This window comes from Zosterops lateralis (genome assembly GCF_965231275.1).
Source record: "Zosterops lateralis genome assembly, chromosome: 27".
Taxonomy (NCBI): Eukaryota; Metazoa; Chordata; class Aves; order Passeriformes; family Zosteropidae; genus Zosterops; species Zosterops lateralis.
The window spans coordinates 5,330,896-5,397,046 of NC_139787.1; the positions used below are offsets into that span (position 1 = coordinate 5,330,896).

A 66,151-nucleotide genomic window follows, 5' to 3' on the forward strand; every position below is an offset into this window, starting at 1 on the left:
TGCTGCTTATTCCTTGTAAATATGACCTGGAGGTCCCTTCCAGAGGATGGGAAGTAACATCATCCCTCCTGTTCTGACTGAGGACCTGCCCATGGGAGACTGGAGCAGATTTATCCTTGTAGAATTTCCTGTGGTAGTGGTTGTTCCTTTCAACTCCCATCTCTGTGCTGCCAGGGCACAGGTGGGTTTTCCATCCCATTTCCTCTCCATGGTCCTGCAGGTAAAACCACAGGTTTGGGAGCACTTGGAGGAGGAGGAGAGCAGAGCAAGAGCCTCATGGAAGACACTGCTCAGAAAATGTCATTTGTTGGAAAACTCAGTCATTGGGTGTGCTGGTTTGAAAGTAAACCAGCAAGAGAAATGAACACCACACAAATACCTTGAGAGAGATTTCAGGTCAGAATTACAATTTAATAGAAAGATTACAGTGATTGCATTGATACAGAAAAAAATGGCTTAAACCCACAAAGGCAGAGTACAACCTGGCATCCTGTCAGTCAGGGTGGTGGATGAAGTCCTGTTGAATGATGGTTGCAGTCTTGTCAAAAGCAGTGGTCCTGGGGAAAGTCTGGTCCTCCTCTAGGTCCCTCAAGCTGTGGTGGTGTCCCAAGTCCCCAAAGAGCCCAGATTATTTATGGTCAGATTCAGGCAGGAATGTTCAGTGCCTCCCCCAAGGCAGGGAATTTTACAATGGAATTATATAGTCCTGTGATTCATGGGATGTTCTGGGGAATCCTTGATGGTTTTAGGTCTCCACAGGCTGCTCACCTGGACCTTGAGCCATGATGGCCCCTTGGGCTGGGTGTAGTTACCACGGCTGAGTCAGTTTGGGAAGACAAACAAACGCTGCCTTCAGGCTTTGCCTCCTTCCCTTATCTCACACCCAGCTGGCAGCCTGAGGGGTTAGCTGTGCACTGGACAGCTACAGTGAGTGACAGTTCAGCGGGATGATGGAGATGGGAGTAGAACACAGTTTGGTTACACCTGTAGCCTTGTCCTCGTAACCCAGGACAATGGAAATGGAGCCACAAATCTGTGGGGAATTGGAGCTGGTTCCTTGTGGGACTGGGCCTAGGAGGAGGCTGTGCTGGCTCGGATCTGAGCCCTGCGCTCCACATGGGCATAATATTTGTCAGGAATTCCAGTGGCTCTGCAGAGGAAAGAATCCATTAGACTCCCAATGGATCTGGGACCGTGGCTCTGCAGCAGGTCCCGTTTGCTGAGGATGCAGAGGGAGCTGGGAGGTGGCCCAGCCTGGGACAGCAGGAAGGACTCAGGGAGCCCAGGGGACCCAGGAAAGCAGCACTGGCAGCTCCTGACCTGAACTCTTGCAGCTTCTGCTGCCTGAGCTGGGTGAGGTGCTGGCGGCGCTGCTGGACCTCCTGCTCCTGCTGCCGGCCCTCCTCAAGGACGGCCGCCCGCTCCCGCTCCTTCTGCTGCTGGAGCTCCTGGATCTGCTGCCGGAGATACTCGGCGTGGGCGCGCTGCCGCAGTTCCCTCTGCTCCCGCTCCAGCTTCTCCCGCTCCAGCTGCTCCTGATGGGCCCTGCGGGAGAGTTGGGCTGGCTCAGGGACCCCACCACAACCCCCCACACCTGGCACGGCACCTGGGCTGGCACTGGAGCCCCCAGAGCCACCAGCAGGAACTGGGAGCCCCCAGCCATTGCCTCAGCAATCCCTCGGCCCCGTGTGCCTCACTTGAGCACCCTCTGGAATTCCTGGCGGTCCTGCTCCACCTGCATGGCCAGGTACTGTTCCTTCTGGGCCACCTGCTCCAGCCGGTCCTGCCTCAGCTGCTGTTCCAGCTGGGCCTTTTTCCGTGCCTTCTCCAGCACCTGCCGGCGCCATTCCCGGTCTGCGACCTCTTGGTTCCTCTTGGCCCTCAGAGCATCCTGCCCAGACAGGGGACAGTGCTGGGCCTCCCTCGGGGGCAGCTATGGAAGCCCTTGGCCATGGCTCTGGCTCTGCCGGCACCACTCCAGGACATGCCCTGGCTCCAGGGGCTGGTCCTGCAGACCCCCCACATCCAGGCACTGCCTCTTTGCCAGGCTGGGGACAGGGACAGCGGCAGGGGAGCATGTCACCTGTGCCTGTGCCACTCACCCGCTCTGCCTGCCAGTCCTGGACCTGCTCTTGCATGGCCCTGAGCCGGGCCAGCTCCTTCTCCTTCTCCAGGCGCAGTTGTTCCTGCTCTGCCTCCCAGGCGGCCTCACGCTCCTATGGGGGAGGGCCCCGAGGAGAGAGAGAGCCTCAGGTTTTGGGACAGAGCCTTGGGGTGTGGGACAGAGCCCCAGGGTGTGGGACAGAGCCCCAGGGCAGCTCCTGCTGCCCCTGCCCTGCCCTGCTCTTACAGCCTTCTGCCGCTGCTGCTCCAGAATCCGCTCATCCTCCAGCCTCTCCCGCTCCCGCTGTTGATCCTTCAGCCTCTGGCTCTCCACGTTGAAATGCTGAATTTCAGCAAAGATTTGCCTTTGTTGTTCCTTTTTCTGCTCCCAGGCCTGGAAATGTCATGCAGGGTTGAAGGCCACCAGGCTGAGTGCTCCTTCTTCCTCCTCCTCACTCAGGGCAGGCAGACTTTGGGTCATCTCCCAGGGATGACACAGAGTCCCCATGGGACCACAGCTCTGATCCTGCTGACTGCTGTCCCCACTCCTTGAGTGTGGCTGATCCAGCACAGCCAGACCCTTTCCAGCCAGGTGGAAACTTCCCTGCACCCCCCTGTTCCCTGCTCCCACCTTCCGATCCTCCCTCTTCATCTGCTCCAAGCACTCCAGCAGCTTCTGCCCCTCCTGGAATTTATTCTCAGCCCTCAGCACCCTCTCCTCTGCATTCTGCTCCATCTGTTTCACAATGTCCTGCCTGGCTCTGGGAATACAAGAGCAGAAGGTTTCCCTCTGGCTCTATCCTGCTCCCCATTGTGGGAACGCTGGCATGGACAGAGCTGGTGTGGTTGGAATGGGCAGGATGCCTCCATGGAGAAGAGGGAGCCTCCTGCCCACCTCATCAGCTCCTGCTTCCTGTGGCGTTCCAGCTCCTCCTGGGCCTCCATGCCCTTGTCCCGCTCCATTTCCATCATCTTCTCCAGGCGCTTCTCCTCCTCTGCCAATTCCTTGTGGATCAGCTGCTTCTCCAGGATTTGCTTGTCCCGGATCATGTTGCACTTGGCATTGAGGAACAGCTGTGGGGACAAGAGGTGTCTGTGGCCTGGAGCTGCACTGGGACACAGGGAGAGGGAGGGCAAGGGAAGGAGAGGAAGAGCCTGGGAGCCCGAGGAGCAGGGGAGGCTCAGGCAGTGCCAGGTGACAGCGGGGAGCGCCGGCCCTACCGCGTTCAGTTCCCGTATCTCTTCATCCTGCTCCAGCCTCATCCTCCTTGCCCGCTGCAGCACCTTCTGCTTCTCCTGCTGCTCCTGCTCCTCCTCCAGGTCACTCCGACGGTTCCTCTTGTCCTCCAGTTCTGCCTTTCTCTGCTCCTCCATCTGGGCCTTTTTCAGGGTTTCCTGCAGGGACAGAGAGCGCTGCCCAATCCGAGGGCTCGCAGGGGTCACACTTCAGGTGCTGCATTCCTGGCACAGAGAGGGGGCATGATGGGCTCCTGGGGCCCTGGCACAGCCATAGGCACCCCTTCCCACATCTTTGGGCAGACACTCGGTGCCCTTGGAAGGCTGGAAGTGCTGGGCACAATTCCAGGGATGCTGCCCAGCTCTCAGTGCAGCCCCAAGCCCTGCAGCCTTCCCTGTGCCCCAAAACATGAGAGACAAAAGGGACCCCCTTGGTGAAGCCACCCTCCCTAGAGCCTGGCTGCGGAGCAGGAGAAGAGGGAGCAGGAAAGGAAATGCCTACGAAAGCAGCGTCCTGTCTGGCTTTCAGGGTCTTCAGCCTGTCCCAGTGCTCCCGCTCAGTCGGGGCTTGAGCTGATTCCTTGATCCTCTCATATTCCTTTTCCCCAACGATGAGACTCGACTGAGGCTTCTGCTGGGGAATGCTGGGGAGCACAGGGAGAGAGCTCAGTGGCACGGAGACCCCAAGAGCTCCCTGTGTTCCCTGAGCTGCCTGAGCTGCCCACTCGGCCACCAAGCCAGCCCAGGGCAATGCAGGAAGCGCTGGGGAAGCCGTGGGGACCCGGCTCTCCTGCTTTGGGGAGAAGCAGGAAGGGGAAGTGTGGTGAAAGTGGCACCAGGGATGCAGGGGGGCAGGATCCCCGGGGGTGGGCAGGGCATACTGCCAGTCCCTGCTCCCCAGAGATTTTGGGATGGTGCAGTGACACCCACCAGACCCCAAAAACCCCTCAGAGCTTGACCAAACCCTTACATGAGGTCCCGGATCAGGTCCTTGGTGATGATTCGCATGGTCTTGAGCTTGGGCTTGAAGGGGAGCCGCTCTCGAGGATGTTTTGGCACATCCTGAGATATCATGGCAGGGTTGCTGGAGCCTGTGACCTGCAGAAAAGAAAAGTTTGAGGGACCCGAACCCCCCCACCTGGCGCTCCCCGGACACCCACTGATCCGGGCGGAACTCCGGGCTCCCTGCCGGGATCGGCCGCCGGGCTGTCGGGGGCACTCCCGGAGCGGACAGAGGGGCCGGGGGTCAGCGGGAGGAGCTGGACATTCTGAGGGGGGCTGGGGAGCCCTGGAGCCCGGGGGGAAGACATCGGGACGGACGGACTGAAATCCCGGCGGGGAAAGCTGGAGACGGCGGGCGAGGAGGGACCCTCGGGAGGAGCCCCCGGCACGGAGGGACCGGGATCCTGTCCCGGCGGTCGCGGCTGCCATCGCGCTGCCAGTCCCGGCGCTGTCGGTGCTGTCCTGTTTTCCTGCAGCCGACTGTCACAGTGGTGACACACCGACGGCTGAGATGTGTCTGCGCCGACTGTGAGAGCGGGGCCGAACTCGCTGTCGCGGTTTGTCGGGACTGACTGTTGCCGTGGCAACGCCCCAACATCTTGCAGGGAGTCCGGGAATGGGCCGGGGCGGGGAGTTGGGGGTGGTGCTTTGGCAGGAGGGGCGGGGCTTAGACTGAAAGAGGTGGGGCTTGGCGGAGCTGTATCACCCAGTGCGCTCAGACCCGTCCCATGTGGTGTCCTAATTGCACAGACCTCCTTAAAGTGCCCCTACATGAACCCGATACACGCGACCCCTCCTCCCTGGGGGTCGTCGGAGAGTCACCAGTGGCGCCCCCATCCCTCCCACCCTCGCCCCGCCCCCTGATCTTCGCCCCGCCCTTTCAAGCCCCACCCCTCAACTCTGCGCTGCCCGTATGCACTTGCCCCGCCCCTTTATCGTGGCCACGCCCCTCCACGTGGCTGCTGCTGCCGAGGTCGTGGGGTCCCTGCACCCCCAGACCGAGGTTCCCCCTTGTAACCCAGCAGGAGCCTCCTGCCCTTCCCCAACCCCAAATCATGACCATCCAGGCCTGGAAAGAAGAGGAACTGTTTATTGGGGCACAGGGGTTGCTCCCCAATATGCTGGGGGGGCCCTCCAGCAGCCCCCAAGGCACTGCGGCACAAGGCACCCAGCCAAATAATAATAATAAAAAAATGACTTTGGTCCTGACGAAACTGGCGGGGGGGCAGCTGCCCGGGCCGGGGAACACCCGGCTGGTCCACGGCAGGGGTTAAGGCGGTCTGGGGGGGCCCCTGGCAGGCAGAGGCCTGGGGGCTCCGGAGGGGCTCAGAGGATCTGGCGGGGCATCCCGTAGCCCGTCATGCCAGCCTGCGAGGCGCCCCGGTTGGTGCCCATCTGCAGCCCGATGACGCTCTGCCCCTCCTTCAGCTTGTCCTCTGAGAAGACGCGCCGGTTCTCCTGCGACTTCCTGCGGGTACAGGAGGCGTCAGCATCCCCATGGGACCCCACAGCCCGGCCTCCTCCCCCTTCAGCACCCCCACCTACTTGGGGAACCAGTTGGGGTCTCCCACGAAGAGCCCGTCACCCTTGGCCACAGCCAGGCTGCCCAGGTTCATCAGGGTCCTCTGCACGCACGCCATGTTCTTCCCTGGAAGACCCACGGCAGGCTCAGCTCCATCTCCATCTCTGTCCCACCCCACGGCCTCCGGGTCACTCACCTTCCCACAGATCCACAGTCTGGAAGATGTCGGTGGCTGCGATGCCGTAGCGCTCAGCTGCCTGCAGGAACTGTGAGATCTGCTCCATCTGCTTGAAGGCCATGGCCGATGCCTGGATTTTGGCCACGGGCGCTTGTCCCCGCGGGTGGAGGCTGTTGATGAGCCGGCACAACACCTGCAGGCAGGGACGGGCGTCAGGTGTGCAGTGCGGTCACCCCCTGCCCCGGCTGGCCCCAGGGGTACTCACTGTGCCATCCTTCAGCCACTGCTGGAAGCCATCCCTGCCGGGCGCTGGCTGTGCCACCGCGCTGCCGCCGTCACCGCCGCACTGCGCCAGGATCCAGCGCACCAGCACCTGCTCCAGCTCGGGGTCGTACTGCCGGTCGATCTTCTGCTGCACCTCCCGGCTCAGCCCGTATGATGGGCCCCGGTTCGCCATGCTGACAGCAGGGGGGTCTGCAGGGATGGGACCCCATCAGTGGCTCTGGTGGCACTGGAGTACCCAGTATGGGACAGAGGGGGCCCCGTGACCTCAGCATGGCAGAGCCTTATCCTGCATGGATGTCCGGCACGGAGCCTTATCACCCATGCCAGGCGCTGCCCAGGCTCTGCCCTCTTCCTGCCCAGCTGGCTGGGAGCAGGTGCTGGGTCTGCGCCCATCTACGGGGCAACAGTTCCCGAGGAGGGTGGGCAGCACTACGACCCCTCTGTGCCTGGCTGGACTCCGCTCCGAGCATCCCCATCCCGCAGCTCGGCCTCGCCGCCGCACACGGACTTGGCAGACAGCAGGGGCCGGTCAGAGCTTGTTTGCAGATCTCGCCCATTTGCTCGGGCCTAGAGCCAGATCCGGGACTGGCGCAGGAGCGTGGGGCCAGGGCTGATGGCGGCAGTGTCCCCACCCCGGCGGGGCAGCCAGACTCCACCCCTGGCCAGGTGCTGCCTGTGCCAAGGTGCCACTGGAGCGGTGCCACCCATGCTGGAGATAATGGAGGTTGTGCCCATGGGGCACATGAACAGAGTGGCCCTGCCTTTACAGCCAGGGTGTCCCGAGCCCGCGGGGTCTCTCTGTCCCCTCTGCCCACCAGTGTTGTGGTGGGCACATGGGGCTGTCCACCCATGCCTCGCCCCCACGCCCTGTCCTGCCCCACTGGCATTTGGGGCACTGAGAAGCCAGAACACGTGAAAGTGGCCCTGCCTGCCCCAGTGTCCCTGTCCCAGCTAGGAACATGTGGCAGTTGCTTCCCGGGGGTTGCCCAGCCTGCACCTGGGGGTGCCAGGCTCAGCTCGGGGCACAGCTCACCCCTGTCACACCAGGCTTCAGGCTCAGGGCCCCAGTCACCAGGAGCAGCACCAATACTGCTGCTCTTAGGGACAGGAGGAAGACCAACCCCAGCCAGGCGTGCCCCCAAAGCCAAAGTTCCAAAGCCTTGGGCCACCATGGGGATCCCCGGGGTGAGGCCTGGGGCACGGGGACCCCGCGGGAAGTGGTGTGGGGAGCGCCCGGCCGGGGGCCAAGGCGTTGGGAAACAAAGAGGAGCTGTAACTGGGATCATTTCCCGACCCAGCCGGGGCTTGCCCAGGCGGGGGGGGGACACACCCGGACCCCGCCCCGGCGACCTCTGGACCCCGCAGCACGGTGCTGCACCCAGCCCGACTGGGGCTGGGGACCCTCCGGCCATCGTGGGGGCAGCGAGGGTCACAGTGAGGTGGCAGCCACCCGGGGGTGACCAGAGGCAGCCTGGGCACCCCTGATTTCTGTCCTAGGACTGGCAGGAAAAGGGCTGTACCCAGCCCCGCAGGGACCGAGCCACCCTGGGGACCCCCAAGACCCTCCGGTGCCAACAGGGAGGGAACCTCAACCAGCAAAAAGCCACTTTGGGGACCCCTGACACACCCCAGGGACAGCAGGGAGGGGCTGTAACCAAGGCTCGACCACCTTGGGATCCCCAAAGCCCCCCGAGGCCAGCGGGGATGGGACCCCGGAGAGGACACGGCCACCCCGGCGGCGGCGGGGAGGCCACCGGAGCCAGCGCTGCGGGCGTGCCCCGGGGCTCCCTGCACGGCGGCGCCGGAAGCCGCACCCGGGTCCCGTTTCCCGGGCGCGGCCCCGTGTCCCGGCGGCTCCGCGGGCGCGGTCCGGCCGCAACCGCCACCGGGGCGGGCGGGGGGACAGCCCGGGGGACACCGGGCGCGCCCCGGGGGATGAGTGGCGGGTCCCGAGCCGGTCCCCATCTCCGCCCCTGTCGCTGTCCCGGTGCGCATCAGCGTCCCGGTGCCCGTGTCGCTCCCGGTGCCCGGTGCCATCCCGACCATCACGTGCCCACCTGCGCCCGGTGCCCGGTGCCAGCCCCTCCCTACCTGCGGCGCCGGTCCCGCGCTCCCGGGGCGGCAGTGCCGGATGCCGCCGCCCGCGCCCTTTTCACGGCTGATGTCACCGCGGCCGGGGGCGGCTCGGGACCGCCCGGGACCGCCCGGGACCGCCCGCCCCCGGGGCGGGATCCGCCAGGGCAGCGGCCGGGGCTGGGACTGAACCGCGCCCCGGGGCAGCCCCGCCCCGGGGGGAGGACACCGGGGGGCAGGGGGACAGGGTGCCTGTGGTGGCTAAGATGAGGACAGGGTGGCCATGGTGGCAAGTGGACAAAGGGATTGTGTGGGGACAGTTGTGGCTGTGTTGGCCGAGGTGAAGATGGGGTGGGAATGGCTGTGGTGAGGACAATGGTTATGGAGGGGACAGGATGTCCGTGGTGGGGACAGGGTGGCCCCGGTAGCAGGGGGATACAGTGGCTGTGTGGGGACAGGGTGGCTGTGATGGCAAAGGGACAGCAGCTGTGTGAGGACAAGGCAGCTGTGGTGGCAGGGGGACACAGGGGCTGCATAGGCACAGGGTGGCTCTGATGGCCAACATGAGGATGGAGTGGCTGTGAAGGGGACAGGGTGACCATGGTGGCAGGGATTGTGGCAAGGACAGAGTGGCTGTGGTGGCAGGGGGACACGGGGATGGGGTGGCTCTGTTGGCTGAGGTCAGGCTGGGGGATAACTGTGGTGTTCCCCACAGTGTCACACAGGGTGGCTGTGGTGAGGACAGGATGACTGTGGTGACAGTGCCACACAGGATGAGGATGGGGTGGCTGTTGTAGGGACACAGTGGCCATGGTGACAGGCAGACACAGGGCTGTGTGGGGACAGTGTGGCTGTGGTGGCTGAGATGAGGATGGGGTGGTTTGCGTGGGGCCTGAATGGCTGTGGTGGGGACAGGGTGACACAGGGGAACTGCATGAGGACAGTGTGGCTGTGGTGGCTGAGGTGAGGACACAGTGGCTTTGGTGGGGACAGTGTGGCTGCAGTAGCAGGGACAAAGTGACCATGATGGGGACAGGCTGGCCATAACCCCTCAGAAGATTTTGGTGGGGGCAGTGGCTGTGGTGACAAAACCTGTCACGGTGGCAGTAAGGAATGAGGCTGTGATGGGGACAATGCCCAGGGGACAGAATCCCCACAGTGGCACATGGTGGGTGCCAGAGCCCTGCTTTGATTATGATGGGGACAATCAGGGCCTGGCTCTGGTGGCAGGGGGACAGCTCAGGGCTGGAAGGAGGACGTGACCTCCCCAGCACCCACAGTGTCCCTGGTGGCGCCGGGAGAAACGATGGCGTTTGCACAAGTCCCGTCTCCATGGGAAGCGCGACCAAAACAACAAACAAAACCTCGGCTTGAGGCCACCGGCCGCCTCCAGAACCGGTGGCAGGGCCACTGCTGCAGTGTCCCTATCACCCCACCCACTCTCAGCACCCAGCTCAGCCCCCGCCATCCCCAGCCCACCTGGAGCTCAGCTGTGGTGCCACCAGAACTCGGCTGTGACGGCACCGTCATGTTGTGGGACCAGCCCAGAAGTGTCCCCTTGCTCTCCCTGGGCCCCTCCCGCACCCATGGGTGCCACAGGGTGGGGTGTGTGTGGTCACTTCAACCCTCTAAGGGTTGTGGGTGTCCCCTGGGGATTTCGGGTGGTGTTTCCTGTGGCTTTGGTGACATGGGTGGGGGACACACGGAGGAGGGGACCAGGGCAGGGAGTGGCACATGGGTGACCCATGGGACATGGGTGACATGGGGGAAACAAGGCCAGGGGGTGACAGAGAGGTGCAGGAACAGGAGTAGGATTAGGAGTGACAGGAGAGAGGTAACACAGGGGCAGGACCTAGGGGTGACAAAGCAGGAGATTGAGGGGTGACACAGGGGGCAGGACCCACAGAGGGGAGGAGGCCTACAGTGACACAGAGCAGGAGTGAGAAGGTCCCAAGAGATCTGGGTGACAGGAAAAGTGACACTGGGGCAGGATCCTGGAAGGTCTCAGCCAGGGGATAGTGATCTGGGGACAAGACCCCCAGGGGTGGCACAGGGCAGGAGCCAGGGGACAAGGCTGGGGACCATATGGAGGTGATGGGGTGTCACAGGGAACCATTCTGGGGGGACACAGGTGGGGATGATATGGGGGATCACACAGGCAGGACCCCCAAAGGGCACAGTGGGGGTTGACACAGCAGACACAGGGGGCAGGGGACCATGGGGACAAAGTCAGGCAGGGACATAGGGCAGGATGAGGGGCACACAAGGGCAGAGCAGGGGGCATGGTGTGATGTGGGGCAGGGCCAGGGGACAATGGGCAACGGGCAGGGGGACATGGGGTGGACATCACAGGGGGACATCATGGGGAGACATGGGGGGACAGGAGTGGGTGTGGCAGAGGAAGAAAGGAGGAGGTGATGGGGGACATGAGAGGACATAAGAGAAAGTGGCAGGGGGGCAGGGGAATGTGACAGGGGAAAGGGGAACACCCGGGGAAATGATGGAGGGACACCAAGAGACAGGGGTGGATGTGACCGGGTGACATGATGGGATTATGGGGGGACATGAAGTGGGCGTGGCAAGGGGACACAGGAGGAACTAATAGGGGGCATGGGGGGGACATGGGGTGGGCGTGGCAGGGGAACCAGGAGGAAGAGATGGGGGACACAGGGAGACAAGGTAGGACGTGGCAGGGGGACATGATGGGCGGACGTGGCAGAGAGACGCAAGGGGACATAATAGGGGGACATGGGGTGGGCGTGGCAGGGGAACAAAGGGGGACGCGGTGGGGGGACGGGGGGTGACCCACGGCGGGACCCCGCGGTCCGTGACCCGACGTGACCGCGCCGGAGCCCACGCGCGACCCCCGGTGACGTCATGGTCTGCCCCGCCCCCGTGACGCGCTCCCGAGCCATGGCCATATAAGGGCACGAGCGCGCGGGCCACGCCCATCCCGCGCGCGGGGCCGCCGCCAGGCCCCGCCCCCCCGGGGGGAGGACGAGGAGGGGGAGAACCGAGGGAGGGACACCGGAACGGGGAGCGGGGGGGCTGCGGAAAGCGGGAGGGGACAGGGACATTGGAGAGGGGACAAGAATGGCGGCCACCCAGATAAGATGGGGAGGACACCACTGGGGAGGATACTGATAAGATGGGCGGGGGTACCAGGAAGATGGGGGGACAACCCAGTGAGAAGATGGGGGGGGTACCCCAAGGGAGGGTCACTAGGAAGATGAGGGGAGACATAAGGAAAGTGGGACTATGAGGAAAATAGGGGTACAGAGCAATTCATGGGGGGACAGGAGAAGATCGGGGGTACCAGGAAGATGGGGGGGACTGCAGTGGTGGGGGGGCGGAATTGATAGGGGGAGGCTGGGAAGATGCGAGCCGGGAATGGGATGCCGTGGCCAGGGATGAGGAAGATGGGCACAGAGGAAAATGAGGGGAGAGCAGAAGGGGAGCCTGCACAAGCCACGGAGAGTGGGACGAGGTGGGAGGGGGGCACCGAGAAGATGGGGAGCAACTGAGAAGATGGAGGGGGGGATAGGATGGAGTGGAAGGCATGGGACATAGGGGCCTGGAGGGAGATGGGTGATGGGAGTGGGTGGTGATGGATGGGGGTGGACGAAAGGGGTCGCGGGCCCTGCAGGGAGCACGAGGAGCAGGGTTTAGAAGGAGGGGGGAAGTGGCAGAACCCTGGATGCCTTGGGGATGCTGGGCGCCCCCGCCAACAGGAGCCAGAGCTGCTCTCACGCCTCTTTATTCCCCTCCTGCCCATCCTTTCACCCCTGACCCGGGGGATCCCAGGGGGCCCCGGGGGTCCCTAGAGCAGCGTGGCCAGCTCGAAGCGCTCGGAGCAGCACCCGCGGGCTCCCACCCGCTGCCGCCGCTGCTGGGCCCCCTCCCTGCGGCGCCGCGCCCCCGGCCCCTCGGGGCGGGGGGTCTGGCCGCGCTCCGGGGGACCCCCCGTCCCCAACGCCTCCGCTGACACCGAGCTCACCGGGGCCGAGCAGGGCTCTGCAGGGAGATAGGCAGCGTCCGGCCCCGCCGCGGCACCCGCCGGGGCGGCCACGGGGCCCTGGGCACGGGGGTGGGGGGCGCGGGGGGGCCGCACTCACTGTGCCGCTGCAGGTCCCGCAGGGCGATGGAGGAGCCGGGCCGGGCCGGGGCCGCGCCCCGGTAAAGCTGCAGCGCCTCCAGGAGCTCCGACTCCAGCGCGAACTCTGCGTCCCACTCGTAGTTCTCGTCCACCGAGGTGTTTCTCCTGCGGGAAGGGGGCGAGGGGCACGGCCCGAGGGCGTGAGACCCCAGGGATGGGCTTAGGGGAGACCCCAAAAAGTGAAACCCCGGGGGATGGGTGTGGGATCCTGGGGATGGATATGAGATCCCAAGGATGAATGTCAGGAGAGACTCCAAGCTCCAAGTCCCCGGGGATGGGTGTCAGGGGCAGATCCCAAGGATGAGCATCAGATCCCAGGGATGAGGCACCACCCTGAGGGATGTGGGGACACAGCAGGGAGCTGCCAGGGGTGCTGGAGGAGAACTGGAGTGGTCTCTCGGGACAGGGACAATGCGGGGGTGTCCCCAGGGCACTGCAGGGCTGCGAGGCAGCAGAGTGGCTCCGTGCCAGGACGCCCCATCCCAGCTCCGTGGGACAGGCCCGGAGCTGCCCTAGCACGCTCCAGGAGCTCATCCCAGTGCCCTGCCCACGGCTCACCTCTTCCCGGCGCCAGGATCCATCCTGCCCCGTCCCTCCTCTGCTGCCGAGCCCCCACTGTGCCAGCTGCCCCCGTCCCCGAAGGGGGTGCCCAGGAAGGTGCCCCCGAGGGATGGTGCCAGCGAGGGGGGCCGCAGGAAGGAGCCGCTGCCCCGGCCGCTGCTCTGGCTGGTCAGGCTGCCCCGCGGGAGCTTCTCCGGGGGCGCGGCGTCCGGCGGCCGCCCCGGGGCCTCAATCCGGAGATGGGGGGCCGGCTGGGGGGCAGGCCCGGGGCTGGGGGAGCGGGGCCAGGAGGGGGAGCCGGGCAGCGAGGCCTTGGCGGGGCCCACGAGCAGCCGGGGGGGCTCAAGGAACGCGGCGGTGGCGGGCGGGGAGGTGGCGTTGGCACTTGTGTCAATGCAGTCCGGGCACAGCGTCCGCCCCGTGCGCGGGGGGCTGGCGGGGGGCTCCGCCCGGGCGCCGGCACTGGGGGGCTCTGCCTGCTCCTCTGGGGGGGGCCAGTCGCCGTCCACACACATCTCCTTGAAGAAGGGCAGGCTGAGGTACTGGAGGATCCCGCTGATGGCCGGGGGGCCGGGGGACACCGGGGGGGCGGCGGCCGGCTGGGGGGCGCTCTGGCGGGGCGGTGAGTCCCAGGGGGGGCCGTGGCGGGGCCCGGGGGGCTCCTGGCTGGCGCTGTAAGGCAGGGTGGCGGCGGCGGAGGCCACGGGGCTGACGTCGGTGATGCTCAACGCCACGGCCTCGTCCACGGGGCTGCTGCTGCCATAGCCAAAGTAGCGGCCGTGGCGGTGGCCAGAGGCCCGGGCACCCCGGCGGGGCTGCCCCGCGGGCCGGGGGCGCAGCGAGACCCCCCTGTGCCACACGGGCTCGTCCTCTTCTTCCTCTTCCTCGTCCTCCTCCTCCTCGGCCGGCAGCTGGTGGTAGGGCTCCAGGGGGTCCCGCGGAGGGTCCGGCTGTGGCCGCGGGTCAGTCTCCACCACGAAGCGGCCGTCGGGGCTGCGGCAGATGCGCTCCAGCGGGACGTGCTCCCGGCCGTGGCTCTCGTAGCTGGGGTAGCGGGAGCCGGCGATGCTCAGCCCCAGGCTGGTGCCGGCCTTCTCACCCCACAGCAGTGTCCGGTGCAGGCTCCGGCACGGCGACGGCTGCAGCTTCAGCTTCACCGTGCTGTCGGGGCTACCAGGGCCACGAGAATTGCTGCAAGGGAGAGGCAGCAGCTGCAGCACCCCCAGCCGTGCTCCCAAGCCCTCACAGCCCTGCTCCTGCACTTCCCGATCCTTTCTCCAGCCAAAACTGCCCTGAGGCAGCACACGGGGTGAGCCCCAGCCCCAGTACCCCACACCTAACACCCTTGGTCAGTGGCAGCAGGGGGTGGCTGGCTGTCCCCAGCCTGTCCCTGTGCCCCCAAGCAGTGGCAGAGGGATGATGAGGAGTGCAGTAGGATGGATGGAGGGAGTGTGGCAAAGGAGGAGAGGGACAGGGATGGGAACATGGCATGTGTGGGCAGGAGTGGGATTAAAGGGAGTAGGATGTGTGGGAGTGGGACCAGAGGAGTGACATGGCAGGAGCGGGACAAGGAGGGAACAGGACACGGAGGAGCATGGCATGGCAAGAGAGGGACAGGGAGGGAGCGTGGCATGGCATGGCAGGACAGGGAGGGAATGTGGCATGGTGGGAGTAGGACAGGAAGGTAGTGGGATGGAGGGAGCATGGCAATGACATGGCAGGACAGGGAGAGAGCGTGGCAATGGCGTGGCATGACTTACTGTGGAGGTGGGAGCTTCTTGCTGGGGGAGAAGACGAGTGGTGGATCTGGAAGGCCATGAGAACACAGGGGGATCACACGGCGAGCAACTCAAAACGTGATGAGGAGGAGACGGTGGCACCCACTCGGTCCCCACCCAGGCTGGCCTGTCCTTTGTCCCCTGTCCCCTCCCCAGCTTGTACCTTGGCGGCGCTTGCGGACACGCGCGGCGCGGCGCCGGTTCATGATGCAGGCGGCCATGGTGCTGAAGATGACGGCCACGCTGAGGAAGCAGATCCCCCCGATGACCCCCGCCAGCACCGGCTGTGGCAGCAGCTCTGGCAGCTGCGTGCGGGACGGGTACACCTCCATCCCTGCCACACACAGGGCACCCATTAGGGCAGGCACAGCCCCCCTCGTGTCACCACATGTCACCAGCATCATGAGGACACAGCAAAGCCTCAGCTCTTGCCCCACCAGGGCTGCTCTGCCCTTGGGGGGACCTATGCCCTCCTTTGTGGGCACCAGGAGAGGAGACGCTCTGGTCCATGAGGCTGAAACCAAGGCACATCTGTGGCTCTTGCTCCAGCTTTAGCCTTGGAGGTCCTGCTCTGCCCATGACCCCAGTTTAGCAGCAGAGACATGGGGATGGGAGCAAGATGAAGGGGGTTCTCTTTTTGGAATTTGGATGTTGCAGCCTACCCTTACCTGCTGTGGAGACGTTCACTGTGTTGCTGGGGTCGCTGATGTAGCTGCCAGCAAAGGCCACCAGTCGGAACTCATAGAAGGCGTCCTGGGGGACACAAGGCCATGAACCACATGGCCATAGTGGCCACCAAGCCCTAACCCACCCCAGAACCCGGCCAGACCTCACCTTGATGAGCCCTGGCACCAGCACCTGGGTGTCAGTGCCGGGGATGGAGCGCTCCAGCACCTCCCAGCCGCCCTTGTCCTGCCGCAGCTCCAGTGCGTACCCGCTCAGGGCCACCGAGGCACGGGCAGGGGGGTCCCAGCGCAGCAGAACCCCCCGCGCAGTCTCGTTGGCCGTCAGAGCCCGCGGTGGGGACAGGAAGACGTGCACGGTCATGGCCGGCGGCTCCGGAGGCACTGTGGTCACTGGGAAGCCTGAGGAGAGAGCAGAGGCTGGTACAAGGTGGGAACGGGAGCCTCCTGAGGACTTAGGGGCTGTTTTGGGGAGCTCCCCTTACCCCTGGGCACGGAGGTGACTATCTGGCTGAAGGGGCCACTGCCCAGCTTGTTCTGGGCCAGGACGCTGAACTGGTAACTGGTGTCTGGCTGCAGGTTCTCCACCAGCAGGTGTTGAGCCCCCGCTGGCACTGACAGTGACACCCAGTCGTGGTGTGCCCGTGGCGGGTGCCTCACCCTGGGGACAGGAGGGACCCATGAGCCCGGAGCTGAGGGCTCTTAGGGGGGCACAGCAGGGGTGGGCACTCACAGTGGGGTGTACCAGACGCTGAACCTCTGGAAGTAGCCTCCATCAAAGCCTGGCTCCCAGGAGATGTTGGCTGCCAGCAGCAGTGGGAGCACGGAGACATTAGTGACAGCGTGGGGACTGGTACCTGGTGGGCAGCAGTGTCACACTGGGGGGCTTGGACCACCCCTTCCAGCACGGGGTGGGGTTTGCATTGTCCACCCCAGGACCATCCCAGCCCACCAGTGACCAGCAGCTCACCCAGTACATGGACAGAGGTGGCAGCGGTGATACTGGCCACCTGGTTGGTGGCCGTGCATTCCCAGACTCCGTGCTGCTCTTTGATGAGGGGGTGGAGGATGAGGCTGCTGTTTCCATCCACCTGGGCACTGCTCTTCCCCACACTGCCCACCTGTGGGGCATGGACACGGTGATGGGGGGCCACCACCAACCCACCCCCGTGCAGGGCCGGAACTGGGACACCACCACACTGGGGACAAGGGGACTTGGAAAGGGGGATGTGACCCACCACCCTGAGGCTGGTTTGGAAGCCAAGAGCCATGTTTTTTTCAGTTCTATAGAGGACAGCCAAGCAAAGTGACCAGAGGCCCTTCAGCAACCATGTGATGGGACCCCAGTTTGGGATAGGACCCAGCATTTGTGGGTAGAGGAATATAGCCACAGGAGTGATGTAGGGACAAGGACACTGCTCCAGAAATGATGCCCTGGAGGCCAAAAGCAATCTCTGTCCCCATGGGGGCTTAACTGGCCCCTCAAAGCAGCAGCCCCTACCTTCACCCAGGTGATGGTGGGGGGGGGATCCCCGTGAGCCGTGCAGGGGATCACCAGCTCCCGGCCCACCTCCTGGAAATATTCCTCCTTGGGCCGCACCGTGAAGGCAGGAGGGTCCTGCAAGGCAGAGGGGCAGTTTGGGGGGCTTGGCAGGGGGTGCAGAGCCAGGAGGGGACCCCGAGGGGCTCCTCACCTTCAGCAGGACGCGCGTGGGCCGGGACTCGCCGGCGGTGCCGTAGCTGTTGTAGGGGGTGCAGCGGTACAGCCCCAGCGCGTCGTCGTTCCCCGTGGTGATGACGATGGAGCCGTCGGGCCGCAGGGACCAGCCGGGGAGCTGGGAGAGGGGAACGGGTGAGGAGGAGAGATTTGGGAAGGGTGGAGTGAGGTGGGAGTGGCCATACCTTGTCCAGCTCCAGCGGGCGCCCATCCCTCGTCCAGGTGACGGAGAGCAGGGGGGGGTTGGCTCTGGAGGGGCAGCGGATCACGCCCCGCATGCCCTTGGGCAGGTGGGTCTCCGGGAGCATGGTGGTCACCTGTGCTGGGTCTGCGGGGACACACGGGGCTGGGGTCCCCACGGGGCACCGCTGTTCCCACCACAGCCCCCGCAGCGGGGACCCCTATGGCCTGGGGGTGCAGGAGGGGGTCTTACAGAGCACTGTGACGAAGGCCGAGGCAGAAGGCGGCTTCCAGAGCCCGTTGCTGGGGGTGCAGGTGTATTTCCCAGCGTCGTCTGGGGTCGTTCGCTGCAGCAGGAGGCTCCCATCCACCAGGACACGGACCCGAGCCTGGAGGTGGCTGGGAAGGGATGGGACAGCTCTGAGTGGCACAGTTGGGACCATCCCCGCTGCACTGGGGTGATGGATTTGCCCCCACCACACACCCAGCCTGTCCCTGGCACTCGGGGCCAGGTTTGGGGGGCACAGCAGCCCCCGTGCCATCCCCATTTCTGCCGTACCTGAGGTGGAAGACATTGCTGCTGCCCTGGAACCAGGTGTAGGTGAGGTTCCCTGGGTACGCCTCAGCCTGGCACGCCAGAAAGGCATCTTGGGAGATGTTGACAGTGACGTTCTGGGGTGGCACCACGATGATGGGTGGCCCTGGTGTGTGGGGCAGAGGGGCAGTGAGGGCTTAGGACAGGGGATGGCTGCAGCTGCTCCCAAAACGGACCATGCCATGGCTCCCTCTGTGTTCCCATGGGCTGAGGGACTCCCTGTCCTTACCCTGCACGAGCACACGGGTGGTGTGGGTGACAGTGCCCTCCTTGCTGGACGCGTGGCACGTGTAGGTGCCCGCACTGGCGCGTTCCACGGCGGCGATGCTCAGTGTCCCGTTCCTCACCTGCAATGGCACCAGCTGTGGTACGGCCACCAAGGGACAGCAACGTGCCCCATGAACAGGGTGGTGGCAGCAGGCAGGTGCCACCACAGTGGGGATGGGCACTTGCTCTACAGCCAAGCATGAGACCCTGGCCACACCCCACAGAAGGGTGACCAGTGGTTTGTCACCCTCACCTGCACTGTGTCCCCGCTCTGGACAGGCAGGTCACTCCTCTTCCAGGTGACAACAGGCTGGGGGTTGCCAACAGCCCTGCAGGTGAGGCTCAATGCAGCCTGGTCCCGCACCTCTACGTATGCAGGGGGGGTCTCCAGGAAGGTGGGGGGTGCTGGAAGGCAAATCCAGATCCAAACCCTCAGCCCCACATCTGGCTCAACTCAGTGTGGAAGCCCAGTGTTTCCAGAGCCAGCCCTGGGAGATGTGGGCAGAGCAGGTGAGGGTGGGACAGGCCAGTACCATTGACGGTGAGGTGGATCCAGGTGCCGTTCTGGAAGTCGGCGTCGGTGCTGTGCCGGTCGAGGAAGAGCACCCGGCACTCGTACCAGCCCTGGTCCTCGGCACGCAGCAGGTCCAGGCGCAGCGAGGCACCTTCCTCCAGCCGCACCCGACCTGCGCGCCCGGCAGCGGCTCAGGGACAGCCACGTCCCCGGGTCACCCCCTCCCCGGGCCATCCCGTCCTCGGGCCACCCCCTCCCCGGGCCATCCCCTCCCCGGGTCACCCCCTCCCGGGGTCACCCTCTCTCGGGGCCATCCCCTCCCCGGGTCACGCCCTCCTCGGGCCACCCCCTCCCCAGGGCGTCCGCCCACGCGGGCACCACGGGGGGCTGGGAACGGCGGTGCCAGAGGTTGGTCACAGCGATATTCAGCACTAAACGCATGGCTAACACGCAGAGGAGGCGACAGTGGCTCTGTCACCCGCCCCCGAGGAGGGTGGCCTCGGCGGGGTCCCCCAGCACGGCGGGTCCACGCACTTCGAGCATCGCTCGCAGCGGCCGGGCAGGAGTGACCCCAGCACCCCTCCAGCTGCACATCCCTCCCCCGAGCCCCTTTCCTCCTTCCCGAGGGCTCTTCCCCCACGGCTCCCTCCCCCTGGGAGCCCCCCCGGCGCTCTCACCCTTAGGAGCCCTGCTAAGCCCCGGCACCCCCGCACTGGCCCCGCTCCCCGCGGCACGGAGGGGTCACGGTGAACCCCCGCCCGCCTCGCAGGAACGAGCTCTGCAGCTCCCCGGGGGCACACGGTGACCGGGGCTCCCCCAGGCCGTGGGGGCCTCGCCCCGCGCCAGCCCCACGCCCCGCGGCCTCTTTGATGAGGAGAGGGATAAGGGCCGAAGCGAGAGCGGGCGCAGCCCGTTAATCCCTCGGGCTATTATCAGAGCCATAATCGGCTCAGGGTGCAGCGGGCAATTGGCTCAGCCCAGGCTGGGGTGCGCGGCCAGCGGCCCCCAACGAGCGCACCGGCATCCCCTGTCCCGGGCACCCCTATCCCGGGTACCCCCTGTCCCGGCCATCCACTGCATGGGCACCCCCTGTCCGGGGCACCCACCATCCCGGGGACCGCCTTCCCCAGGCACCCACTGCCTTGAGCATCCCCTTCCCCCGGCACCCGCTGTCCGGAGCGCCCCCTTACTTGGGCATCCATCACCCCGGCACTCCCACCCCGGCCACCCCCGGCCCGTGCCAGGTGCCCTTGCTCCCGGGACACCACCGTAGGGTCACAGCCCCGGCGCCGGAAGCACCGGAGCAGCCCACGATGCTCCATCAGCATCCCCGGACCCGCAGCTTCCCGAGGGGCTCCCAACACAGGAGGTTTGGGGAGCGCCGCTGCCAGCTGTACCCCGTGTCACAGACGGTCCCCACTCACGGCCCGAGGCACCGGAGCCCCGGCTGGCACCGCACGGGCGCCGCTGGCAGCGGGGTTGGGATTCCGTGTCCCACCGGATTCCGTGTCCCGCCAGACGAGCCCGGCAAGGATGAGGAGGAGGAGAAGGAGTGGCAGGAGCCGGGCAGGCGGGTTTGGGCACCGAGATCCAGCCTGAGCCGTGCGAACCCCGCACACAAACACGTGCAAACCCTTCCCACAGCGCGCAGAGCTGTCTCCCTCCCCACTGCCTTCACCCCACAGCTGTGGGAACGAGGGGTCCGCCAGCCCTCGCCCCAGACCTGGCTCCCACGCCGGGCCCTGGGAAGTGGGACAGCTTTGGGAAGCTCTGGGAAGCCCAGCCCCGCCAGCAGCTGCCAGCCCCCAGCCTCAGGCGCGGCGGGAGCAGCCGGCTCCCGAACAAAGGTCCCTTTGGAAGGGATCAGAGTGGCCTGGGGACGCCCCTCAGCCTCCCTCTAATCCCCCTGTGCCGGCCCCAGCCCCCTCCTCCTCCTCCACCACCTTGCAAAAACAAAACCCTGTGGCCCAGCATCCCCCCGCGCCTGGCAACCGACATTCAGCGGGACAAAAGGGGGGGACACAAAGGGGGCTGCGGCCCCCGCCACGCGGCCAGAGCCGGGGAGGGGGGGCCTGAGCCAGGCCAGAGACCACCGACCCTGTTGAAGGGGAGGGGACAGTGGCCCATGACACTGTGGGTAGTGGGGGCACCCAAGGGAGAGCCGACCCCCGTCTCCCCAAGTGCTGTCACAGAGGCAGCTGCAGCCCACCCTGTCCCCGGGACGCCCCAGATCTCCCCAGGAGGGACACTGGTGACAGCAGTGGCCCCTTTGGGTGACACCTGATCTGATCCACCTGGGAAGCGCCGGAGAGAGGGGCTGGCGTCGCCCTGCACCCACGGCCCCTGCCCTTCCCGGCGGATGGAAAACAAGCCGCCCCGCTGCCATGGCGACGGCCGCCAGCCCCCCTGCCCACCCACCTCGCCCTCATTCCAGCCACCAGCCCCTTCCCCCAGCCCTGATCCCAATCTGCTCCCGCAGCCCCCGGGGCCGAGCTGGCGGCGGGGACGAGGGGACACGGGGGGGCTGCGGGCAGCCCAGGCAGGACACTGCCAGCCCCTTCCTGGGTAACCGGAGCTGCGGCAGCCCCGGGGCCCCTCGGCGCTCAGGTAACAGGAGCCCAGCCCTGGCCTCCCGGCAGAGCAGGTGCCTCGTCCTGGCCGGGGGGTTCGTTGTCCCGCTGGTCCCCCAGAGCCAACTCGGAGCTGCTGAAAGCGTCCCCAGGCGTCTCCCAAAATCCGTACCCTCCCGTTCGGCCAGGGAAGGGGCAGCAGGAGAGTGGGTGTCCCAAACGAGGTGATTTTTAGGCAGAGGACAATTTTGGCAGGCGGGTTTGGGTCGTGATCCTGGCATGATCCGGCCCCCCGAGGAAGGGTCGGAGCACGGATTTCCATGCGTGGCTGGCACAGAACGTCGGGGTTGGGCTCAGCCCAAATCACCCACGGGCCGCCAGCCCTTCCTATCCCCAGGGGACACTCCCGTGGCCTTCCCCTCGCTGCTCGCAGGGATCCTCTCACTGGGATTCCTCCGGCTCTGCCACCGCTCACTTTAAATACCCAGTAAAGCAGCGAATATCCCCCTCCCACGCCCAGCCCGTCCCCGGCCCAGCTTTGCTCCAATTAGCAGCTCCCCCGAAATCCCCTCCCCAGCCTCAACCTTCAGGCGACCCGCACGGGCCGAGGCAGCGCCCGCAGCCCCCGGCACGGGGCACCCCGGTGACACCGGCCCGGGGTGACACGGCCCGGGCAGTGCCGGGAGGGGCAGTTCCATCCCGCGGGAGATGCCCCGGCAGCCAGAGGACACGGGGGTGGGCTGAGGGGCCTCTCCCACATTTGCCCCGTGGGGATCCCTCCTGCTGCCAGGCTGGGCAGGGATGTGCATCCCCTCTGCCAGCTGCGGACCCCCATCCCTCCTGCCATCCCTGGGGATGGGGATCGGGACTCACCTGCTGCAGGGACCTCCCTGGCCCCTCACCGTCCCCTCCCACCCCCCGAGACCCCTGGAAGAGCCCCCCACTTCCTCGGGAGTGGGATTAAGGTGGTCCAACAGCAGCAACACCCTGTAGGACCCAACCACAGCGAGTGGAGACACAGGACAGCCCACGGGGACCCCCGGAACCCCCCGCCCGCCCCGTGCCCGCGACTCACCCGCGTACTCGGGGTCCACGCGCGGCGAGTAGAGCCCGAACTTGATGAAGATGGGGAGGACGAAGCCGAAGCGAACCCACTCGATCACGTAGAGCGGCGGGCGCGCCTCGTGTGCGCCCAGGAGCCCGCAGCCCAGCACCGCGCTGCCCCCGACGCGCCCCACCACGGCCCGGGGCTCGCTCCGGCCGCTGCCTGCGGGACCGGCACCGGGCCACGGGTCAGACGGGACCCGCCGGGATGAACCGGGACGGGGGCGGGACGCACCGGGACGGAGCGGGACCCTTCCCCCGCCCCCGGAACTCCCCGGGACCCGGCGCCGGCCAAACCGACCCCACCGCGACACACCGGGACCTTCCTCCCGCCCCCGGAGCCCCCCGCCCCCGGTGTCCCCAGCTGTCCCCCGCCTCCTCCCGCCTCCTCGGGACCCGGCACCGGCCAGACCGGCCCCGCCGCCACCCCCGCTCCCCGGGGCGGCCCCTCACCCCCGGCTCCGGCGAGCAGGCTGAGGACGGCGGCGCGCAGCCACCACCGCATAGCCCAGGCCCCCCTGCGGCGGCTCCCGCGGCGTCACCGGGGCCCGCGGACCGGCGGGCTCGGCCGGGCAGCCCCGGGGGCACCGGCCCCGGGCGGGGGGCGCGGGGGGCTCCTCGTCCCGCCGCTCCTCATGCCCGGCCGGCCGCGCTCGGCTGCGCTCGGCTCTTCCCGGCTGCTTTCGGCTCTTTCCGGCTCGGTTCGGATCCGTCCGGGTCCGCTCGGCTCCGGCCGCCGCCGCCGGGCGGCCGCAAACAAACCCGCGACGCCGGGAGGGGCCGCCCCGGCCACGCCCCCCGCCGCCCGTTGCCGCGGCGACAACCAATCAGAAGCCGCCGCCGGGCGCTTCCCGAGGCGACCAATGGGGGAGCGAGGCACCGGGAAGCGAGCGACGCTGGGAAATGTAGTACTCGGAGGGGAGCGGGGAGCATGTGGGGTGACACGGAGGGATATAGGGGGGACAGCGAGGGGGACATGCGGGGACACATGGGGGATCACGGGTGGAGCCGGGGGAGGTACGGGAGCCTACGAGAGGAGCACCTAGAAGGAGGACACGAGTGGGACACATGGGTGGGACACACGTGGGACATAGGGTGGGACACGGCGGGGGCACGAGGAAGGCACGGGGAGGGACTGGAGAGGACACGCGAATGAAAAACACAGGTGGGACACACAAAGAGGACACATGGGTGGGATATGGGGACACACTGTGGGACCGAGGGAAGCCGAGGGGGAACACATGGGTGTGACACATGGGTGGGACTGGGGAGGGACAGGGGGAACACAGGGGATCATGAATAGGACACAGGGGTGACATAAGGGTGGGACATACGAGTAGGGCACACGGGGGAGACTGCTGGGGGACACATGAGCAGGACACCCAGGTGGGACCATGGAGGGGACACAGATGGGACATGAGTAGGACACATGGGCAGGACAGACAGGTGGGACAAGGGGGGGAAACACTCCTGGGACACAGGTGGGACCAGGGGACACAGGTGGGACACAGGAGTGGGACTGTGGTGGGTCAAAGAGGGGACACACAGGTCCCATGGATGGGACATGTGGTTGGGTGTTGCTGTGGGGTTTGGTTTGTGACACCCCACCCTGTGGGACACAAGACAAGTGGGTGGCACTGGGGCTGTGACAAGCAAGCCCAGCCCCATGTCCCCTCTGCCCCCTCTGCATGTCCCAGGCCCTCTGTGCCAGCACTCCCTGCTCACCCTTCCCCATCCGACCTCCCGCTCTTTAATCCCATCCTAAATGTGTCCCCACATGGGGATAGCCACCGGTGCCATGTCCCCATCCCACAGGCTGAGCCGGAGCTGGGCTGCTCGCCAGGCTGGGGGGACAGGAGGGGACACAGGGGACAGGGGGGACATTCTGGTGGTGTCCCCGGCGCAGAGCCTGGATTGAGGGACAAGCAAACCCCACACGTGTGACACCAGCCCGGCCACACGGGAGCCCCGGGTGCAGCGCTGGGGTGCTGCCCCCCAGCCCAGCCCCCCTTGAAGGGGGTGGGGGGTCCGTGGAGCCCCCCCAGCCCAGCCTGGCCCAGGGGACTCTGAGGACAGCGCGGAGTCAGCGGAGTTAAGGGCAATAATTCTGCCATAAGCAGCTTTCGGCTGCTCCAGCCCATGTGCTCCCATGAGCTTAGGCTGGACACCACTGTCCAGCACTGCCACCACGGCCATAGTGTCCCCACCACGGCCACAATGTCCTCACCATGTCCCCTTTGTCCCCATGGAGCCCCCACACAGGGCTGGGCACCCCAAACTGGCTGTGCCCCAGGTAGATGCCTCCCCACATGGCCCCATGTGCTGGTGTGGCCTCACTTTGTCATCGCCTGGGGTACACGAGGTGTCCCCAAAACCCCATCATGGGGCACCAAGGACAGCTGTGCAGCCCCAGAGTTTTGGAATGATCCCACACCCTGTGGTGAGGCCCCTTCCCAATTCTGGTCACCTCTGGGCAGGGCACAGCTGGATTGCCAGCAGTGCCCGCTGTCACCACCCTGGTGTCACCACCCCAGGGTCACCACCCTGGCGCCTTGTTCCCCGGGGAGGATGGTGACATTGTGGCATTTCAAAAGAACTTTTGGGGACTGTGGAGCTGCTGGTTGAGGCACTGGCCCCAGCTATGCCCAGGGCACTCCCAGCCATGTGCCACCCGCTCGGAAACGGGGACGGTGACACTGCTTCCAACCAGGATTTAAATGCCACCAAGGTTAGGAGCAGCTGAGAAGAGATTTCCAGGATTGGATTTTTGGATGGAGATGCCTCAATTCCGGCTAAGCTACACTTTAAGCATCAACGTCCCGGGTCAGCCCCCGGGCGCTGACACGGTTATCACCCTCCACGTGGCACCAGGGCACTGGCAGGTGACAGCTCTGGGGGTGCTTTGTGGGGGTGAAATGCAGACGCTCATGGTCCCCAAAGGACCCCAGAGCCAGAACCACCCCCTAGCTGGGATCCCATGGGACTCCAGAAACAGCACCCTGAGGACCCCAGACACCAGAACCAGGACCCTGAGGAACCCGACAGTCAGGACCCAGAGCCAGGACCCACATCTGGGACCCCAAAACCAAGGCCTCAAAGCCAAGACTCCAAAGCCATAACCCAGACCCAGGAGCCCAGAGCTGGGACCTCAAATGACCCCAGAATCAGGACCCTGACAGACGCCAGAATGAGTGCCACAAAGGATACCAGAGCCAGAACCCAGAGTTGGGACCCCAAAGCCAGGACCCAGGGCCATGACCCAGAGAGACCCCAGAGCTGGGACACCAAGAGATCCCAGAACCACAACCCAGAGAGACCTCAGATCCATGACCCTGGAGCCAGGACCCTGAGGGACTCCTGAGCCGGGATGCAGAGCTGAGACCCCAAAGCCAGGATCCAGAGCCAGGAGCCAAGAGCTTGGAACCCAAGAGGCCCCAGAGCCAGGATCCTGAACCCCAAAACAGGGACCCTGAATGACCCCAAAACCAGGGCCCTGAAGGAGCTCAAAGCCGAGATCCAGAACCCTAAGGAACCTCAAATCCAAGACCCCAGAGCCACTACCCCTAGGGACCCCAGAGCCAGGACGCCAAATCCCAGGATGCAGCTGCCCACAAAACCAGGTCTGGAGATGCCCAGCAAAGCCATGTCCAGGCATCTCCCCAATATGAACCCCAAAACCAGAGCTGGAGAGAAGCCACAGGCTGGTCCTTTAATGCAGGAGAGGACAGATGGGGCTGGGAATGCCCAGCACTTCGGGGTGCCCAATTCCACGGATCCCATCTATGTGCTCAGGTCTCCTCACCACACTGCCCAGGCCTGTGGAGGGGAGGATTCCACCAGTGAGTGGGGACTGGGCACATTTGGGAGCCACAGCTGGGGGAGTGGACCCCCATGGTAACAGGGGACCCCGGGGAGGGTGGCACCTACCGCAGGCACTGGCAGAAGCGGATCACAGCCTGCTCCTGCTCTGCAGTCTCGATGGAGCCCGGCCGGAGCCGCCGGATCTCGCGGATGGCATCGCCGCCGGCCAGGTGCTGCTCCTTGCACAGGTAACAGGCCAGCAGGGTGCCCGTCCGGCCATGGCCCAGCATGCAGTGAACTGCCACGGCCTGGACACGGGGACACGGTGGGTGAGTGGCACTGCCGGACCCCCCCATGCTCCCCGTGTCATTCCCTGAGTGACAGATGATGCCAACTTTGGCACTGCCTCCATGGAACCTCTCGCTGGTGTCACCTTCCTTCATCCCTTCCCCTCATCTTCCCAGATGTGTCAACCCCCAGGTGTCACAACTCTACCACAGGTGTGTGTTCCCCTCCAAGCTGTCATTCCTCAAATCGTGTCCCTCCCCCAAGGCATCTCCCCCACTAAGGTGCCATTCACCTGAGATGTCACCTCCCCTCAGGTCACCCCCACCTCCAAGGTGTCCCCCGTCAAGGTGTCATCTTGCCAAGATATCACCCCCTCCAAAGTGTCCCCCACCACCAAGGTGCCATCCCCCCAAATGTCCCTCCTCAAGGTGTCCTTCCCCAAGTATCTCCTCCTCTGAGGTGTCACCACTCCGAGGTATTGCCCCCTCAAGGTGTCACCCTGCTGAGGTCTTCTCCCACCAAGATGTCACATCCTTGAGGTGTGCACCACCCTGAGATGGTGTCCCCCCTCAAGGTGTCCCCCCCGCATTTCCCCCCAGGTGTCCCCTAGGTGTCCCCCAGATGTTTTCCCTAGTGTTCTCTCCCCTGGTATCACTTCTGGTGTCTTCCTCCATGTATCCCCCGAGATTTCTCCCCCCAGCGTCACCACCCCAGTTGTTCCCTCCACAGTCTCCCCCGCTGCCTTCCTCAGGTGCCCCCACAGTGTCTCCCCGCAGCTGTCCTCTGGGTGTCCCCCCGCTGTCCCCTCTCCCGTGTCCCCGACCATACCTCCCCGCGGCCATTGGCCTCCTCCACGATCTGCAGGAAGCTCTGGATCTGCTCGAGGCTCGGGGGGGTGAAGTCGGGCACGCGGAAGCGGTGGAGCTGGATTTGGGGACAGCAGCCGTGGTGGGGCGGGGCCCGCTCGGTCAGGGACACGAGGTGCCGCACGCCGTGCTCCCGTAGGTACCGGTAGTGCCCCGGCTCCCGCGGCATGGCCAGCCCCGCCAGCCGGCCCTCGACCACCCACGAGAAGTTGGGCGGCTCGGATGCCCCCATCGCCTGTGGGGACAGGGGACACTGCCAGAGCCCGGGACACCACTGCCGGGACCCCCGGGACCCCAGAGGAGATCCCCTAGATCCCCCAGATCAGGACCCACAGGAGCCCCAAGTCAGAATCCCCAGGTCAGGACTCCTTGAACCCCCATTTCGGACCCCCAGGTCAGAACCCTTGGGGCCCCCATTTCAGATCCCCAGCACCCCCCAGATCAGGCCCCCATGCCTCCCAGTACCACCCCCCAGAGAACACAGCCAGGTCAGGGCCCCCATGACCCACTGGCCATGACCCCTGGGACTCACAGTTCAAATTCCCTGGGAAACCCCAGCCAGGACCCCCAGATCAGAGCCCCCATGTCAAGACCTCTAGGATCCCCAATATCAGCCCCAGGAGAATGTGGCCAGGCCCCCAAATCAGGTCCCCAATGACGTCCTATTCAGGTCCCCCAGGAAACCCTGGCCAGGACCCTCAGTTCAGGCCCCCAGAACCCCAAATGCCCCCTCCCCAGTAAATGTGGCCAAGCTTCCAGGATCCCCAGGATCCTCAGTACAACCCACCTCCCCTCCCCCCCAAGAACATGGCCAGACCCCTTGGGACCCCCAGTTCAGTCCCCTGGGACCTCCTGACCAGGCCCCCAGGACCCATAAGGCCAGACTCCCTGGGACCCTCATCTCAGGACCCCAGACCCGGTTACCACCTCCCCAGGACCCCTGGCCAGGACACCTGAGACCCCAAATTAATGCTCCCCAACACCAACCCCTGGAGAACGTGGCCAAGCCCCCACAGAGGTCCCTGGGACCCCCAAGTCAGGCCAGACCCCTGGGAGGCCTTTGCAAGGACCCCCAGCTCAGGCCTGCAGACCCCCCAACACCATCCCCCTGGAGAACCCGGCACACCTCCAGGAGCCCCAGTGCCACCCCCAAAACCGCCTGGCCAGAACCCTTGGGACCCCTAAGTAAAGTCCCAGAGCCCCAGCTCAGACCCTGCCCATCAGGACCCCTGCCCCCCCAAAACCAACCCCTGGAGAGCCTGGCCACATCCCCAGGACCCCAGGTCAAGACCCTCAGGCTCCCCAGTTCAGACCCCCCATGTCAGGATCCCTGGGACCCCCAAAACCACACCCTGGAGAACGTGGCCAGGGTAGCCCCAACTCCCCTGCCCCCCCTGGCCAGGCCTCCTGGGACTCCCAAATAAAGCCCCCAGACCCCAAATTCAGACCCCACAACTGAGACCCCTCATGTCAGGACCTCCAGCCCGCCCCCTGACCCACCCCTCAGGAGAGTGTAACCGGGTCCCCCAGATCAGACCCCCCCACCTCATCAGCCCCCCGGGTCCGCCCAGCTCGGGCTCCCCCTTCCCCACGGCCGTAGCTCCGGGCCCGAGTCCCGCTGGGGCTTCTCCAGCCCCGCTCCGCTCCCTCCGCCCCGGCCCAGCCGCTCCCCGAGGGCTCCGGTGTCCCCCCGGCCCCGCCGTACCGGGGAGGCCGCACAGGGCGGAGCGGGGCCGGGCCAGGGCGGAGCTGAGGCGGAGCTGGGCCGGAGCGGAGGTGGAGCCGGGGCGGAGCCGCGGAGGTGCGGGGCCGGAGCTGAGGCGGAGCTGAGGCGGAGCGGGGCCGGAGCGGGGCCGGGAGAGGCCGCAGCGAGCGATGGAGGCGGCGCGAGCGGGCCCGGGGGTGACACAGCGGAGAATGGGGACACGGCGGAGGTCGACTGGGTGTCGGGAGGATCGGAGAGACAAGGGAGGGACGGGCCGGGACACGGGCCTGAGCCTCCGGGACAGCGAGGTGGGGCCGCCAGGACAGGGCTGGGCAGGACTGGGGGGCTGCGGGACCCCAGGGCTGAATCCCCCGGGAGAGGGGCTGAGCCTCCCGGGGCTCTGGGACTGAGGGCCCTGGGACACGGAATTGCCACCCCGGGGCTCTGGGAGTGACCCCCAGGGGCTCTAGGACATGGGGCTGAACAGCTCGGGACTGCAGGACCGCACTGACACAAGACTGGACCCTCCGGATATGTGTGAGACACGGGGCTGTAGGGCTGAATCCCCCCGACACAGAACTGGACCCTCTGGGACTCCAGGGCTGAGCCCCCCAGGGGCTCCAGGACTGAACCCCCAAGGGTTCTGTGTCTGAATCCCCCAGGACATGGGGCTCCAGGGCTGCACCCCCTGGGCTCTGGGACGTGGGACTGATCCTCCCCAAGCCTGGGGACACTGGGCTGTCCCAGGGCTGACCCCAGCAGTCCTGCCCCCCTGGGTTCTGCCCTAACACCAGCCCCACCATGCCTAGGGGCTCCCAGGGGTGCACATAACCCCAGGACTACCCTGTCCCCAGCTCAGCCACATGTCCCCAAACCAGAGCCAGGCCCTGAGCTGGGAGCTCTACCCTCGCTTCCCTTCTGAACCTGGATCCATCACCTGAGGCCCACAGTGCCTTGGTGGGCCTCAACCCACTCCCCCACCCCCAAAGACTACCAGCACCCAGAAACCCATTTCTCCTTTTATGTGACGTTAGGTGGCTTTGGGGGAGGGGGAGGGACACAGCAGGGATCAGGGACACCCTCCACAGCCTCAGGGCTTCAGGTACACCTCGCCCACGATCTTGTAGGGGAAGTTCCTCCAGCCAAAGATGGGGGCTTGCTCAGGGTTGTCGTACATGGCCGACACCACCCCTGAGTTGGAGATCCCTGTGTCCCACATGTATACGGATGAAATCTCCCCCACGAAGGACTGCTTTGCCTCGAAGTCACCCCCGAAGCTGTCCTGGTCCTGTCCCAGCACGATGGATGCCGGCACTCCCACCACGTAGCCCTTCTGCAGCCCCTTCCTCGGCCAGGGCTTCCCATTGAACCAGAATCCTACAATGCCAGTGGAGGATTCCCAGCTGACACAGACGTGCTCGCTCTCCCCAAGACTTGTGGGCACTGTGAAGAACAAGGGCTTGTTCCCCACGTGGAGCTCATAGTGGCCCGGTCTGGGCTTGAAGAGGAGGATCTCATTGCTCTGTTTCTTGGTGGCGTAGGAGAAGAGGCTGTAGGGCCGGCTGAGGTCGGTAAAGGACCTCAGGCACACAGTGAAGTTGTCCAGGGGCTGCTTCAGCTTCGCCGTCACCTGCACGTGGGCAGTTTGGGACTCTTGGGGGAACATGAACACCGAGCTCACCAGGTCTGGGAGGGGCAAGACAGAGGTGGCTGCTCCTGCCATTGCTGGAGGTGACCTCCAGCATCAGCCCCCGGGGTGGTGCCACCACCACCGGCTGTGGCACAGGGTGACATGGAGTGGTGAGGACAATCTGTGGGGAGCAGGGGAGAGCCCATGTCCCCAGCTGTCCCCTCGGTGCCATCCCTACCATCTGTCCACAGGTTGTAGGTGGCCACAGCCCTGCCCTGGAGGCTGGTGGCTGTGCAGATGTAGGTGCCCAGGTGGGTGTCGTTGAAGGAGGGGAACAGCAGGACGCTGTCGGGGCCTTTCTGCAGGGGAACTGGGCTTCCTTTCTTCTCCCACAGGAACTCCTGGGGCCTGCACCGGGCCGGGGTCACTTGAGCAGGGGCACACGTGGCGTGGCCATGCCGTGGGCCACGGGGGGCCGTGGTGCTCCCTGCCCACACTCGGGCGGTGGGAGGGAGGGAGGGTGGGGGGCCTTACCCGGAGTCTCCGATGACTTCACAGGTTAGCATCAGCAGTTGGTACATAGTGGGTGCTGGCGGCTCCGCCCAGATCTCGGCCCTCTTTGTTTCTGCAGCACCCAGAGCTCAGCCTGGGCTGGGGCTCTCCCTGCCCTGCTGTTCCTGCCTGTGGGACCCCAGTGCCGAGTCCCTGTCGTCCCCCACTGCTGACCCCCCATTTTGGTCGTCGGGGTGTCCCTTTGGGCTTTTGCTGTGCTGCCATCGTGTCCCCTCCTCCCACCCTTGCCAAGACACCTGTGCCCTGCAGGGCCCCCTGCAATGAGCTCTGGGGTCCCCATTTAGGGCACTGGGAGTCTCCATGCACCCCCTCGTGGGCCCCCGTCCCCTCCTTGTAGAGCTCGGGGTGCCCCTTTCACTGCATGTTTACTGTGGGCTCCCCCATAGCCCCCTTTGCCCCCACCCCACTCCCTTTTGGAGCACTCAGGGTGCCCCACTGCCCCCAGAAACCCACCAGCATGTCCCTGTGCCCCCCTCTGCACCCCCCTTTCCCCACGTCCCCGGGGGGGTCCCGGTGTCCCCCCGCCACTACCTCGTGCGGCCGCAGGGCTGAAGAGCACAGTGAGGATGAGGAGGCAGAGCCACAGCCGCGCCATGGCACCAAAGGACCCGGCCACTGTCACCACCGTGGGAAGGGGGGACCTCGGAGCAACCTGAAGCTGCTCAGAGGCTGCTCAGAGGACACCCAAGGGTGGCAGTGACTTTTGTGGTGACAGTCACCTTCGTCCCCAAGCCCCAGGGCTGTTGGGCAATCAGGCCGGGGATGGTGCTGAGCGCGGGGCCGGCCTTTGGGGACAGTTTTCCTGTCCCCAGGGGAGGGGCCTTCTCGTTCCTGACTCCACGTGGGGTTGGGCAGCGCCGGAGCCGCTGGATCCGTGTCCTGCCCGTGCAGGGACGCCGTGGGGCAGCTCGGGGGGTGTGGGAAGGGGAATGGGTGTCACGGGTGTTGGTGGCACTAAGGGGGACCCTGTCCCCAGCTGGGGAACCTTCCTCGTGGCGGGTTGTAGAGGTGAAGGGTGATGGGTGATGGGGAGATGGGGGTGAGGAGGGGACAGAGGGGACCGAGGCCACCCCCGCCGAAGACCCCGCAGCCTTCAGGTCCCCAGCGCCTCCCGGAGCCGGGGTTTCACCACCACGTCTCCCTTCACCTCGTAGCTGAGGCTCTTCCAGGTCAGCAGGGCGGGCGGCAGGCGCAGGGACAGGAAGGCTGCGCGCATCTTGTCCGGGGACAGCCCCGTGTCCCACAGGTAGACGTCGGTCAGCTCCCCCGAGAAGGAGTTGTAGAGGTCGAAGCCGCCGCCGAAGCTGTCCTGCTCCTGCCCCAGCAGGATGGCGGCCGTGGCCCCCACCGTGTAGCCCCTCTGCAGCCCCTTCCTCGGCCAGGGCTTCCCGTTGAGCCAGAACTCGGCGATGCCGGTGGCGGATTCCCAGCTGGCGCAGACGTGCTCCCAGTCCCTGCGGCCCTCGGGGACGCGGTAGGTGACGAACTTGCCTCCCACGTAGAACCGGTACTCCTCGGGTTTGGGCTTGAAGAGCAGGATCTCGTTGTCCTGGGCTTTGGTGGCGTAGGAGAAGAGGCTGTGGGGCCGGCTGAGGTCGGTGTAGGAGCGCAGGCACACGGTGAAGTTGTGCAGAGGCTGCTCCAGCCGCGCCCGCAGCACCACGTAGGCGTCGCTGGGATCCTTCCGGAACACGAACACCTTTCGGTACAGGTCTGGGGACAGCAGAGGGGGCGTGGTGGGAGGCTGGGGTGTCTGTCTCACAACCCTCTCTGACTGTCCCCGAGGTGATTGCCTGCTCCAGCATCCTCCAGCCCCCTTGACCGAGAGTGATGCGAGAGCTGCTGCCACATCCCCCCTGGACCTGCCCTGCTCTGTGCTGGCTCCTGTCCCAACACCCCGGTGTCCCCCTTACCTTCCTGGGCCAGGATCCCCGCGAGCCCGGCCAGGACGGGCAGCCAGAGCTGCAGGTGGCCCATGGTCGGTGCTGGAGCCGGGCGGGAGCGGGAACGGCCGAGTTTATGTGGCCGAGGGTGGGAGGGGACTGGCGGGGGGATGTGTCCCCCCGATCCCATCCCCAGCAGCCTGGCGTGCCCGGGAGGAGCGATTTCATGCCCAGGGTGGGTGATTTCATGCCATCACGCGGCCGTGCCACAAGACCTTGGGTCACCCGCCTGCACGGGGCTTTCCTTGGAGCTGGGCCCCGGGCATGTCCCCCCTCCCCGATGACAGGGCCACCCCAGCCGTGAGTTCATCTGGATGGTGGGGGGGGACAGTCCGGACACTCCTTCCCCAGGTGTCCCTGCTCTGGGCAAACCCCTGTGGGAGGGACCTGGTTTAATTTGGGATCATCCGAGGGGTGCAAGGAAAGGTGCCCCTGGCCCCCCTGTGCTGACCCACAACTCGGGCACATCCCGGGCTCTGCTCTCCCTGTTCTGCCCGAGGGGACAGAGATGGAGCTGTGGACACCAGGTGGCCGAGTGTCCTGGGCTGACCATGGTCTGGGGGTCCCAAGAGGACAGGCAAGTGGGAAGGGGGGAAGGTTTTGCCTCCCCCAAATGATGCTGCTGGGCTGAGGGGCTGGAGTTCAGGCTGGGGGTGTAGAGTCCCTGCAGGGGTTTGATGGATCCCCAGTTTTAGGGACGATGTGGACTCATTCCCCAGTGATCAGTCCCGCAGTTTAGTGAGGATGAACCCCCAGGTCCTGCAGGGCTTGGCTCAGGCAGAGAGAGCAGCCCCATTGTCCCCCCACTGCTGTGCCCGTGTCACACCCCGTGACTGCACGCGCCCGTCCCTCATGGGCTCTGCCCCCACTCCCCTCTGGCAGGCTGCACAGCTTCCTTAGGAACTTTTCCTGCCAATTTGGAAGCACGAGGAGCACACGCCCCCCATTTCCCGTCCCCCCTGGGCCCCCCATCACCGCCCAGTCCCATCCAGTCCATTAACTGGGCTGGACGAGTGCCTTTGGCCGTTGTATTTATTGTGTTATTTCCACTGGATCCTCTTGGCTTGTCAGGAGAGATGGAAAAAATCCCATCACTTCCGAAATCTCCCCCTGGACTGGGGAGGGTGGGCTGGGGCTGAACCTCAGGGATCCCCCTGGGAGCCTGGGGTGACCCCCCGGGCAGCCCGGAGCTTTCTGTGTTGGCCAGATAGGGGATACAGTCCCAAAGAGGGGCTGAGACCCCAAGTGAGGGGACAGAGGGTGGAGGGCACCGAGCTGAGCATGGAATGGAGGGGGGATCCTGAGGGGGTGTTGGATGTGGGACAGAGGCTGTGGGGTTGGGGGGCACTGTGGGGTCAGGAGTCAGTGCCCAGGGGCTGGTGCTGGGCAGCCAATGGTCGGTGCCAGGAGACCAAGGTTTGTGCCAGGTGGCCAAGGGCCAGTGCTGGGTAGCCCAGGCCAGTGCAGGACGGGCTGAGGGTTGGTGGTGGGGGCACAGAGACTGGTGCTGGGGCACCTGAGGAGATGGGGGAGCGCAGAGTTCAGTGGTGGGAGGCCAGAGGTCAGTGCTGGGTGGCCAAGGTTGGTGCCCAGGGGCTGCCTAGAGGCCAGGGTCCCTGTTTCAGGGAGCCAAGTCCGGCGCCAGGGGGCCGGGGCTCAGTGCCAGGGCTCCAAGTGCGGTGCCGTGGCTCCGTTCGGCTGCGCGGTGCAGCCCCCGGAGCTCAGCAGTCCCCGGCAGCTCCCGGCGAGCAGCAGCGCCAGCGGCCCGAGGCCGCAGTGCAGCACCCCCAGCCCCTCGCTCAGCCCCAGCGCCAGGTCGAAGTGCTCGAAAGAGCCGCAGGTGGGCTCCAGCAGCCTGGCCTGCAGCAGGAACTCCCCGGCCAGCCCCGCTCCGTAGGGCCCCCAGAGCCCCAGGAAGAGCCAGATGAGCCCGGCTCCGGCCGCCCAGCTCGCCCGGAGGCGCGGCACGGCCAGCGCGGCCAGCAGCAGCCCCGCGGGCAGCAGCAGCAGCAGGCAGAGGCACAGGGTCAGGTGCAGCAGGTACGCCGGGGCCAGGATGTCCACGCTGCGCCGGACACAGGTGTCCGCAGCCACGCCGCTGACCAGAGCCGCCGGCGTGGCCAGGAGCAGCGCCACTGCCCACAGGGCCACGGCCAGGCGGCGGCTCCGCGGGTCCCAGCGAGCCCAGGCGGTGCCGCAGGAGCCGCTGGCCACCAGCAGCGCCTGGGCGAAGAGGCTCCAGTGCCGCAGGAGGTGCGTGAGGCGACACGGCCCCGTGCCCAGGTGCCAGCCCCGCGCCACGCCCGCGGCCAGCGCCGGCAGCGGCGCCGCGAACAGCGCCGTGCCCAGCGCCAGCTGCGACACCAGAGCGCGGCTCCGCGGCCACCGCCACGCCTGGGGGCGCTTGGCCAGGGCCACCAGCAGGGCGCCGGTGCCCAGCGCGGCCGCGGCGCAGGTGACGGCCAGGAAAGGGGGGGCCACGCGCTGGAAGAGGGGACAGAAGCGGTTGTGGCAGGGTGTGGCGCCGTAGTCCACGAAGGTGTCGTTGCTGTAACTGCCGTCGTAGAAGGAGGAGAGGTCGCCCATGATTTCCTCCATGTCCACAGAGCCCTGGGTCTCCAGGATGCCGGGGGTCTGCGGATGGGGGGGATGGGCATCAGGCAGGTGCCACGTCCCACAGCAGCCCCCTGATCCCGGCCATGGGGCTGCCCCCCCGCCGGTGCCGGTGCGGGGATCCCGGGCAACCCCGGGCCGGGCTGGGCAGGGCGGGTTATCAGGGAGGGACACGCTGCGGGGACGGGAGGTGACATGTCACCATGGCTGGTGACAGCCGGGGCTGCGGGACGGGGCCGTTTTCGCACAGGAGGGACACGGAGCCCTGTGGGAGGATGCAGAACCCGGAGGGTGGACACAGACCCTGGACGGTGGGTGCAGACCCCACAGAGCCTCCTGGGAGGGAGCATTTACCAGCAGCACCTGCTGCGAGCCGCGGTCCTTCTCAGCACCAGGGACCCCCATGAATCTGCTCAGAAGTGGGGACCCTCGCGGCTCTGCTCAGTGCTGGGGACTCCTGTGACCCCACTCGGCACCAGGGATCCCCTAAACCCCACTCAGCACTGGGGATTGCCGTAGTCCTGCTCAGCACCAGGGACCCCTGTGATCCTCCTCAGCACTGGGGACCCTCATATTCCTCCTCACACCGAGGACTCCCAGGGCCCCCCGTGCCCCCAGCCCTCCCCTCCGTGGGGATGTGACACCCCTGGGCAGCGGGGACAAGAATTGGGGGGTCACTCACCACGGGGACACAGTTGCCCATGACGGGTTTCCCACGATGGCAGCGGCTCCTCTGAGTCTGGGGGCTCCGCTGGGTGCTGGGGGTGTCACCCGCGGCTGGGGGGGTTCACTTGGGCACCCACACACCAGTGCCCACCTGCCCCGAGGTGTCCGGGGGTGACTTCTCGGCTCCCCCTCCCTCGGCTCCGCTCCTCCCGCTCCAAAGGGAGCCGAGGACTGCGGGCAGGAGATAAGAGCTGCCCCCAGAGCCGCCCTCCCGCCTGGCACCCGGCGGAAAACAAGGAATGCCGCTGCCGGGAAAGCTGCGGAGCCGCCACAATTTCTCGAGCAGGAAACGATCAGTTCTTGGCAGGACAACTTAAATTAATTAGGAATTGTCTTTGCAGGCGCAGCGGGGATGCTCCCGGGGCTGGCTCAGGGGCCGGCAGCACGGAGCTGCATCCCGGGGATGCCAGTGGGGCGTGAGTCGGGTCCAGGGAGGGGTTTGGGGTGCAGGAGGGGTGTGGGCAACTGAGGGGACCCCTTGGTGCCTTCCCGCGCCCCTGGAGCATGGAATTCCCCGGCTTTGTCTCGGGAGGAAGGAGGGCCTGGAAGGAAGGGCTCCTGGGGGTCATCCTGTGGCATTGGCCTAGCTTGGTGACAGGGCTGGTGGCCTTGGTGGCTCTCAGGCCTTATGGGAACATCCCTGGAGAGGAGCAGGGCTGGGGGGGCTCCGGGGTTGGGAGCTAGGGTTGCTAGAGGTAATTTGGGAGGGGTTGGGGATCAGGGGTGGGGGACTCTGGTGGCACTGAGGGGCTGGAGGACATTTGGGGGTGAAAGGACTGGGTGGGGGTCTGGAAGTGACAGTTTGGGAGGGGCTTGCGGAGCAGATTTGGGGGTGAAAGGGCTGAGGAAGAATCTGGGAATTGGCAATTTGGGGGGGCTGAGGAGCAGATTTGGGAGTGAAAGGCCTGGGGATCTCCAGGGATTGGGAATTGTGGTTGCTGCTGTTTGGGGAGGGCTGGTAATCTGGGAGGGGCTGAGGGTCAGGGCTGGGGGGCTCTGGTGGCTCTGATGTACTGGGAGGGCATTTGGGAGTAAAAAGGCTGAGAGGGAGTCTGGGAATTGGCAGTTTGGAGGGGGCTGAGGGGCAGATTTGGGGGCAAAAGGCCTGGGGATTTCCAGGGGTTGGGATTGGGGTTACTGCTCTTTAGGGGGAGGTGCTGAGGGTCAGGATCAGGGTGACTGTGGTGGGCCTGGGGGCCGGGTGGGAGGTTTGGGGTCTCCATGGTTAGGTGAGGGAGGGCAGCTGCAGTTTGGGGGTAAGGGGAGGTTTAAGGGGGCCTGAGCTCTGTCTTCCAGGCTGTGTTGTGGTCTCAGCCCGTCCCCTGACCCACAGACCCTCCCCAGCCTCCCCCTGACCCCCCAGCCCCAGAGGCAGAGAGCCAGGCAGGTAACGTGTGTAATCCAGATATATTTATAGGATTATTTTCCAAGATTAGCACAGGATATTAGAAAGGTTATAAAGTCACATCGACGGTCGTTGGCTCCCTTTATGTACAGACAAAAACACAGCACAACAACACAGCCCAGCCTCTGCCCCCCGGCCTCTCCAGAGCTCCCCAAAATATGGCTTTCGTGTCTATTGAGAGTTCAGTGCCGGCCGGGAAGCGGCCGCAGCCTCCCAGGGCCCGGCTGCCACCGGGGGGTCCTGAATCCTCCCAAGATCCTTCCCCCCAATTCGGATTCTCCCGGCCCAACCCTGTGACTGGGTGGACGTGGGGCCACCAATGAGGACCCCCCCGGGATGGGCTGGTGGCCTGGGCTCTCCCAGACACGGTGACACCGACCCTGACACCTCCCCTGTGCGTGGTGTCGCCCTCGTGACGTCCTCGGTGTCACACCCCGGCCCTGCTCAGATGTCACACCATCCGTGGCACCTCTGTAACTACAACATGGTGTCACCCACCCCCAGGGGACAAGGACAAGACCCCACCCTGTCAACCCCACATCACCTGGACGCCCTCAGGCCACCCAGCACTTGCTCCTCTGCCCACCTGTGACATGGGGTGTTCATCACCCCCAAGGACTCCACACAGTGACCCCAAAAGGGCCTTTCCCACCACACCCCACCCCAGACGGGCACCAGGGACTCGCTCTCACCAGGTGGCTTCTCCACCATGACTTGGAGTGTCCCAGTCACAGCTTCCACCTGGAATCCTCCCAAGTCGGGAGGGTCCCTGTCACCCCACGTCCCCTCCCTGTTCACATTGGTGTCACCTGTCACCCCCAGGTGTGACACAAATCTCCTCCACTGCTCTGACCTCCACCAAACCCTCTGGCTCCTGCTGGCAGAAGGGGCCTCAGATGGATTCTCTGACCCCTCCCAGCCCCTGTCCCGGCCAGGGCTGTGGCTCAGCCTCTCTCTGCTGGTCCCCAGGCCCCCCCAGGTGACACCAGGCCCATCCTCCACAGGTCCCTGCCTGCACCCGCTGCTCCCTGGGCTGCCCTGCCACACCCCACACCACATGGCACCTCAAAAACACCAAAAACACCATGGCACCTCAAAGACATCAAATCCAGGCTGTTCTCCCTGGCACCGGCTCTTGGAGCAGCTCTGGAGCAGTGGAACCAGTGAGAAACTGAATTCCAAGAGGGAAAACCTTCCCTATCCCTGCCAGCTCACACCTCCTCCCTGCCCCAGGGACCTCTCACCTCACTCCACTCCCAGCTCCCGGTGCTGGGGCTCTGCCTGGGATCCCCCCAGCCCCCAAGGAGATGGAATTGTACTTGAGAGCACATCCAGCTGTTTTTATTTGCAGGAATGACTCAATCATGGGGACCTTGGTGACAGCATTGGCAGCCCCAGGATTTATTCCCCAGCCTGAGCTTGGAGCTGCCCTGGGGGCTCCAGGTCCAGGTCCCCCACTCCAAGAGGCGGGAAGGGAGGAAAAACACCCCAAAAACGGCTGTACCCAACAAAGGCTCTGTGTTCTGTTCCCTCCCAGTGCTGCCACCCACTCCTGACACGCAGCTGAGCCATGGGAGCCTGGTCACATCTACAGTGTCCCCAACGTCACCTCCCTTGTTCCCACCTGTGTCTGTCACTGAGCTGGGGCTTCTCTGCCTCACCTCAGCCCCAACCCCACTCACTCCCCCACAGGGGACCTGGTGCCAGGTGCTGGCAGGGTTAGGAGGGGTGACACTTCCAGCCCTGTGGAAGAAATGGTAAAATTCTTCCTCCACCTCCCAGGTGAGGTTTCCCAACCCCCTGCAAGGACTTTGACTCCTTCCTGAAGGGTCCCCTCGTCCTCCAGACCACCCCAAATACACAGGGTGACCTCCCAAGTGAAGTTACCCCTCCCAAAGGGCTCCCCTCCTCCAGACAACCCCAAATCCACGGGGTGCCCGTCCCAAGGGCAGCTCCTGCAACCCCCTTGTGTCCAGACTGGGATGTGGGATCCCAGGAAACCTCATCCCAAGGCTGGGGGTATCCTAATGATGCCAGGGGGAGCAGCCCCATCCTGGGGGTCCGTGGCTGAGAGGCGCCAGGCTGGAGCTGTGCTGGAGAGGTTGGGAAAGGCGTTTGGTTTTGTCTTGGAAGTGATGGTGAAAGAGGCAGGAGAAAGGACAAGGAAGAAGGATTAGCCCCCTGCCCCACCCTGCAAGCCTCTGTGGGGACCCCCAAACTCCCCAGACCCCAAATCTGGTTATTTTGGCCATTGTTGGTTTGGGCTCTTGGAGCCAAGAGGAAAATCAGCCCTTTCCAAGCTCATCCCTGCCCTGGGAAAGGGCTGGGGAGGGAAGGGGGGCAGAGAGACCCCAGCAGAGCTCCATCCCTGCTCCGGGGGTCCCAGGGAAGCAGCCCCAGCCCCAGGGGTGCTGCCTCCTGCACTGAACATCTCAATAGATGGTTAAAATTGGCATTTCCAATCAGAGAATTCAGGAAAAATAAAAAAACTCGGGGCTCTTTCCTCTGGATTTGCCCCCTCACATAAACCTCAGCCCTCCCCCCTCCCGCTGGGGTGGGACCGGGGAGCTTTGGGGGCTCCCGGTCTCTCTGGGGGTCCCACCCTGGACTTTCACCCCCTTTCACACACTGACTGCACGAGGACAGCTCTGCTCCCGCATGGACACTGCTCCACAAGAACCACCAAGGATAAAACCGGGGCAGGGTCTCGCTCTGCTCCCAGCTAGAGTCACCCCTGGCATCAGGGGGGGACAACGAGGACACCCAGGGTCCCAAGCTTGCCCCGGGGGCCCGGAGCTGATTTTATCCTTGGACGTCAAAGAAACCAAAACGGAGAGAAACAAAGGGAAGAGCTACATCGACCCCAGCCCAACACCCCAACCAAGGGCCCGAAGCAAAGAGCAGCCACAAAACCAAAGCAAAAGGTCCAAAGGAAGAAGGAAGTCGCTCACTCACGGGTTGGTCTGTGGGTTCGGGGCGTGGGGATGGAGGTGCAAGCAAGCAAACGGGGCCGGGGCTCTCGCTGTCGGAGTGAACGATTTGTACAAGTTCAAGAAGCGTCAGCAGCGCCTCAAGGCCGGTGGCTCTCCCTGCTCTCTGTCCCGCCATCCCTCTGTCCGTCCGTCCGCCCGTGCCGGGCGCCAGAGAAAATCTGTTGGGTTTTGTGGGGTTTGTGGTCTGGTTGCCGTTGCCATCGGGGTACTCTTGGCTCCATTTTTCACTCTCTCTCTCTCTCTCTCTGACCCCTTTAGATGAAATATTCCTTCTTGTCGTCGCCGCCGGCCTGGCCGCCCTCGGCGTTGATGATGGCGGTGTCGGCGTCCGGAGCGTCGTCCGAGCCCTTGGCCTCGTGGGTCAGGTATGTTCCTGGAGTGGGGGGACAGGGCTGGGGGTCACAGGGGGTTCTGCCAGTGCCCCCTCCCACACACAGGGAGAGGTCGGGCTGCCTGGAGGGCTCCATTGGGCTTGGCTGTAACAGAAAAGTCACTGGGATGGGATGGGGTGGGATGTAGACTCATTGGGGGTGCTCCAGGCTTTGGTAGCAGTGTCCACTTGTGGAATGACCACTGCCAGTCAGGCTCCTGCCCCCCCACCCACTCCTCCTGGAAAAGCAGGGGGTCCCAGCTGCCCCCGGAGCAGGATGGGGGGCTCTACTCACACATCATTACAGGGGGTGGCCGATGGCGGGGTGTCACCGAGTCCCCAGGGCTTGGGCACAAACCTGCTGGGCATGAAAAGGGCAGGTGGAGGGAAAGGAGGAGGAGGAAGGCAAAGGGAGCAGCAGAAAGAGGGAGGAGGTGGGAGGGAGATGGGGACAGGGACAATCCCGGGACAGTGGGTGAGGAGCAGAGATGGAGAACTGGGGTGGGATCTACCTCCCCCTGATGCTGCCCAGCCCCGAGCATTCACTGAGACATTCCTGACATTCCCATGCTGGCGCTACCATGGGAAGGACCCCCAGACCCAGGAGGGCTCTGCTGGTTGCTCTCAGGACTCAGGAAGGGCTGCAGGACCAGGAGTTGCCCCCCTTCATCCCCAGCTGCCCCTCTGCTCTGGGGACACAGCCCTGAGACCCCTGAGGGCTCCTCGTGCCCCCTGCAGCCCCCAGGGCCATACCTTTGTGCCTGATCAGGTAATGTCCCAGCACGATGAGGAGGCTGAGCAGCAGGAAGACGATGACAGCCACCACCCCGCCAATCATCGCGTGGTAGGTGCTGGAGGTCGAGGGCACCGGGCTGGCGTCTGCCCAGGCAGGGAGAGAGAAAAGACAGAAGGAGCTGAGATCCTGCAGGGGAGCAGAGGCTGCTGCTGCTCCCCCCAGGGTCTCCATCCTGTGCCAGCAGCTCCATCCTGCTGAGGATCCTGGGAGCGAGAATAGAGAAGGCAGCGGGGGAAGCAAAGGGGAAATCCCATCCTCCACAGTGGGGTTTTGGCCCCAAAAAGGGAGGATGAGCAGGCTTGGCTGGAAGGTGACATGCAGGCTGGCACGGCCACAGGCTGCACCCCGAGAGGTGATGGCATCCTAAGGACAGCAGGACCCCAAAGCTGGTCCCAAGTCAGGCACATCCTGTCCTGGATCTGTGCTGGAATCCTGTGTCAGCCCTGGGGCACAGTGACAAATCCTCCTCCCACTGTGCCCCATCAGCTCAGGGTGGGGACAGGGCCACATCTGGAAAGGACGAGGTGGGGGATACACAGGGGAGGCAGCAGGACAGAGGGACAACACGTGACACGGACACACAGGACAAGGGGCAGCTCAGGGAGCTGCTGCCACAACCCGCCGGGAACAGCCCAAGGCTCAACCTGGAAAAGGCCAAAATCCACACACACCAAAGGGACTGGAGCCGGGCTGGGCACCTGGCAGGGGTGTTCCCAGGCCAGGGCTGGGCCACTGTCTTCCTGTGGAGCTTCTCCGGCTGGGCTGGGGAGCAGTGGGTCCGCAAAGAGACAGAAAAGGAGCTTACGGTACCTTGGATGAGAGCTGGAGTGAAGGATGGAGCGAAGGCCATGGAAGCATGAGAGATGGGCTGGGAAGGGCCTGGCGGAGGGGCTGGAGTGGAGTGAACGTGTGGGGTGGGGAGCTGGGGAAGATCTGGGGAGGACAACAAAAACACAGGACACAAATCAACGCTGGGAAGGGCCAGTGAGGTGACAGAGCCCAGCGGGGGGACTCTGGGGGGACCCTCAGCGGGTCCATCCATGACCCCACAGGTGCTTCTGTCACCAATCTTTGGGACAGTGTGACCATCTTCCCCCATCTCCCATCCTGCCAGACCCTCTGAGACACCCTGGGCCTGCACAGCAGGAAGGTGTCACCTGCACTCTCCTGTGCACATCCTTGGGGACCACAGTGTCCCTCGGTGCTGGGCAGGGGTGGCACCAAGGTGGGCAGGCTGGAGGGCTCAGCTGGGCACGGAGGTGGCTCCCAGTGCCTGAGACATGAGTGGCTTTAAGGACAAAAATGAGAATTCCACAACGGGAACCAAGCCTGGATACAGAGCTCATCTGCTGTGACAGGGGCGGTGACACCAGGTGGGCAAGGGACAGCGGCTGCCACCTCTCATGGACAGCATGAGGCACCAGGGGTGAGCTCCTGGATGGGTGCAGAGAGCTCTGGGTGCTCACAGGACACCACACAGGGGACAGGAGGGACACACAAGGGGTGACACTGGAGTGACTGTGGAATCTGGGGCTCGTTCCGGGCAGGCTGAGGGAGGGGACACAGTGGACAAAGTGCCACTGCTGCCATGCGCTGCCTCCGCACTGCAAGGGAAGGATGCTGAGTGCCCAAGAGGGAGGGAAAGGAGCCAGGAAAGGGAAGAGCTGGAGCACTGGAACAGGGAAAGCCCAAGGCTGCGAGACAGAGATGGAGAGAGCTGGGGAGGAGAGCAGGAACAGCCCAAATGCAAGGAAAAATCACAGGGAAATGGGATCACGTCATGTGGGAAAGGGCTGGGAAGGACACTGGGAGCTGGGATGGCAGCCAGGGGTAGGCACTGGCAGCACCACACAGAACACACAGCCCTGCCCCACGTGTGACACAGCAGGGCATGGGGACATGGGGACAGACACAGCCCTGCTCCACGAGTGACACAGCAGGGCATGGGGACACACACACATTCCCGCTCCATGTGTGACACAGCAGGGCATGGGGACATGGGGACATACAGAGCCCTGCTTCATGTGTGACACAGCAGGGCATGGGGACATGGGGACACACAAAGCCCTGCCATATGTGTGACACAGCAGGGCATGGGGACATGGGGACACACACAGCCCTGCCCCATATGTGACACAGGGCACAGGGACATGGGGACCAAGCAGAACACAGTCAGGGCAGGCCAGGGGACAGCACCACGTGTGGAGCAGCAGGAGCTGCCCCTTCCCACCCAAGGCCAGGTGTCAGGGGTGACACGGTGACACTTTCTAGGCACACAGGATGCAGTGACCCCTCTCATCCATGTGCCCCCTCAGACAGACACTCTGGCCACGCCGCACTCACCGCTGACGTCCAGGTTGTACTTGGCCACCACGCTGCCCATGGAGCTGGTGGCCGTGCACACATAGGTGCCACTGTCACTCTTGTTGAGGAAGGGGAAGATGAGGACGCTGTCGGAGCTGAGCTGTAGGGGCGCGTCGCTGCCCTCCTTCTCCCAGAGGAATTCCTGCGGGCTGAGGAACGGGATGGGCATCAGCACCTGGGGATCCCCCAGGACACGGAGGGGGAAATGTTACATTCAGGGATGAGCCAAGATGGATCTGCTGCTCTGGGACAGGGGGGCTTCGTCTGCTCCCATGGAACCCCCAGCCCTGCCTGGCAGGGACACCCCAAACCCACACAGCTCCAGGTGGGGCTCCCTGTGGGATGTGGGAGCCTGGCAGCGGGAGGGGAGGTTGGCCAGGGCCTGAGGAGGAGGAGGAGGGAGGTAAGGAAGGCCTTACATGGGGTTGCCCTGCCCGTCGCACTGCAGCTGCAGTTTCTCCCCCTCCCGTGGGTACTGCGGGTGGGGCTCGATCTTCGCCGTTGGCTTGTCTGGAAAAAGGGGAGAGGAAAAGTATGGTGAGCGCCTGGCACCCCAAATCCTGCCCTGGCATCCCAAATCCTGCCCCTAGCACCCTAAAATCTCTGCCCTAGCACCCCAAATTCTGCACCTGGCATTCCAAATCCTGCCCCTGGCACCCCAAATCCTGCCCTGGCACTGTAAAATCTCTGCCCTGGTACCCCAAAACCTGCACCTGGCATGCCAAATCCTTCCCCTAGAACCCCAAAATCCTCCTCTGGAACCCACAATTCCACCCCTTGAACCCCAAATCCCACCCCTGGGCCAGTTCTGGGTGTGCAGGGCTGAAGGGTGACAGCACCCAGGGGTGGGGCAGCACTCGGGGGGTGCTCTCTCCCTCACCCCATCACCACCACAGGGAACAGGGAAGGAAAGGGAAATGGGGACAGGATGAGGGAAGTGGTGCAGGCATGGAGCAGGGACAAGTCTCTGGGAGATGGAGACAAGCAGGAGGTAGGGACAGGAGTGGGAAGCTGAGGGTGTGTGCAGGGAGGTGTCACGATGCAGAGGAAGTGTCACTGTGCCATGTGTTTGACAGGACCACGATGGCTGAGTGTCCCTGAACACACCAGGCCACCCGTGTGCAGTCTGCTGAACCTCCATCCCCCCAAATGTCCCCCCCACGTACAGTGGACCTGCAGCTTCTGCGTGGTTGACCTCTCCGAGTTCTGCAGGGACTCGTGGTCCACTGTGCAGGTGACCTCGACCTCGTTGTCCTCCTTGGTGACACGGAACTCCACCCTGCTGGTCACTGTGAAGGTCTTGCCATTGGGGTCCTCCACCACATCCGTGCCCGAGTCTGTGGGCACAGGGGACAGTCAGAGCTGAGGGACACAGACCACAGCCCCCCATGGTGTCCCCCAGCTGTCCCAGCCCCCAGGACAGGGCTACCCACCCTTGAGCTCCCTGTTGCCCTTCCTCCAGCGCAGCTGTGCCGCGGGTTTGCTGCCGGAGGAGCGGCAGATGAGCCGTGCCACCTTCTCCTCATCGATGGGCTGCTCGTGGCCGAAGATTTGGGGCTTCTGGGGGATCCCTGGAGGAGGAGGAGGAGGAGACAAAACCCACAAATCTGTGAGCTGGGTGTGCGCTGCCACCACAGTGTGACATACACTGTGTGACACACACAGTGAGGCAATGGGAGCTGACAGGGAGCAGGGGGACTGTCCCTGTGTCCTACCCAGCACGGTGACCAGGGCCTTGGCCGTCCTCACGGGCATGGTGAAGATGGAGCAGGTGTACTCGCCCTCGTCGGCCAGCACCACGTCGCTGATGCTGATGGTCAGCTCATTGGGGGTGGATCTCTCCAGCTGGATCCTGTTATCCCGCAGGGCTGAGGGAAAAGGGACAACGGGCTCAGTGCCACCACCCCCTGCGCTGGCTCTGCCCGGGGCGGCAGCAGGAGGGGATGTCACCCTCTGAGGCAGCTCCCTGCTGTCCCCTTGTGGCTCCAGCCCGGAGCTGTCTCGCTCCCAGCCCCAGCTGTGGGGTTTTACCTCGTTTTTCCCCGAAGTACAGGGTCTGCTGGGCAGGGTTGGACCACTGGAGAGAGGAGTCATCGGGATCCTCCACCTGGCACTTGAGCACCACCGTGCCCCCGGCCACCACGGTCTCATCTGATGTCGTGGGCTGGCTCTCTGCACATGGAGAGGGGGAATTAGCGGGGCTCTGGGTGTCACCTCCCCTCAGAGCATCCCCGAGCAGCCAAGGAACAGCAGTGTCCCCAACAGCTCTGTGTGTGTCCCTGTTCCTCTGCAGGGACAATCCTGTCAATCCCATTCCCCAGCAGGGAATCAGGCTGGGATCCATCCTGCCACCCCCACTGCAGCACCCACAGGGACAGGGGACACTGCTGTCCCCACTGCAGCTCACAGGGACACAAGCACAGCCCCAGGGCTGCCGGAGGATCCTGACACGAGCAGATCCCTGCAGAGCAGAGGGATCCAGAGCCTGCCACTGGCTGGAGACACCCGGGGAGGCACCGAGCCCTGCCCCACAGCCCTGGCAGTGCCAGCGAGCCGGGCTCACAGCCCTGGGGCTCCATGCCAGGCACTCCTGGCACTGGGATGCTCCATTCACCACCCCCGGCCCACGGAGTGCCACCTGCGGGGTGTCACTGTCCCGTTCCCGGTGCCACTCCTAAGGGGAAGGACTTGCTCCATGTCCCTCCCCAGGCTGTGTTCCCTCAGCTCCTCCTCCTCTTTCCCTTCCTTCGGGCTCCTGGAGGAGTGAAGCAGCCCAAGGGCAGGGAAGAGCAGCTCCAGGATCAGATAACCCCCACTGTCCCAAGGACAGCTATTTTTGGGAAGCTGCTGTGCCAGGAGTGGAGCTGCAGAGGGACAAGGGGGACATGGCACAATCCCCAGGCCCAGCAAATGGAGAAGGAAGAACATGGACAGGGCTGGAAGCACCTGAATTTCCTCACTCTCCACACAGAAGGTGAAGGGAAATTTATCCTTTTGGTCCCATCACAAGCTCCCCAAAGCTGTTTCAGGAAGGAGGTTTTGGAGGAGGGCAGGACAAGGTTGCTGGCCTTTCCTGTCAAACTCCAGAAAGGCTGGGCTGGAAGTGGCCAAGGAAGGAATTTTTAGGAAGGAAGTCCCCACTGTGAGGGTGGGCAGGCCCTGGCACAGGGTGCCTGGAGAGGCTGTGGCTGCCCCTGGATCCCTGGCAGTGTCCAAGGCCAGGCTGGATAGGGCTGGGAGCAGCCTGGGACAGTGGAACGTGTCCCTGCCCATGGCAGGGGGTTGGACAGGATAAGCTTTAGGTCCCTTCAACCCAAACCATTCTGGGATTCCATGGGTCGCTCCCTGCCCAGAATTTCCAGAGAAGCATCAAACTGGAATTGAAAACGTTCCCAGTGTAAAAACCTTTCATTCCAAGGAATCTCCTCATCACCAACGTTCCATTTCATCCTCAGTGTCCAAGTCTTTCCTGCTCTTTGCTCTTCCCTGACTCATCCCCTGCTCTCTCCAGGCCCTGGCACAGTGGCAGCTGAGCAGGGAACCCCACACTGGGGATGGCACGGGATGAGCAAGACCCCACCAGTGCCAGGGGACATGTCCCTGTCACATCTCTGCTCTGCCCTGGGAATCCTTCCCTCGGCTTGTTTTAATTTGGTTATCAAGCCTTTGTCCTGCTACACCGTCATTAGGGGATTAGGCCTTTCCAAGCCGCTGTTGTCCAAACTCCAGCTCGGACCAGCTGAGGAGGAGGGTCTGACACCCACGCAATTAACACAATTACCACCCTACCCCGGGCCTGGCCTCATTAAGGAATTAGTGTGGGAAGAGGTTAAACACATCAAGGATGCCAGCCCTGCCTTGGGGGACATGGGGACACCTCAAAGGGGAAAGACCCTCCTCACACCCTGAGGTACAGCTGGGACCTCTGCCCTGGGGGACACCACGGGGACACCCCAGAGGGGACATTCCCCTCCCCTCTCCCCTGGGACCCCCCTCTCTGACCCCAGGCTGTGCCAGGGCCTTGTCTGGCTGTCCTGGGTGGGGGGCACGGCCCCGAGAGCCCCCCCCGGCACGACCCAGATCCTGCAGAACAGATGGGAATGGCCAGGATTTAACCAAACCCCACAGCTGGAACCTGCTGGAAGTGACAGAATAGGGGCAGAGCCAGGGGAGGAGGGGGCCCAGCACCCCCAGAGCAGCAGGACCCACCCCGGGAGTCTTACCCTCCTCCCACGGGGACTCTCTGGGCACAAGCTGCTGTGCCAAGGTTTGGGTGGAGGCTCACAAAGGCATCACGGAACCACAGAATTCCAGAATGGTTTGGGCTGGAAAAGGACATCAGTTCCATTCCTCTTCCACAGGCAGGGACACCTTCCACTATGCCAGGCTGCTCCAAGCCCCATCCAGCCTGGCCCTGGACATTTCCAGGGATGGAGCATCCACAGCTGCTCTGAGCACTCTGTGCCAGGGCCTCCTCACCCTCACAGGGAGGAATTCCTTCCCAACATCCCAACTTACTCCAACCCAGCAGGCACCAGCCTGACACAGCCCAGCACATTCCCTGGGGTGTCCTAGAAAGACCCAGGGGTCTCAGAGCAGGGACTGTCCCCTGGGTGCCACCCCTCCGCAGCCAAGCTCCTGGGCTGTCCTGGCACCAAGAGCTGGGACAGGTGCTGGACACTCCAGGAGCATCCGCCCTGCCCGTGCCAGTGAGTGCTGCCAGCACAGGGCTGCTGCCACCTGACAGGGCTGGCACTGTCCCCTGGCCTCCCTCCGTGACACTGCCACAGCCAAAGCATGGCCTGGGGGCTGCAGGGACCCCTCAGGGCCCCCTCGAGCGACTGCTATCACCCCACAATAAGGGGACAAGTTATTTTCAGGTGAGGGCTCCTGACAGGCTGAGGACACGGCCATCCCTCCCTGGAACCATCCAGGCACAGGAGGGACAGGCAGAGCAACCTCAGCTCCCCAAAACCAGCCCAGAAAAGCTCTGCCAAGCCCTGTGTGGGGCCCAGAGCTGCTGCCCATGTTGGTTTGTGCTCCCTGTTGGTGCAGCAGAGACAGAGAAGTGCCGTGCTCCAGAAAAATCAATATTTCATTAATTAGAGCCGTGCACTTTTGCAGAGGGGCTGCATTCATATTCATGAGGGGGAAAATGTTGTGGAAAAATGATGTAGAAAAATGATGTCGACATCTCTGCTGCTCCTGGAGCCCAGCATGAGTGGCCCCAGCCAGCAATGACTGTTCCCAAAGCTCTGCAGCTCTGGGCCTCCAGCCCCAGGATGCTCCCACAAGGAAAAACTGATCCTTTGTACACCAGGAATTCTGCAACACAGCCACAGTGCTGCCTGCTTGGAGCAGCTTCACCTGGAGCAACCTCAGGGAAGCAGGGGGAGAGGCCTGGGAAGAGCCCAGCAGCCGTGGGGGACAAGAATGGGGCTGCAGGATCCTCTCCAAGGAATGTCCACGCCATCCTAGCTTTTTTGCAGGCTGTGAAAGCATCTCTGTGGCAGAAATAACCCCAGGGAAAACCACCCACTGCTTCAAGCCCTCCAACGCCTCTGGTTTACAGTCACGTCCTAAAAACATTTCTCATTTCCCTCCTTCTTTCCCAAAAAAACGTTTCTCATTTCTCTCCTTCTTTCCTTAAAAATCCATTCTCATTTCCCTCCTTTTTTCCCAAAAAAACATTTCTCATTTCCCTCCTTCTTTCCGAAAAAACTCCTTCTCATTTTCTTCCTTCTTTCCTCTTTCCTCTGGGTTCAGCATCACAAAGATCCAATTCATCCCCGTGGGCACAGATGTTTTCCAAGGCGCCTTATTCTCCTCTCCAAGGACTTTGTGTTCCAGTAATTCCCCCCACAGCTCCATCCCCAGCCCCGGGCACCTTTCCTGGGGGGATCCATGCAGGAAACAGCCCTGGCAGGGCGGGAATTTTGAACTCAGGGATCAGGAAAGCTGAGACATCTGCTGTGCACATCCCTTGCAGGCTGATTTTAGCAGGGTGTGAATCCACAGTCTGGAATACCCAGAGCTCAAATTCCAGGCAGCTGAGTCGCTCCAGATTTCCCAGGAGAGGGAAACCTGCTCCTGTTTGGGTGCATCTGCTCCGTTCCACCTCGGATACGGCGTCACCGGTGCTGTGACAGCGACAGGACAGGTCCCATCCCTCTGGGAGCTGCCAGGTGCCTCCTGCAACTCCAGGGCCGGCTCCCTCCCCAATCCAGTGGCATCCAGATGTCCCTTGTGGCTGCAGGGTCCATCCAGACTGTCCCCAAGAGGCAGGTCCGGGCAGGGAGCAGATGGAGGCCAGGCTGGAGTAGGCTCTGAATGAAAGGCAGAGGTGGGAGGGATCCAGGCTGATCCAGGACAGGGCTCCACATGGGGACATCCCTGTGTGGTGTCACCTGGCTGTGCTCTGGGTTTAGCCAGGCTGCAGGAGCTGCAGGATCCAGGGTGTTCCTGTTTTCCTTGCAGGGATAAATCCATCCTGTAACTCCACTGGTGCCCAAAGTTCCCTCTGGCAGCTCCCACCTTTGCACCTCCAGCCCCCACAGCCACTCCCTCCGAGCTGTCCCTCCCACAGGGTGAAGGGTTTGATCCCAGGGTGACAGGGACTGTCACAGGAATGCAAATGTTCCCCGAGCGTGGGAAACACAGCCCTGAGTGTGCTCCCAGCTCGGCTCTGCCATGGACAAGGATGCTGGGACCTGTCACTGCTCCAGGGCTCCCTGTGCCTGTGAGATCCAGAGGGTAATGTGGGATCCCAAGCTCCCAGCAGGATGGGATCTGACTCCTTGTGAGGGAGGTGCTGACTCCAGGGGTTTCACACCTTCCCACATGAAATGCCAAACACCAAATTCCAGAAGATTTCTCTGTAAATGAGCATTCCTGGGAAGGGGCACAGCAAGAGGATGCAGCTTCTCATCACCTCCTCTGAACCCTGGGGATGGTCCCCAGCAGCCCCCAGGTGCAGGGTCCTGGTCCAAGGGGCACTGACATGACCCTGGACACCCCTGAAGCTGCATCTGTGACCAGAGGGACACTGTCACCTCCTGCCAGACCTGCCCCAGGGACAGCCAAGAGCTGCTGGTGACACCTGACCGGGGTTCAGCAGCTGAGACACAGCCAGCAATTAGCATCAATCAGGAGCTCCAGAGAGGCTGATTCCAAGTGCTCTGGGACCACAGGATGCTCCTCTCCTCCTCCTCCAGCCCTGGCCGGGTGCTCTCGGAGCTGACATTCTCAGAGTGACTCTGGCTCCATCCTCGCTGTGCAGGGCTGGGAAGCAGCTTTTCCTCTTCTCTTCTCCTCCCTAAACCCCACGGCCTGAGACCCCAAACAGCCCCTGCTCTCCCAGGGCCAGAGGAGAGCTGGGATCAGGGAGCTGGGGAGCCCCTTGGATGACTCTACTTGGCCCCATGTCCACATTCACACCAGGCTGATGCACTTTTCGCTCAGGAAAAGGCAGTGGCACCCTCAGGAAATCCCAGGACATCAGGATCACCTCCTTCCAAGGCCATCCCACAGCTGAGAGAGTCTCCTGCCACCCCACCAAGGCTCAGAGCTGCAGCAGAAGAGCCAAGACCCAGCTGGTCACACCCCCAGTGCTGGGAGGGGGCAGAGCAGAGGGAAAACCCCCAGTTCTGGGCCACCACAAATTCCCCAAGCACCCTGACAGCCTTTCCCGCTGTCACAGCTCCCTGGGGGCCCCCAAAAGGAGAGAATCCCCCAAGACCCCGGGGCACAGGGCAGGGATGACCCCTGTGCCAGCACCCTCCCCCAGTGTGACAGCCAACAGCTGAGAACTCCTTTTTTTGAGTGGGTTTTTTAGCTCCTACCCTAAGGCCAATCTCCAACATGACTGTTGCCAAGGGAACGAGCTCCGTGCTTTGACAGTTCTGTTTTAAGGATCTCCCTGCCCAGTGAGGTGTCTCAGCCCAGTTGGATGCCCTGGCACGGGGTTTGGTGGCTCTGCAGCCACCCCGACCCTGGCGGCAGTGCCGTGTCCGAGGAACTGTCACTCCCCACTGCCCGAGGATTAAACACACCGGGTTGTGTAAGAGGATATTTATAACAGAACTGAGGGATGGGGAAGCCCTGGCAGCTCTGCTCCTCTCCTGGGGGACAGCACAACCAACGCCTCCTCCTGACCTCCCAGAAATAGAATCATGGAATAGCTGGAGCGGGAAAGAATCCACAGGGATCCTGGAGTCCAACTCCTGGCCCTGCATAGGACACCCCAACAATCCCACACTGGGCCTGGGAACATTGTGCAAATGCTCCTGGAGCTCTGGCAGCCTTGGGAATGTGATAATTCCCTGGGGAGCCCTCTGGGGGAAGCAGCTTTTCCTGATATCCAGCCTAAACCTCCCTGACACAGCTCCAGCCATTCCATCAGGTCCTGGTGCAGAGACTCCCCACATTCCAATGGATGCCCAGGAATGTGCTCCGCATCAGCTGTGGCCCAGCAGGTCACCTCTGCTGCTGCACAGTGCTCTGTCCCTTCTGGAGTCCCCAGAATCACAGGGAGACAAAAAAAAAAAAAAAAAAAAAAAAAAAAAAAAAAAAAAAAAAAAAAAAAAGCCAGAACCCAAAGTTGGTGAGACTTGGAGAGGCAAAATGAAGCCTCCAGGAGTGCCATGATGGTGCAGGTGTTCAGAGATGCTCAGAGCAGCCACAGCCAAGGCTGGAGCACCTCAGAAGCAGTCCTGGATCCATCTCCCCATGGCTTCAGACCAGGAGCAGCAGAGCAGGTTTCTGATGGCAGCAGGAGGGAGAATGAGGAGCTGCAGCCATGGACACCAGTGCAGACACCCCAAAACACATCCTAGCTCTGGAAACATCTCCCCACGGTGTGTGGGGTCCAAGCAAGTCCTGTCTTCTGAGCAGCACCTGGCCCAGGCACCTGCTGCTCTCTCTGCCAGTGGCCACTCAGACCAGCAGTGTCAGGACTCATTTCCCTGGAAGTCACAGCAAAAGCAGCAGTCTGGAAAAGCTGAGCTCGCCAGCAAACGCCGTTTGAGGTGCTGTAGGCGAGGAAAAGCATCTGCAGCTGAAGCACTGCCTGGAGCATCACCCGAGGATGGGGCAGCTCCCGGGATGCTGCAGGGACTCGGGGAGCTCTCAGCTCTGCTGCTCCCTGGCCAAGCTCCTGGGAAACGCTGCTGCTGCTGCCAGGCCTGCACCAGCCCTGCCACCCTCCAGCACGTCCAGACACCGCAGAGGCTCCGTGGGAGCCGCAGCATCCAACACCTGCCCGCGGTCCCTGCGCCCTCGGCCGCATCCCGGCGCAGGCAGAGCGTGACGCTGGGCAGGTGACTGGAATGGTTAAACACATTCCTGCCCAGCCCTCCTCACAGCCCCGGCTTCCCCACCTCCCTCCACTGTCACCGGCTGCCTTTGGGTTGTCTGGGTTGGTGCTCTTGGCACCAGGGCTGCCCAAGCACAGCACAGAGCATTCCTACCTCCTCATCCTCCCCCAGGACAGCCCTGAGTGGAAGAGGAGCCTTCTAGGAGGAGGATGGAGAATCTCAGTCCCCCACAGGTGGGTGGAGGAGCTGGGGGAGCAGAGAGGTCACTGCCACCCCACCATCACCACAACATGAAGGCTCTGCTGCTCTCAGCTGTCAGTGCCTGGCCAAGAGCAGAGGGGCCTGAACCGGACCAGATGGTTCAAGCTGAGCTGACCCAGTAACTGGGAGGAGGAGGAGCAGATCCATCTGACTGTGGGGGTGTTACAGCACTGGCAGCATCTTCCAGGGCCTGCCGAGCCACTGAAGAGCCAAGGCAACAAGGACTCCAGTCAATCTGTGCAGAACCAGCACTGGAGGGACCTGCAGAGCCAAGTCATCACTGGGGCTGGAAAAGCAGCCTGGAGAGCAGCTCAGGTGGAGACCAGGCTGGGCAGGGGGTGCCAGGCCAGACACTGGCACAGCTGTGCCCAGGAGAACAAGCCCAGCACCACAGACAGAGCCCACCACATTCCCATCTGGCACCACCACCAAAACCACCTCAGACGTGTGCCCACATCCTGCCCCACTGCTCCTGTCCTGCAGGGCCCTGGATGGGCACAAGACACCCTGGATTGGTGTAAAACGAGGTTAGGAAGCAACGCAGGGAAAACAAACAGGAACAGCTCTGCTGCATCTTCCTCCATCTGGCTGTGCGGCCGCCGTGCCAGCGCCGGGGTGACTCCCCAGATGTAGCCGCCTCCAGCTCCCCCGGCGGTTCCAACACCCCTGGAGAGGCGAGAACGTCAGGCAGAGGGAGAAGAGGCAGCATCTTCCAGGCAGGAAACCTCCCAGGCAGGGAATCCTGGGCAAACAGGGCGCTCTTCCCTCCTGAGGAGGACGGGTACCCACACCTCGGGATGCTCAGCTCCTGCTCTGGCAGCATCACCCAATTCCATTGGGATTTCTCCTCCCGCCTGCAGGCCAGGCCATCACACTCCCAGCAAACAGCACAGGCCATGCCAAACCCCAAGGCATTGTCAGGAGAGCAGCAGAATTCTTGTCCCCCAGCAGCGGTGCCAGCACATCCCTCACCGTCTGGGCACGCAGCGGGCACCTCTGCAGAGCCTGATCCCAGGCTTTGTCCTAAAATCCAGCCTTGCCTGTTGAGCCTAACGCGTTGTGCCAGACAGCTGAGTGGTGGATTCTGTGCTCTCCAGCCGGCTGCCTGCACAGGGATGCTCTGCTCCCTCCCCTCTCCTCCGGCTGAGTGCTGATCCCAGCCCTGGAACAGCTCGTTTCCCCCAGGCAGCTGATCCAAGTCATCCGAAATCAGGCCAAGCAGGTAGTGAGTGATGCAGAGAGGTCGCCCTCCCTCCCTTTCATGCCTCACCAGGGCTGTCAGTGCTTCCTTGGCTCTGGAGCCAAGGGCTGGTGCTGGCACAGGCACTGGGAGCATATGGCGAGCCCTAATGGCACTGGGAACGGGGCTCTCACACACATTCCTTGGGGAAAAGCACCACGGAAAGCAGCAATCAAAGACTGCTGTTGCTCCAGACAACGCCGGGCTCCCACCACCCCACTGTGCCCCTGGGCTCTCCCTGCTCCAGCCTCCCACATTCCAGTGCTGACACCTCCCTCCAGGACAGCAGGACCTGCAGATGTCACCTGCTCAGAGGCTGGGGATGGCAAAGGCCCTGTGGGAGCCCAGCCCCTCCAGACCCTACCCCACACAGGCAGGGCAGGCTGGAGGCTGCTCCCACAACAGCAGCTGGAAGCTCGGGGCATCTCCCCAGGACAGAGGGAGCTTCTCTGGGTGGCCTGGCCAAGCAGACACCTCCAGCAGCTCCAGAGAGATGAAGCCACCCTGCAGGACAGGGACAGTGCCCTGAACCTGCCTCCCTGCAAAGCCCTCATCTCACTAGGCTGAGGACACCTCCCAATGTCCTCCTGCGGCCCAGGGAAAAAACAGCCCCAAGTCATCTGGTTTTGGCCCGTGGTGGCCTCCCAGGGCATTGTACAAACAAAAGGGTTACACAACTCCTGAGTGGAATAACCCTGCAGAGAGAGAATGATCCTCACACAAGGACAACCACGCACCAGCCCAAACATCCAAATGTGCCGACAACAGCACAACGCCAGCCAAGAGCACAGACAGGGCCCTCTTGTGCAGGACCAGTGCTCCCAGGGCCTGGGCGGCTTCCAGGGGTTCCTCCAGACCCCGCCATGCTTGTAGTGGGTCCATCCACAGGACTGGAGGAATGTTCTCCAAGGAGGAGTCTCCATCCTGCCCCAGGACAGGTGCCAGGCAGGGGACATCCCCTGAGCTGCGCTGGGATGGCTCAGGGGCTCCAGGAGGAGGCACCAACCATGAAGACACAACAATAACTTCTTTCCAAGCATCTCCCAGCCATCCATCTCCTCTGCTCCTAAAGGTTGTTTTGGAGGTCTGTTTGTCCAGCTGTGCTGGACCCTGGCACTGGTGGCCAGGGCTGGGCCACAGCAGAGGCCAGCCCAGGAGGAAATCTTGCAGTGTCATCATCCGGGCTGTGTCCTGTCCCAGGACAGCTCCGGGCCACGGGCACCTCCCCTCCCAGGAGCACTCCCCGGGATGCTCAGCCATCCCCAGCCCCACAGGCTGAGCATCCCCACACTGGGGATGCCAGGATGTCCCCACGCCGTGGGGTGAGCATCACCCACACCCAAGTGACTCTTTCAGGTGCCCGTGGGAGGACCATGGCCAAAACCAGAACAAATCCCGGGATTCGTGAATGGGAACACAGCCACCAGCCCCCAGAGCCTGTGACAGCACCAGCGATGGGTGCGGGGGAGCCATGGGGGCTGCGGGCTCAGCCCTTGTCCCCACCGTGCCACGCTCCCACCCGCACAGCCCTCGGGACCCCCGATCCTGCTCCAGAATCCCCTCCCTGCTCCTGATGGGCCGTCGGGATCTGGATGGAGACCAAACCCACCGTCAGCCTTCCCCAGCACCTCCAGACCACAACACAGCGGGTCCAGCCCAGCCCCTGGCCAGCTGCTGCACCTCCCCACCCAAACACACGCAGCAGCATCAATTCTGTCACGACAGACGACTCCCGACACGGCAAACGGAGCCGCCAGCAGCCAGACAGGGATGGCGGGTCCGAGCCGCCGCCGGGCACCCCGCAGGGACCCGCAGCCCCACAGCGACGGGGACACGGCGCTGCCACCGGGGAGCCCCGACACAAATCACACCCGCTGCGCGCCTGTCGCGACTGTCGCCGGCGGTGACCCCCCTTTGTCTGGCGAGCCGGGGCTCCGCCGCGCCCCGCGGCTGCTGGATGCCCCGCACATCCCGGCGGGACGGGGAGCGGCCGCCGCTGCCGAGCCCCCCGCCCATCCCGGGGAGGCGGCTCCCACCGGAGGGACCGGGGACCCGCCCCAGCCACGGCGGGGATGTCACCGCCGCTCTCCCGGGGGCTCCATCCGCCCCCCCGCGGTGTCTGTCCCCGCTCCGGTGTCACCGCCGAGCCCCGGCACCTCCCGGCGGGGCGGCTCCGCCGTACCGGGGGCTCTCCATCCGCCCCCCCCCCCGCGGGCAGCGCCGGGAGGGGCCGAGCGCCGCCGCCGCCGCCCGCCGGGGCCTGTCTGGAACCTTCCGCCGCCCCGGCCCCGGCCCCGCCCCGGGCGGTCCGCGGCCGTGGGGGGACACGACGGGCAGCACCGGCGCCGCCGTGACCTTGAGCCCCGCCGGCCGCCCGGGGCCGAGGGAGCCGCACCCGCAGGCGGCGGCGGGGCGGGCCCCGAGGGCCGGGCGGGGCGGGGCGGGCGGCACCTGCCTGACCCACATAACGGCCCCGCTCGCTTCGCCGCCCGCCGCACCTGTCGCTCGGCTCCCCGCAGCCCCGGCCTTGGCGGCGGGGACGCGGAGGGAGGTTCGCCCGCTCGCGGCGCCGCCACTCACCGTCGCGGGAGAGGTTTCCCCGGGCGCTGCCGAAGCAGGCGACGAGCAGGAGGATGCCAAGCGCTGGGGGCTGCATGGTGGCGGCGGCGGGAGCCCGCGGGGCCGGCGCGACCGAGCCGCAGCGCGGGCGGCGGGCGCTGCTCCCTCCGCTCTGGAGCCGGCGGTGCGGCAGCGGCGGGGATTAAATAGAGCGCGAGGAAGAGACCATTCGTGCCGGGGGGGGCGGGGGGGCCGCGCCGATGCCGCCCCCCTCGGCCCCCGTGTAAACACGCCCGCTCCGGCCGCCGGCCCCCCCCGCGCCCTGAGGCGCGATGGTGCGCGCCGCATGCGCGGCTCCCCGCGGGAGGCAGGTGCGCGCGGGGCGGCGGCGGGAGCGGCGGGCCCGGGGGTCCCCTCGGTCCCCTCAGTCCCCGCGGTCCCCATCGTCCCCATCGTCCCCATCTGCCCCCGCGCTCAGCCAGCCCGGTCCGAGCGGAGCGGCGATGCCTCAGGGTGACATCCCCCGACCGGATCCCTGGATGGGCGGTCCCGCCATGGAAGGGGCTCTCGCCGGTCTGGGACCTTTCCCGCCGCCAGGTATCGGCCGGTCCCAGCAGGACACGCCAGGTCGGGTCCGCTCTCGGCTCCCGGTGTCCCCGGGACGGGCCGGGTCACTCGCAGGCAGCGCCCGGCTGGATGGATGGATGGAGCACGGTCCCCTTGGCAGGGTGAGAGGGGCCGGGGCAGAGATGCTGGGGTGTCACCTGTGCTGGGGTGTCACCTGTGCTGAGGTGTCACCCTTGCTGAGGTGTCACCCTTGCTGAGATGTCACCCTTGCTAGGATGCCACCCTCGCTGGGATGTCACGCTTGGTAGGATGTCACCTGTGCTAGGGTGCCACCCGTGCTGGGGTATTACTCTCAGTGGGAAGTCACCTGTGCTGGAATGTCACCCATGCTCGGATGTCACCTGTGCTGGGCTGTCACCTGTGCTAACCAGTGTGGCCCAGCCCGTCACTGTCTCTGCAGCTTGTACCACCCAGTCCCATGACTGGTCCTTGCAGCTGGACCACATTTGGGGTGGAGCCCGTTCTGTTCCAGTCCCTAAAAGTCAATGTCCAGTCCTGGCTGTCCCCTGGCATCTCCCAGGCAACTCCTTTATCCACCCTCACCCAACCATGCTCTCATCCATCAGATGATCCCCCTGAGCTCTGGTTCACGTCAGCCCAAGCATTTCCAGCTCTGGAGGATTTCAGGGCTCTGGGGAAACGTTTCTAGAGGAGAATTAACCCCTTTTACCGGAGTGTTCGTGTGCAGCCCTTCCCCACGTTGGCAGCATCCCTCACGTGCGTTTGTGAGGCGCTGCTCCGAGGCTCCTGCACAGAGCTGAGCGCCAGGGATGGCTCCCTTAGTCACAATCCCCGTGGGAAGCGCCCGTGGGAGGAACAGCTTGGTGCCGGTCACAGCCCATCCCCGCGCTGCCTCCGGCTCCATCCCGTGTGTCTGGACGTGGCCCTGGAGGTGACGGTGCCGCTGCCAGGGCTCCGTGGGGCCAATGTGAGGGCAGGAGGGGCCAGGTGAGGCCTCGGGAGGCTCCTCCCAGGCTTTCGCTCCTTGCCCGGTCGGAGAAGGGCTCTGGAAGCCCCGGGATGTGAGAGCAGCAGAGGAGATCCGAGCTCGGCTCCTGCAGGCACGAGCAGGGCAGGGGAGCTGGAGAGGGTCCCGTGGGATGGGGCCGGGCTGGGCCAGGCCTGGGGGGTGTGGGTGGCTCCTGGGGGGGCGTTTCCTCTGCAAAAGGGGGTTCTGGGTGGCACTGGCTCTCTCGGGGCTGTTTGTGACCCCCCAGCCTCCCCGGGATGTCCGTGCTCCAGGAGGGTCGGTCCCTGCGGGCTGTGCCTGAGCTCTGAGCCCCCTCCCGGCCCCCCCAGCCTGTCCCCCCTCGCTGCCGCACCCGGGGGCTCCAGGCACCGCTTTTAACCCTTTCCCCGCCTCCTGCAGGAGCCCGCGGGCGGCTGTCCCCGACCCCTGCGGGTGCAGCACCCACTCCCCATCACTCGGGCAGGGCAGCGGGGGCAGAGGGAGAGGAGGGAGAGGAGGGAGAGGAGGTGTTCGGCGTGCAGCAGGTGCCGAGGCGACGCTCGCCACAACAAATCGCTGTGATTCAGCCCCGGAGCATCTGGCAGGAGCGGTAAGGAGCCGGGGGAGCCGGTGTCACGCAGCCGCTCTGCCGAGGCGTCCCGGAGCCCTCGGGAACGGGAGGTGCCCTGCACGGATCCGCTCTGCCGCGCCCGGGGAGGATGGAGCTCCTCAGCTCCCGTTTCCCGAGCCCCCGCAGGCCTCGGTGTCTCTGATTGTCTCTCAGGGTGACAGCACAGGTGGCTGCTGAAGTCACAGCCGTGTCACCTCCCTGCTCTCTGGGAGCTCCCTGGAGCTGCTGTGCTGTCCCGGCGCTCAGACCCTCCCACGCGTCTGGAGCATCCCCCGGCCAGGCGGGAAGGGCTGTGCCCGGTGTGGGGATACACCTGGATGTGCTTTCATGGAGGAACAGCAGCCCTGGGCAGAAGCCACCAGGTCTCAGTGGCCTCCTGCTGGCATCGGTGTGAGAGCTGCCGGCCCTGGGCACCTGTGACACCATCCCAGCCCTGTCCTGGCTGCAGGTGACTTTAATGCCTCGGGGGAAGGATTAACCACCCTGAGCTTCACTTTCCACCCAGGCCCAGCTGGAATGTGGAGCTAAAACACTTTCCCACATCCCTGGGCAATGCCAGGTGTGATCTTCCCCTTCCACTCCCCCGGATCTCAGAAATCGTGTGTGTTTGGCCATCCTTTCATCACAGCTCTGGAGATTTTCCTCTCTGATTATCTGAATTTAATTATCTGTTGCCTTGCCACCCATCTCCTGACTTTCAGGATCAGGCCAGAAGCTCCTGCCTTCCCTTTGTAGTCCTTCCAGTGGCTGCTGTCTCTGGGACTGAGGTTGGAAGATGGAATGAATCCCTCCTAGTCATCAAATGGGCTCCATAGCATTTCCCTTTAAACAACCGTGTTTGCTGCCACTCCAGACATGGATGGCATCTCCCTGGAGGCTCTGCAAAGGCACAGAAATCTCCAGGGAAGCTGTGGGAGCCGGAAGGAACAGAGGCTTCCAGCATCCCTGTGAGATCCTCAGTGCCCACAATCGCTTCCTTTAACCTCTGGCTCTCTGAGGGCCTCGCGTGTTCCTCTCTGACATGCTCAGCCTGTTTGTTTTTATACCTTGTCTGATTTTGCTCTTCAAAAAGCCCTTCATTAGCCCCACGCTGGGTTTGAGAGTGTTTGCTCCTGTCTGGTGTCACTCCTCGGTCCTGGATTCCCTGCTCTGCGCTGAGCTGATCAGGGGCTGCTCTTCGGCAGCACCAGCGACTTCAATTCCCAGATTCCACCTAAAGCCGAGCCAAGAACGGCCTCCCCGCTCCTCCCTGCTCCTCTCCTTGCTCCGAGAAGTGTGTGGGACGTGGAGCTGCTCCGAGCTGTGTCCCACCGTGCTGGCGTGGGGGCGGTTCCTGTCCCTAATTCCCGTCATCGTTGTCACCTCATTGCTGGAGCCTGGTGGCATTTTGATCCCTCTCATCCGAGCAGGTAGCCTGGACTTCGCAGCAGCCCTGGGGGGCAGGGAGTGTGATTCCATCTGAGTTTTTGGCTGCTATTTGCAGCTCACTGGAGCTGCCAGCCAGATGTTTTGGTATTTACTCCACTCTTGTACCTCCTTTCCTATCAGGTCCACTTTGCACCGTGCCTGACTGTTCGTGGTGCTGGTTCCAGACCAGTGCAGGCTCTTATCGAACTCCTGAACTCACAGCTGAGTTGATTTTACAGAATTATTCTGTACAGAAATATCTTGTCCTTGATTCGCTTCTGTTGAGGTTTGGTAGCTCCTCCTGAGTCACGTTGCTGTGAGTCAGGAACCAGAACCTGATGCTTGTGCTGGGGATTCCTCCCTGAGCTGGGCTCTCATTTAGGGGCTCTCATCTCCCTTGAACCCATTTCCACCCTGCAGGACTCACCCCTGGCTGGCAGCAGCAGAGCAGCAGGAGCAGGGGGGAGTGCAGAGCCCCAGGTTCAGCAGGGCTATGTGTGGTGGGTCCAGCCTGACTCCCACCCGCCCCTGAAGTGACAACAAACCCTCCACACCTCCCTCCCTTCCTCCCTCACCTCCCTCTCAGCTTCCCAGCACGTTTATTTCTGTGACTCCCAGACCTCACACTTGGCACTGCAGTGTCTCGTGTGGGTACAGCAATAACCTGCCTGGCTACAGCCAACCTTTGTCCTCCGATGAGCAGCCCCTGGGGCAGGGACAGCCTGGTGGGAGGCTGGAGCTGTGAGCTGGAGCTCAGGTGATGCTTTAAGGAGGCTGAACGTGGCACTGAGGAACAAGTGATGGATGGTGCTGCTGCCAGGCACAGTGACCAGAGAGGGCTTGGAGGTCACTGGAGTATCAGATAACCTTTATCTCCTTTGACTGTTGAATTTCTAAGAGCATTAAGGGCTTACCAGCCATGGCACCCAAGTGCCTCGGCAAAAAAAATCCCATTCTGGGAAGAGCTCCGGAGTCTGGAGGAGCAGGATCCAGTGGCAGAGAACCCCTGAGGCTTGGGAGAAAGTCTTGACCATTGCAGTGACCCCCCGAGGCAGATGAACCTACTCAGGTAAATATTAAATTCCTGAAGGAACTTTTCCCGTGGTCCATCCACACTCAGCAGTGGGAGCGGTGTCGGGGCTGGCAGCCAAGATCCAAATGGACATTTCTAATCCACTCTGGGCGGGCTCGGTGACATTTATCAGCTCCTGGCTCACAGCTCAGAGCTGACTCCAAATCCTGGCTGGAAATTTGCTCATGAGGGTCATGCAGAGCTTTCTCTGATGGGGCAAAAACCGCAGAGCTTCGATGGCTCCAAATGCCCCCCCCCCCCCCCCCCCCTTTGGTCCCACCCCAATTTGAGCCCTGGGTTTGCAGATATTTGGTGTAAAAACATTGAAATTAATGCAAGAATTGATCCTGGAGGAGACTCTCAATTTTGCAAAGGAGTGAAATCCATCCCAATTAATGGTGTATTTGATATGAGCACATGTGATGTCAAAACAGAGCATGGAAATAGCTACAAACAAATCGAGAAAAAAAAACCCAGGCCAAAAGAAAATGGGCTTTGAAAAGCTGGCAGGAAAATAACAGGAAAAAAGATAAATGCTGCAGAACTTTCTCCTTGGTAACTCTCACACTTCAGAGTGCAATTCAAAACCTTGGTTAGAGGTAACTCCAGCCCCAGGAACTCCTGGTTATGCCCTGAGTGTGTTCTAAGTGAAATTCTTGGTTAAACTGGTTTAATCCATGAAACATCGACCTTTTATAGATCCAGGTTTGCTGTCCTCAGCTCCGAAAATGAGATTTTTCTTATTCTGGGGAAAATGCTTTGAACAACTGGGTGAAATTTGAGGCTGGAGAAGCTTCTGTGGGGGCAGAAAATGAGTTTTAAACACTGTAAATGACAACTGGTGAGGCAGCTGGGGAAAGTCCTTACAGGGAGAAGTAACTTTTGATTTATTCCAGGTAATGAACAGGGCCTGGATCAATATTTCACTATCAAAGAGATAGCTTCTGTTTTTTTATATATATTTATACACTGAGACTAATGTACTCAAATCCAACATCCTTGGGAGGGGAAGGAGCCAAGAAAAGTTGACTGCAGCAGCAGGAATTTGCAAACGTCTTGAAATGACATAAAAAGAGGAAGCTGGTTAAAAGGAAATTAAAGGGAGCAGCTAAATGAGTGACATCCACAGCTCTGCCGTGGAGAGCATTTAAAGGCACCCTGGCAAGGTCTGGAGCCAGGATTCCGTGTCCTCTGCTGGCACAGATGTGCTGCAGGGGCTCTGGAGGAACACCTGGAGCAGCTGCTGGGGCTGCAGGAGCAGGGGTGGGGATGGAGCAGGAGATCCCGGCGGGGATCGAGGGGCTGGCACCTTCCCAGGGGCTGGAGGCAGGGAAGAGCCCGATGGAGCTGCAGGAGGGGCTCTGGGAGCGGGAATTGCTGCTGGATGGAGGCTGAAGGACAGAGTGACCCCGCAGGGACGCCGGGCTGAGCTTCCCCCGCTCCCAGCGAGGTTTTGTTCTCATTCCCTTTCTGTCGCTGCATTTAGAGGTTAAAAGTCCTTTGATGAGGACAATTTTTAGAGACAAATCCGGGCAGTGCCGTCCCGAGGTGTGAGGATCAGGGGCAGGGAGAGGACGGAGCCCAGCTGGGTTCCTGGAGCAGCCGCTGCTCCCAGGGCCATCCCTGTGTCCCTGTGGGCTCAGGGACCCTCAAACCCGAGTGCTGAGGAGCTTTTGGAGCAATCCTGGAATCACTGAGGTTGGAAAAGCCCTCTAAAGTCACCCCAGTGCTGCCAAGGCCACCGCTGGCCCATGTCCCCAAGTGCCACATTTAAGTGGCTTTTAAACCTCCTCCAGGGCTGGACAATCACCTCATGGCCAGGGGGAGGCACCCAGGGGTGAAGCTCTTTATCCTTTTTCCAGGATTGGTGCTTTCCTGCCCAAACCAACCCTTGTGGGATGGAGGGATGGGATGTCAGGGAGTGAGAAGGGTCCTGGCCTGGTTTAGGAAGCAGAGCTGAAATTCCAGCTGTTGGAAACAGCAATGTGAGAGACCTTCAGTGGCTGCTGGAATGAAGAGCTGGAGGGAAGAGATTTCTTTGGGGGTTTATTGATTATTCCTTGAGAAGAACGTGGAAGATCAGAGGTGAATCCAAACTCCCTGAGTGGGGTTTGATGTGCTGAGGCCTGAGCAGAGTGAATCCTGGGCACTCTGTGATTAACACCAGCAGCATTATTTAGCTAAAAATAGATAACAGCCACGCTTCTGCTAGGCCTTTATATCCTTTTGTCTGCAAGAAATGTATCATTTTAAGAAACTTTCCCAACTGCCATGAATAGAGGCTTGTTTGTAGGGTATTTTGGGGGAAAGCCCTTTGTAGGGTATTTTAGGGGAAAGCCCTCTCAGCTGAGCCCTCGGCTCTGGCCAAGCCCTGGCCCTGCTGGTTGGGACATGTGCCATCAGGTCCAGGAGTTTCTGTGCTAAAAATATCATTAAGTCACTTCGACCTCCTGATTTGGGTCTATAAAAGCTGGACCCACTTTTGGGGTGAATTTGGAGAGCTCACCTATGGGTGGACACACCGTGCAGGATTTCCCCAAAGGGTTCTCCAGGTCCTCGCTGTGAAACTCCCACAGCAACTGCAGACTCTGGATGGTGGTGGAGTATTTAGGCCATTGGCGATGGAATGATGCCTTGGGATTTTAGCTTTTATATTTTTCATATATTTGTAATCCTGCAATTCTTTAGTGTGTAACTCTAAATTCCATACAGTGTTAGCTACTGTCTTCCCATTTTGGTCAGACACAACAATTCCTCTCCAGGCCTGGGAATCAAGGACACCTCACTGCCTCAGGCCCCAAGAAATGTAAAGAAAAATAAGTTGGGGGGAGAAAACTTGGAGTAAATGACTTCATTACCTGAAGCTGTAATTGGAAGATTTAACCCCCAATATGCAAATGGACCAAACTTATAAAAGTGTAAAACCCCATGACCCATCATCCAGTTTTGGGTGTAGCCCCTGGGGGCTTTGTCTGCCCAAGATATACCTAAAGGCCCTTCGATAAACATATAAGCACTTTTTATTCTCTTAATTTTGTCTGGCCTGTTTTTAGGTAGCCCAAGAGGGCCTCAGTACCTTTCTCAATCCCTGTCCTTTCTCTTGTATTGTAATGATCAGGTGCATTACCTTGTTTATCTTTGCTTGTCGCTAAAGCCAAGTGTGTAGTTTTATTGGATGTATCATTTTCCTTTTGTGTTGCATTTATATTCACAGGAAAATAAGACCATTCTTTCCATCAGTGTCTGTGTTTGTTAAATCTCCCCCAGCAACTGGCAGGGCAGGGGTGGCTCGGGGTGATGTGCAGTCAGAACCTGGAAACTCATGGAATCCCAGAATGGTTTGGGTGAGAAAGGACCTTAAAGCTGATCCCATCCCACCCCCAGGGCAGGGACCCCTCCCACTATCCCAGGTTGCTCCAAGCCCTGTCCAACCTGGCTTTGGACACTTCCAGGGATGGAGGAGCCACATTTCACATAAGAATTGGCACATTTTG

The 66,151-nt window shown here is 63.3% G+C and overlaps 8 protein-coding genes across 9 annotated transcripts; all 8 read right to left on the reverse strand.

Annotated features, from left to right (window-relative positions):
• Positions 1-402: 402 nt before the first annotated feature.
• On the reverse strand, positions 403-4,939 carry LOC310919507 (cilia- and flagella-associated protein 45-like; the record flags this gene model as incomplete). Its single annotated transcript, XM_083878875.1, has 12 exons — positions 403-1,150; positions 1,321-1,545; positions 1,698-1,891; positions 2,103-2,216; positions 2,351-2,497; positions 2,735-2,864; positions 2,999-3,177; positions 3,325-3,498; positions 3,842-3,983; positions 4,310-4,437; positions 4,660-4,811; positions 4,915-4,939. 12 exons carry the CDS (start codon positions 4,937-4,939, stop codon positions 1,072-1,074), a joined length of 1,689 nt encoding a protein of 562 aa, XP_083735001.1. The 3' UTR covers positions 403-1,071.
• Positions 4,940-5,410: 471 nt separating this feature from the next.
• Positions 5,411-8,513, reverse strand: TAGLN2 (transgelin 2). Its single transcript, XM_083879093.1, has 5 exons — positions 8,418-8,513; positions 6,307-6,515; positions 6,060-6,234; positions 5,887-5,989; positions 5,411-5,809 (listed from the first exon to the last, which is right to left on the reverse strand). The coding sequence occupies exons 2-5, from the start codon at positions 6,496-6,498 to the stop codon at positions 5,668-5,670; spliced, it is 612 nt and encodes a 203-aa protein (XP_083735219.1). The 5' UTR covers positions 6,499-6,515; positions 8,418-8,513; the 3' UTR covers positions 5,411-5,667.
• Positions 8,514-12,154: 3,641 nt separating this feature from the next.
• On the reverse strand, positions 12,155-23,199 carry IGSF9 (immunoglobulin superfamily member 9). Its single transcript, XM_083879104.1, has 20 exons — positions 22,978-23,199; positions 22,496-22,687; positions 18,870-19,022; positions 18,590-18,741; positions 18,299-18,416; positions 18,034-18,175; positions 17,728-17,873; positions 17,480-17,622; positions 17,272-17,412; positions 17,079-17,195; positions 16,548-16,698; positions 16,311-16,434; positions 16,063-16,238; positions 15,729-15,979; positions 15,563-15,647; positions 15,058-15,228; positions 14,877-14,922; positions 13,114-14,307; positions 12,515-12,660; positions 12,155-12,413 (listed from the first exon to the last, which is right to left on the reverse strand). Exons 1-20 carry the CDS (start codon positions 23,027-23,029, stop codon positions 12,220-12,222), a joined length of 3,894 nt encoding a protein of 1,297 aa, XP_083735230.1. The 5' UTR covers positions 23,030-23,199; the 3' UTR covers positions 12,155-12,219.
• Positions 23,200-26,216: 3,017 nt separating this feature from the next.
• DUSP23 (dual specificity phosphatase 23) lies at positions 26,217-29,163 on the reverse strand. The gene is made up of 4 exons (XM_083879103.1): positions 29,025-29,163; positions 27,442-27,714; positions 26,452-26,633; positions 26,217-26,340 (listed from the first exon to the last, which is right to left on the reverse strand). Exons 2-4 carry the CDS (start codon positions 27,709-27,711, stop codon positions 26,313-26,315), a joined length of 480 nt encoding a protein of 159 aa, XP_083735229.1. The 5' UTR covers positions 27,712-27,714; positions 29,025-29,163; the 3' UTR covers positions 26,217-26,312.
• A 1,071-nt stretch (positions 29,164-30,234) lies between these two features.
• Positions 30,235-31,982, reverse strand: LOC310919508 (mucosal pentraxin-like; the record flags this gene model as incomplete). The annotated part of the gene is made up of 4 exons (XM_083878876.1): positions 30,235-30,870; positions 31,053-31,222; positions 31,349-31,439; positions 31,919-31,982. 4 exons carry the CDS (start codon positions 31,980-31,982, stop codon positions 30,275-30,277), a joined length of 921 nt encoding a protein of 306 aa, XP_083735002.1. The 3' UTR covers positions 30,235-30,274.
• Positions 31,983-32,480: 498 nt separating this feature from the next.
• On the reverse strand, positions 32,481-33,364 carry LOC310919509 (serum amyloid P-component-like; the record flags this gene model as incomplete). Its single annotated transcript, XM_083878877.1, has 2 exons — positions 32,481-33,100; positions 33,181-33,364. The coding sequence occupies 2 exons, from the start codon at positions 33,362-33,364 to the stop codon at positions 32,481-32,483; spliced, it is 804 nt and encodes a 267-aa protein (XP_083735003.1).
• A 1,011-nt stretch (positions 33,365-34,375) lies between these two features.
• Positions 34,376-36,811, reverse strand: ACKR1 (atypical chemokine receptor 1 (Duffy blood group)). The gene is made up of 2 exons (XM_083879125.1): positions 36,626-36,811; positions 34,376-35,964 (listed from the first exon to the last, which is right to left on the reverse strand). Exons 1-2 carry the CDS (start codon positions 36,644-36,646, stop codon positions 34,987-34,989), a joined length of 999 nt encoding a protein of 332 aa, XP_083735251.1. The 5' UTR covers positions 36,647-36,811; the 3' UTR covers positions 34,376-34,986.
• Positions 36,812-39,985: 3,174 nt separating this feature from the next.
• On the reverse strand, positions 39,986-58,087 carry CADM3 (cell adhesion molecule 3; the record flags this gene model as incomplete). 2 transcript variants are annotated; one of them, XM_083878739.1, is made up of 10 exons in its annotated part: positions 39,986-41,440; positions 42,191-42,316; positions 43,044-43,166; positions 44,577-44,746; positions 45,017-45,107; positions 45,764-45,934; positions 46,031-46,168; positions 46,313-46,465; positions 46,629-46,769; positions 57,993-58,068. In XM_083878739.1, the coding sequence occupies 10 exons, from the start codon at positions 58,066-58,068 to the stop codon at positions 41,322-41,324; spliced, it is 1,308 nt and encodes a 435-aa protein (XP_083734865.1). In that variant the 3' UTR covers positions 39,986-41,321. The 2 variants fall into 2 exon arrangements, with proteins under 2 accessions (XP_083734865.1, XP_083734866.1); XM_083878740.1 differs by lacking the exon at positions 43,044-43,166 and having other exon boundaries at positions 57,993-58,087.
• Between the last annotated feature and the right edge of the window lie 8,064 nt (positions 58,088-66,151).

Coding starts and splice junctions, on each gene's coding strand:
- IGSF9 (XM_083879104.1), bottom strand. CDS start 23,029: ATGCGGTGGTGGCTGCGCGCCGCCGTCCTCAGCCTGCTCGCCGGAGCC. Junction 12,661..13,113: donor GATCCTGGCGCCGGGAAGAG/GTGAGCCGTGGG, acceptor CCCTTCCCGCAG/GAGAAACACCTCGGTGGACG. Junction 12,414..12,514: donor GCGGGACCTGCAGCGGCACA/GTGAGTGCGGCC, acceptor ATCTCCCTGCAG/AGCCCTGCTCGGCCCCGGTG.
- ACKR1 (XM_083879125.1), bottom strand. CDS start 36,646: ATGGGCAACTGTGTCCCCGTG. Junction 35,965..36,625: donor TGGGCAACTGTGTCCCCGTG/GTGAGTGACCCC, acceptor CCCCATCCGCAG/ACCCCCGGCATCCTGGAGAC.
- DUSP23 (XM_083879103.1), bottom strand. CDS start 27,711: ATGGGGGCATCCGAGCCGCCCAACTTCTCGTGGGTGGTCGAGGGCCGG. Junction 26,634..27,441: donor AGGCCAATGGCCGCGGGGAG/GTATGGTCGGGG, acceptor CCCCGTGTCCAG/GCCGTGGCAGTTCACTGCAT. Junction 26,341..26,451: donor CGCTTCTGCCAGTGCCTGCG/GTAGGTGCCACC, acceptor TCCCCTCCACAG/GCCTGGGCAGTGTGGTGAGG.
- TAGLN2 (XM_083879093.1), bottom strand. CDS start 6,498: ATGGCGAACCGGGGCCCATCATACGGGCTGAGCCGGGAGGTGCAGCAG. Junction 6,235..6,306: donor AGTGGCTGAAGGATGGCACA/GTGAGTACCCCT, acceptor CCCTGCCTGCAG/GTGTTGTGCCGGCTCATCAA. Junction 5,990..6,059: donor GACTGTGGATCTGTGGGAAG/GTGAGTGACCCG, acceptor TGGGTCTTCCAG/GGAAGAACATGGCGTGCGTG.